Source organism: Armigeres subalbatus, chromosome 3 (assembly GCF_024139115.2).
Source record: "Armigeres subalbatus isolate Guangzhou_Male chromosome 3, GZ_Asu_2, whole genome shotgun sequence".
NCBI classification, from domain to species: Eukaryota; Metazoa; Arthropoda; class Insecta; order Diptera; family Culicidae; genus Armigeres; species Armigeres subalbatus.
In genome coordinates this window covers 355,889,129-355,961,217 of record NC_085141.1, presented here as the reverse complement: position 1 = coordinate 355,961,217, position 72,089 = coordinate 355,889,129, and the positions used below count along the sequence as shown (strand labels likewise).

At 42.1% G+C, this 72,089-nt stretch overlaps 1 non-coding gene and 1 pseudogene across 1 annotated transcript; both read right to left on the bottom strand.

The window, feature by feature from the left end:
* Positions 1 to 35,334: 35,334 nt before the first annotated feature.
* Positions 35,335 to 35,408, bottom strand: Trnat-agu (transfer RNA threonine (anticodon AGU)). The gene has a single exon. It is a non-coding gene; the product is annotated as a tRNA-Thr (tRNA).
* A 3,106-nt stretch (positions 35,409 to 38,514) lies between these two features.
* LOC134222833 (uncharacterized) lies at positions 38,515 to 57,323 on the bottom strand (annotated as a pseudogene).
* Positions 57,324 to 72,089: the final 14,766 nt, after the last annotated feature.

Sequence of the window (72,089 nt, the reverse complement as noted above, 5' to 3'; positions counted from 1 at the left end):
TCCAAGACATTCATAAAACGTGTCCTTCACGTCGTCGGATTTATCGTTTGTCGGTGCGTAAACGTTGATTAGGCTGTAATTGAAGAATTTGCCCCATATCCTCAACACACAGATTCGTTCGCTAATGGGTTTCCACCGCATCACTCGCTTCATCTGCTTGCCCATCACTACGAAACCAACTCCATGCTCTGCTTTTTCACCGCCGCTGTGATAGATGTTATACTTGAATGCAGTATTGGTCGTGGGGTCCACGGCTCGGAATTCACGTTCTCCGGATCTGGGCCATCGGACTTCTTGAATAGCAGCCACGTTCACTCCAACCTTCTGCAGTTCGTGAGGTTCAGGTTCACTCGTCCAGGTTCATTTAGGGTCCTGACATTCCAGGTATCGAGTTTCCAATCATAGTCCTTATTTCGTTGCCGGGTCGGTTGTCAAAAATAACGTTCTCTTTTTCTTCTATCTCCATTTTCGTAGTATTTGAGAGGCTTCAGTAAGCTACCTTACCGGGGTCGCGTTACCTACATCGCGATGATGGGGCTGCCACCTTAGGTATAGCTGACGCGATACAGCATTTCGTTAATCAGCCGCTGGGTACCAGGCAGACGCTGTTTGAGCCGCACCTCCTGGTGAACAGACGCTCGAGGCGTACCTTCTCACTCTAGCTGATGTCAGAAGGACAACAGTGCCCAGGCTGCACTACCAGCTAAGTACACAACCCTTAGCTGGCGGTCTTTTGTCATCGGACGACCCGTGGAAGCATGAGATAGGGACTTGTGGGGACCAGAGCTCTGTTGGGCGCTCCTTCCTTGATGTCAACCCACCATTTTGCAGCCCAAACAATATCTTATTCTTTGTTTATTTTTATCTTTTATTTATTTTTTCATTTTCTGAGAAATTATATTATTAAGCTTAACGTAGACTCAGAGTTTGGAATCAAAACATTAAATAATTTTTCGTTGACGTATTAGCAGTACCTCCTCTATTTTAGTAGGGTTACTGATCCTTGACTTGTTTCTTATTGTTATGATTTTTTTGCATCAATAACCACGCATGTTAGCAAAAAGAAGCAACGAAATCGGTGCTGTACTTCTTTGTTTGGAAAACGGGACAGTTCCCCTAAAATGGTACATTTTGCCCAAGTCTGAAATTTGTATTAATAGAATTTTTAAACTTCAAATACTATCATTAATAAGAACTCTATAAATGCCCTACGTTTGCTTGAGTAAATAAGGGCTTAATGGTTAGAAACAAAGAAATTCTAATGATGTACTTTTTTATTAGTTTTATTTCCAGAAGTTTTGAATAAACAAATTGCTGATAATTCTACACAGCATGGGAGTTGTCGTTTCCAATATCAATACCTATAATCAAACTCCATAGATCCAAAAGTTAGAAGTTAAATGTAAATACGTTACGTTTATACAAGTCCTATGTATACTCGCGGTTATTTTAAAAACATTTCCCATCGCTCGTTTTTAACTTTGCTTAATCAATGTTCTATCAAACTTCTTTCCATCAACCAGCAATCTCCATTCTGCTACTATGTTCATTGTTATCACTTGAGCGAGTTCTAATTCAAAAATTGTTTTGGATGAATACCATCAATGAATTGAAACCCTAAACACTCCCTGAATCAGAACACGATTTAGCAATTAATCCCACCATCCAAAACCTCTAAATCTTTCACCACCCTTTCATAAAAAAAAAAAAAGTTTGTCATAATCCCCCACAATATTGTTGTTCAATCTGCTCTTCAGCATCCTTCCCTTTCAAATCCGCATAAACGAACAAAACAGAAATCTCTTATTCAATCTTCACTCGCATTTCGATCTCAGCCACTCGTCTCGTCAGTCAACGATGACGCGATTGATCGCCATCCGTCGCCTGTCCCGAGAATGCTTTTTTTGTGTTACTTTTTTGGCCACTTGTTTCCCACCGGCGATCGCCTATACACTACTGCCGACCGATCTTCCACCCAGTCCCTCTCCCGGGCGGTGGCGGCGAAGGCGATCACATTTTCGTTCATCATCGTCATCATCATACTGCACCCTCGAAGCCAGACAAACGGACACAGACAGTGCCAAAACTGCAAGACATGCACTCTTTGATTTGATTTTGATTTATTTCGAGCCGTTTGTTAGCTATGGACAAGTCTTTTTTTTCTCAGTCTCTCTCCCCCGTTTCTGATATTCTGGGAATCTTTTCTCCTCCGCACTTTTGGATTTTGACGAACCACTCGTCGTCGGGGACGGGAATAAAAAATCGCTTCATTCCTCTTCGGTGATCCCTCAGCTTGGGTGTCTACGATGGCCAAAAAAAAGAGATCTGCGAGCGAATGTTGATGAATCGAGATTCGATCCGGTACCGCGGCCGGCTGACAGCCAGTGCGAGGATTGTGCTTGTGCATATTGAGAAGTAGAAAGAGGATTTAGGAGTTCAGCAAGGCTTAGCGCACCGTGCTTAGGGGATAGATGTCGGAGGGAAACGGAATGTGTGAGATGACGGGAGAAGAAGTCAAGTGTTGAGTGGCCTTGGAAGTTTGAGGTGCATTTTTATTTGATCTGCTGAGATAAATGCTGCCTGGGATATGCAATGCGCAAGAATAACATGAATAGAATTTTAACCACTCTGGTACAGGATTAGTGAGCACCTCCTAGGATTGCAATTTGAATTCGTGATCCACCGAATGTTACTCACTATCTAATATAACAAACTCAATGTTTGAATAGGTTGTTTTTTTTTTAAATCGGAATTTTTACTGTAACCTTTGAACTCCTTAAGCGATTTTAGTCAAATTCGAAACACATATTCTTCATACTAAAGAAATCTGGTATTGAATCCGACGGGGCTGTCCATAAACCACGTAGACTCTTGTAGGGGTGGGGGATACCTGGTTCGCTACAGCGTCGATACACTTATACCTGGCGTATTGTAGAGCTCCATAAATCGTCCGTCTTGGGCGATGTTCGTACGTGGCCTTCCACGAAGTCACCGGCCTCTATCTGGTTCTCTGTTGAATATTGTTTTTTTGCTATTCTTTATTCCGACATTCACGCTTAAGTGACCAGCCCACTGAAGTCTGCAGTATTTTATACGATTCACAATATTTTCTTCTCATGGTTCATGTGTCTGCGCCACACAACATTTTCTAGTTTCCCTCCGAGTATTGTACACAGCCCTTTTTGCTCAGAAACCCCGAAAGCTCTCCGGTCCGCCTCTTTTAACGTCCATGCTTCATGTCCATAAATTGCCACTGGTAGAATCAGAGTTTTGTATAGATCAAATGTGATTCCGTCTGCATTTTGCGGGACCTAATCTGGTTACGTAATCCGTAAAAGGCCCTATTCGCAGCAGCAATATGTCTTTTCATTGTCACATTTCACAAGCGTTACAAGGTAAACGGTGGCTTCCGATGGTACTGTTCAGCAACTCCTTCAACTGACAAGCGTCAGATATTGAAATGTATCGTTCTGTTATTTCGTGAATTCGTGACGCTGGAAAGCAACTACAAGGTAGTGATCCGAGTCAATATTCGGACCTCTGAAGGACCTTACATGTATAACATCCGAGCAATGTCGTCCGTCGATCAGCACGTGGTCTATCTGTGAGCAAGTGTCTCCACTCGGATGTTACCAGGTGTGTTTGCGGATATTCTTACGTGCGAAGTAGGTACTGCTTATTGCCATCCCTCTAGCAGCAGAAAAGGATACAAGTCGCAGACCATTGTCGTTGGTAGCGTAATTAAGGCTTCCAATGACAGGGCGAAAGAAACTTTCTCTTCCGATCTGCGCATTTGCGTCCCCGATGGCACTCTCCGTAGGCCTTATCAAGGCTCTCATAGAACTCATCCTTAACGTCATCAGGCTTATCGTTCGTTGGGGCATAGATGCTGATCAGGCTATAGTTGAAGAATTTGCCCTTCATTCTCAACACGCAAATGCGGTCGCTTATCGTCTTACACCGGATAACACGCTTTATCTGCCTTATGATCACCATGAAGCCAACTCCTCGTTCTGCTCTGTTACCGCCGCTATAGTAGATGCCGTACTTGAATGAAGTGTTCGCTATAGGATCCACCGCCCGGAATTCACGTTCTCCAGTTCTGGGCCACCGTATTTCCTGGTTTGCTGCCACACCCACGCCGACCTTCTGCAGCTCACGAGCCAGGAGCCCAACACGTACGGATTCATTCGAAGTTCTCATGTTTTAAGATCCGACTTTCCAATCGTTGTCCTTTATTTGTTGCCGGGTCTGTTGCCGTTGAATCAATCCGTTTGCTCTACTTTTGCCTTTCTTGGTAACTGTAGAATCTTCGGTAGGCTACCATACCAGAGTTGCGCTACCGACATCGCGTTGAAGGGGCTGCCTTCTCGATGATGATGCGATGATGCGGCATGATGTGCATAGAGATGTCGCACATTAATCGATTACTTCGATTAATCGATTCATCGTTGTGATAATCGATTAATTTTGAATCGATTATTACCCAACGATTAATCGATATAAAAATCGAGAGGAATTGAGGGTAATTGATTAGTTACTAATCGATTAATCAGGATTTTACGAAATCATAAGAATGTCACTAATTAATTGATTACTTCGATTAATCGATTCATCGTTATGATAATCGATTGATTTTGAATCGATTACTATCCAACGATTAATCGATTCAACAATCGACAAGAATCGAGAATAATCGATTAGTTAATAATCGATTAATCGGGATTTCACGACATCTCTAGATGTGCACAGTTTAGTTTAGAGTCCCTCGCTGGCACTCAGACGATGATCAGGCGCCCCTAACATGGGGAACAGATGCTGTTGTGAGCCGCTCCCAACATGGAGAACAGACGCTCGATCAGATTTGCCCCTCCGGAGATGAGCAAATCCCCCCTTCCCTGTCAGCATACGACCATAGCTCCCATCGGGGTTGGTTAGCCGATCTTCCCTAAGGTTGCTCGTATCCCGGCCAGCGCCACGAGGGGGTAGGAATAGGAGTTGCTGGGTAAGAGGCTAAGGACCGTGAGATGGGTTCAATTTTATTCCTTCAGGTATCTGAAGTACCAATGGTACGCTTTACCCAGCATTTGCCGTGCCACCGGAGACACATAAATTTCTATTTGGTCGTGCTTGAAAAATGAGTGAGTTTTGACGTTGAACAACGTTTTACCCGAAGGTACTGGGTGTCAAATCAGACTCCAAAATTAGGGATAGTCTCGAAATCATGTAAGATTTTGAACGTTAATAGAGTATTTATCTTTCTATATATTTTGGAGATTTATATATCAATCAACTCAGAAACTTTCCAGCAATTTGTCAATTTCATTGAAACTTTTGATTATTCGCGATAAACTATTGAAAATTTCAATTCTTGTCCAACTTAGTAAAAATTTCATAACCAATCAATCACGTTCTTGCATTCCTAACACGGACATCAGAATGATGTAAATTACGAGCCATTTGACCCACCTTTTTATTTTCTGTGAGTATAAAAATCCCCATGTTTTGCGCTCTCGCGCGTCATTCCTGTTTGAGGATCAACGGTGAATGGTCATGGAGAGTGGACAGAACGATGGCATCGATAGCGGTCCCAGCATCTAAGGCGGTTAATAGAAACGGGTGCAACGCTCCGACATGTTGTACAACTTTGTCTCCTCCCACAAGAAATTTGGTTCGGTCGGAGTAAAGTCGGATCGTCTATGGGCAAGTTGTACTGAAAAAACAGTTGCACAACTTGCCCACAGACGATCCGACTTTTCTCCGACCGAACCAAATTTCCTGGGTTGTAGAACATTTTGGAGCGTGTATGGGGCCCCCCAAAGGGCGGGACTAGAGGGTTTACGCTATTGACTTCAGAAAAGTTGCTTTGTCGTCTGGGAGTTTTTCCGCATGATTGATTACGATCAGCATTTTTTTTTGTAGTGGAATACATTTCTGCATGCGAATATTTTTTTACAGCCTCTCGCTCTGAAGCGCGTTCGTGATTCTGTTACCGATGGAAACTTTCTGCCGTCGCCAATCGATTATGATTTGCACTTTGCAGAAAACTTCTGTAAAATTGTGGTTCTGGAAAGAACCGATTTTTTTTTCCGCAATGCGCCTTACCAGTCACTAACAGCAAAAACACCAAATCAGAATCTTGAGTTAAAATTTTTTATTACTGATACTGATGTCAGCCATGAGAATAAATTTTTGCAGCGCCTGCCTCTGCTGAAGAAAATTTTATTACAATCGACTGCGTGCGGATCATATAGCCTTCGTCGTCAGCATCAGCAGCATTCAAGTGAAATTCTCTGGCAGTATACTGACAATCGGTTGCCTGTTTCGATTCTATGGCGTCTGTTACGGTCATGGCAGCAGCGCGCTGAAGTACATTTCTGCAACGGTGGCATCTGAAGTTCCCTCGACTGGCAATGGGTGGAAGCCGCTCTCAAGTCACAATTTTTTTGCAAATCCAAACTATTGAGTAATTGCTGTTAGACTCGAAAGACGCATTATCGGAAATTGATCGGTTCCTCTCAGGATCACCATTCTATACAAAGGAAGATTGAGTCAAGACGAGTTTTGTTCAAAGAAAGCTTCCGTCAATAGCAGAATCACGAGCGCGGATCGGAGGGAAACGCTGCTTAAATTAATTCAAATGGATGGCATCAGTAGCAGTGAAGCGAAACCTGCTCTCAATGTTCTAATTGGGTTTTGCTGCTAATTGTGATTAGGAAGACGCATTATTGAAAATAAATCGGTTCTTTTCAAGACATTTTTTTTTATCTTTATTAAAGAGATTTTCAAATTTCAGACATACTTTCTATACAAACGATAGCTAATCTGAGAAGAAATTTCTTCAATGCTCAAAACACAGTGGCTTAGTTACGGCAGAAACATCGCAACGATGCTATTACGTTGTCCAACGTCAACCTTGATTTTTAAAACGCAGTTTGAGATTTGAAAAATAATATTTAAGCTATCATTTTACACATAAAACAATAATTGTTTTGCACGATTTTTTATTTTAAAAAAAATGTGTTTGGGCCATAACTTCTAATCCCATAGTCAGATCTGGCCAATTTTCAACAGGAAACAATGAGGTAAGTAAAATTTGAGTATTTAAAAGTACAGAAGAATAGAATACAAAAAATAGTATACAGAATCCGTTTCAAAACTGTCCCGGCCTCTTATATTCTTTCGCTTTTTCTAGCTCACTTCGTGATGGATTGCTCGTAACGAGGCTCGTGCAAAAAAAAACAGTTCAGCAAAGGACAATATAATGGAACTTTGATACCTAGATTAGGACCTAATCGTCTCAGAAGTCTAGCAAACTGCATACTACTGGAACATCTTTGAACTTTTAAAAATAAATGGCTGAGAATTTGATGTTATTTTTTACACTGCAAATACCAACCCCTGCAGAAAGCGTGGAACGGCAACTTGCCTGGGTATATCTTTGATGTTTTTAGTCCAATTGTCATGATTTTTTCAGGTTACAATCTGTAGGATATCAGGACTTCGTTAGTGACAACAGATTGTAACCAGCCGAAATGTCCCGTTCCACGCTTTTTGCAACACTTACAAGTCGCAGTATTGGGAATTGGATGATTTGTGTAGCTGATGAGATTATGGTCCCTGGGGGAAACGAAGTTGTATCGCGGGGCAAGTGCGATGGTCAGGCTCTAAACCACAATCTGAACTAATAAATAATGACAAGTAATGACGATATATCAAATTTAAGAATTTAGGAATTTAAGATTCAGGAATTTATTTAGCGATTTAGATTGATTGATTTATCGGCTTTATCGGTCAGTCCTACTCAACTCTAGCACCACAGTCCAGGAAAATCTGATCAGCAGCTCAAATGTGACTAGATTTGTTTGCATTTGAGTCACAGACACCGTTGGGCAACATTTTTCAAAAATCAACAGATTGAAAGCCGTTCGCTAGGGTGTGCACAAGTATGAAGTGACAGAATGTAAAAGGGAGGCATAGAGACCATCTAGTGAATCAAATCGTGACTCTTCTTGCCTAACATCATGGTTGTGGCAGCTTGATTAGTGGTATGCAAACCACCATGCCAAGACAGGCCTGCAATAGCCGATAAACAAATCAATCATCATCACGATCGCAAAATCTGTTTCAAGATAGGAATTTAGTAATCTAGGAATTCAAAAATTCAGGAATTTCGGAATATGGGAATTTATTTAGAAATCAATGAATTTAGGAATCTATGAATTTAGGAATTCGGGAATATAGAAACATAGGAACATAGAATAGAAACTTCTTCTGGAATTCTTCTTATAATTATTTTCTATAAAATCCTACAGGATTTTTCCGGGAATGAGCTCTTTCAAAAAATATCCCTGGAACTTCTCCAGATATTCCTTCTTTGGTTCATCACATATTTCTCCTCAAAATTCTTTAGGATTTTTTCCTGAAGCTCTCCTAGGAATCCATCCTGAAGTTCCACAAGCAAACATTTTTTGATTTCCTCCTGAAGTTGATCCAGGAGTTTTTTTCTGTAGTTTCTCCACGCTGTTTCTGTTTGATAAAATATGTACTCGAAACTTCTTCTTGAAGCTCCACCAGAAATTTTTCCTGCAGTTCTTTAAGGAATTCCTCTTAAAGTTCCAGTAAGAATTCTTCCAGAAATTTCTTCAGAAATTCCTCCTGGAGTTCCTTCGAGAATTTCTCCAGAGATTCCTCTCGGCGTCTCTTCGGCAATTCTTCTTAGAGTTTCTTCGGGACTTCATCCTGCAGCTCATCAATACATTCCTCCTGGGGTTTCTTCAGTAAATTTGCCTGTGATTCATCCAGGAAATCTCTGGAGTTTCTCCTTTCTAGAGTTTTTAAAAAAAAATACTTCTGGAGTTTTCCAGGATTTCCTCCTGGAGCTCCTCCAAAAATTAATCCTTAGGTCCTCCAGCTATTCCTGCTGGAGTTCCTGCAGGGATTCCTCCTGGAGTTGCTTCAGGAATTCCTCCTGGAGTTCCTTCAGGAATTTGTTCAGGGATTTCTCCAAGCGTCTCTTCGGAAATTCTTCTTAGATCTGGAGTTTCTACAAAAGTTCTTCTTGAAGCTCCTTGAGAAATAATTCCTGAGGTTCCTCAAGAAATTACTCCTGGAGTTTTCCAGGAATTTCTCTCGGAGTTTTTTTTCAGCAGCTTTTCCAGGAGTTCCTTCTGGAGTTCATTCAGGAATTACTCCTGGCGTTCTAGAAGTAATTCATCCTGGAGTTTATCCAGTTATTCCTTCTAGACCTCCTCCAGGAGTTTATTCTATAATTCATCTTTGTGTCTCTCCAGAAATTTATCTTGGAGTTAAACCAAGTGCTCATCCAGGAATTTTTTGAATAACACACGCCTGGGAGAATACAGAATAAATTCCCAGGGTAGTTCAAAGTGGATTCCAGGAGTAATTCAGAATGAATTGCTGAGGGAATTCAGAACAAATTCCTAGTGGAATTCAGCATGAATCCCTAGGTCAATTCGAAATGAATACCTTCAGGAATTTAGAATGAATTCCTTGGGGAATTTGGAATAAATTCTTGGGAGACTTCAGAATGAATTATGTATTATTTCCAGGAGGAATACAGGATGAATTAAAATCAAAAGATGCTTCGCGAACTAACACATTGATTCTTCTGAAATTCCTCCAAACATTCCTCCTGAAATTCATGCTGAACTTCTTCCTAGAAAACCTTGGACTTTCTCCAAATGCTCTTACTGGAATTCCTGAAGAAACTTCTCATGAAAATCCTCCTGGAACTAATTTTGGAATATCTGTTGGAAATCCTATCTTTTACCTGGAATTCCTTCATGTACTCATCAATAAGCTCCTGTTGAAGTTACTTCAGCAATATCTTCCCGAAATTCCTTACAGAATTCTACTAGGTTTCATGACTTACTTACTTACTTATGGATCCTGTACACCTCCGGTGGTGCAAAGGGCCGACTTGAAAGATCTCCATCCTGAGCGATGCCCGGCTATCGCTTTAACCTGTTGCCAGGTTAGATTTCGGTCGACTTCTTTTATTTCTTTATTGAGGCTTCTCCGCCATGAGCCTCTGGGTCTGCCTCTGCTGCGATGTCCCGCTGGTTTCTTGTAATGTATGCTTAAAGATTTCGTTTCTGCCCATACGTAAAGTGTGGCCGACCCAGCCCCACTTCCGATCCCGAATTTCTGTTGTTATCGGCCTCTGGTGACAACGACGATGGAGCTCGTTGTTTGAGATCCAGTTGTGAGGCCACCAGGCCCGAATTATATACCGCAGGCATCTGTTAATGAACACCTGCAGCCGTTGAGTGTTCTCCACTGATACACACCATGTTTCGATAGCGTATAACAGCACAGATTTCACGTTAGAGTTGAAAATTCGTATTTTGGTGCGTTCACTTATCTGCCTGTTTTTCCAGATATTTCTTAAACTCGCAAAGGCAGCCCTTGCTTTCTTGATCCGTGCGCCTATGTCGATCTTGGTACCGCCGTCTGACGCCATTTGGCTACCAAGATATTGGAAGCTTTCAACATTCTCCACTGGTTGCCCGGCTACTGTGAAACTGGAAGGAGTCACCGTGTTTACATCCAACGATTTGGTTTTGTTGACGTTGATGACTAAACCTGCCGAGGAGGAGCGATCGGCAAGGTCGTTGAGCTTACTCTGCATATCAGAGCGCCGTTGCGCGAGTAGTGCAACGTCATCCGCCAATTCGAAGTCGTTTAGGTGCTCCATGGTTATAGGCTGCCATAACAGCCCGCGGTTTGGTTCACGGTCAATCGCATCTACCAGAATCTCATCGATTACGATGAGGAACAGTAACGGTGATAGAATACATCCTTGCCTCACACCAGCTACGACCCGGATAGGGTCGGACAGGACCCCATTGTGCAGCACTCTACACGAAAAGGCCTCGTACTGTGCTTCGATGAGGCCGATGATTTTCTCAGGAACCCCATTGCGTCTCAGGGCGCCCCACATATTCTCGTGATTGAGACGGTCGAAAGCTTTTTCGTAGTCAATGAATACCAAGTAAAGGGACTCTTGGAATTCGTTGACCTGCTCCAAAATGATGCGGAGCGTGACAATATGGTCTACACAGGATCTTCCGGCACGGAATCCGGCTTGCTGCCGCCGGAGAGTCGCATCGATCTTCTCCTGAATCCGGGCTAGTATAATTTTGCACAGAACTTTGAGAACGGTACACAGCAACATAATGCCTCGCCAGTTATCGCATACAGTCAGGTCACCCTTTTGGGCACCTTCACTAAGATACCTTGCATCCAGTCGACCGGGAAAGTTGCGGTGTCCCAGATATTACGAAATAAACGATGCAGTAGTTGAGCGGATGTCATGGGGTCAGCTTTGAGCATCTCGGCTGATATGCGGTCGACCCCTGGGGCTTTATTCGATTTCATGCTTTGGATGGCTGTTTGAATCTCTAGCAGTGATGGAGCTTCGGTATTGACACGTGTTATACGTCGGATCCTAGGCAGATCATGCCGAGGTGGTGATGGCCTGGTTGGCACTTGAAAAAGTTGTTCGAAGTGCTCGAACCAGCGTTTCAGCTGGTCAGTTGGGTCGGTCAATAACTGATCATTCGCGTCTTTCACAGGCATCGTTGCATTCATCTTCGCCCCGCTTAAGCGTCGTGAGATATCGTAGAGGAGGCGAATGTCCCCGGTTGCGGCGGCTCTCTCTCCTTCGTCGGCCAGAGAGTCTGCCCACGCTCGCTTGTCCCGTCGACATGAGCGTTTTACTTCCTTCTCAAGAGCCGCGTATCGTTGACGGGCTAAGACTTTGGCTCCTCTGGTTTTCGATCGCTCTATCGCGGCTTTGGCTTCTCTTCGCTCCTCTATCTTTCTCCAGGTGTCATCGGTGATCCATTGTTTTCTCTGGGTGCGTAGTTCGCCCAGATTGTTCTCGCTGGTGGCGATGAAGGCATTCTTGATGGCGGTCCATTGGTCTTCCACGCTGCCACCTTCCGGAATATCTGCAGCACGCGTCTCCAGTTCTTCAACGAAGGACCGTTTCACCGTGGCATCTTCCAGTCGGCGTGTGTTGAATCGTCGTCCAACTCTTTCCTCCTGCCGACGAATCCGCGCAATGCGCAGGCGTATTTCGCCGATGAGGAGGTGATGATCAGACGCGATATCGGCACTACGTTTATTCCGTACATCAAGAAGGCTCCGTTTCCATTTTCGGCTGATGCAGATGTGGTCGATTTGATTTTCCGTAAAGCCGTCACGGGAGACCCACGTGACCTTGTGAACCGGTCGATGAGGGAAGAGCGATCCCCCGATCACCATGTCGTTATTACCACAAAATTCTGCGAACAGCTCTCCGTTTTCGCTCATTTCTCCGAGACCATGGCGTCCCATAATGCGCTCATGGTTCGAGTTGTCGGATCCGATCTTCGCATTGAAGTCGCCCAAACAGATCTTGATATCACCCTTCGGAATTCTATCTACGACGGCATTGAGTTGACTGTAGAAGTTCTCTTTGTCTTGCAGATCGGCAGCATCGGTTGGCGCATAACATTGGATTATAGTAAGGTTTCGGACCGTGTTCTAAATCTGGCAACGATTATCCTTTCACTTATAGGTTCCCACTTCATAAGCGCAGAGTGTGCCTGAGCGCTTAGTAGGAAGCCAACTCCGCGATGCCGGGGAGCGTGTTCACCTCGTAAACCAGAGTATAGCAGAACTTGTCCCGACGGCGTTCTGTGTTCTCCAAAGTTTGGCCAAGGGACTTCACTCAGTCCCAGGATCTCAAGCTTCATGCGGCGTGCCTCATTGGCAAGTTGTGCCAATTTACCCTGCTGGGCTAGGGTTAAAACGTTCCATGTTCCTATTCGTGTCCGTTGTTTCGCGCTAAGAGTCGTCGCCGTAAAATCAGTCCGTATTCTTTCATTATCGGATTCTCGAACAAATTGATGTTTCGGGAACAGTAGGTTGTTGGCCCAAGGTTCCCTATCCACCGGGATGGGGCTGCCATCTTAGGTATAGCTTCCGAGGAATAGCATTTCATACTCAGCCGCTGGATGCCAGAACAGACGCTGTTGGAGCCGCACCTCCTTGGTGGACAGACGCTCGATCAGTCGGGTCAAATTTGTTTAAAGTCCCACCCAACACCAGGACAAGGCTAGTGCGCTTTGAGCGGCACACGGTCGCTTTGATAGGGCCTGCTTGCAGCACATGCAGCTTTTTATAGAAGTTCAACAACAGACCCCACAGTACGCACCCTCTCACTCTAGCTGATGTCAGAAGGACAACAGTGCCCAGGCTGCACTACCAGCTAAGTACGCAACCCTTAGCTGGCGGTCAATTGGCATCGTAAGACCCGTGGAAGCGTGAGTATTGGAACTTGTGAGGACCAGAGCTGTGTTAGGCGCCCCTTCCCGGATGTCAACTCACCATTTCGCAGCCCACGTTTCATGAACATCACTGAAAATTCCTCCAGTAACTTCAAAGGGAAACCTTCCGAAGATTTAACAGAAATTCATTGAGATCTTCACTAAAAGTCCTTCCTGTCTCAATAGAAGAAATTCCCCTTTTTGGGGGAACACCCCCAGAATATCCGAATTAAGAATAAGTTTCCTAGAATTCCCAAAAGATTTCCTCACAACCAGGTACTGTAATTTCTCATTTTCAATGTGAGATGTCACGCGATGTTTACATATCTGCCCCTTTCAATATCTATAGAAACGCGAAGGATGAATGGCATGCTACGAAAAATCTCAAAAAATATTTGTTCCGTGACAGAGCACGAAAGTATGCAATATTTGCTTTATTTTTGTGTTTATTGTCACTTTCAACTCGGTGAATCAGAGAAGTATGATTAATTTATCGACTAGCTACTATTATTCGCATATATCTATTAAAATAACTTAGAAATTTTAATTATAAAATTAAGCGCCACAACCCTTCATGACTGCTTTTCATGCGAAATTGATCAAAGAACCCACGATTCTTTCATTTGGTCGCCTGAAATAGAAAAAGGCGTTTTGCTCTCTGTCGTATGACGATCACGACCTTTTCCAGTACTGCTCACAACTTACTCAGAGTTTAATGCTTTGGTAACATTTTAGTTTAGTAATGGTTTTCAAGGCCGTTATAAAACCAAAAATGTTACTTGGGTGTTGACATCCCGGATTTCCTAAAACGACTTCAGGAGACGATACGAGCCAGTCTTGGGCTGAGAGTCTCCCTAATAAAGATATAAAAAATACTTCAGGATTTCCAAGAATTCTTGTAGAACCTTTTTTAAATTTGTCCAAAATTTTCATCATTTTCAGTTTTTTTTTTTTGGAGTGTTTTTGATATACTATCGATGAAAAATTTTATAAAATGGAGTGAGTTTAAGTGAATTTAATAAAGCCGAGTGGTGGAATAACATTAAGAACCCTACACATTTATTCCAGACTGATAATTTATGTGCAAATTTTAGTATCTTGGTGGCTTTCAACAAGTTGTGTGCTTAGCAGCAGTTTTTTTGTTTGAAATCGAGAGCTGTAGTGCTTGCAAAGACATGACATATTACACTTGTCTTTTTTCGTTATGTTACTAAACGCACGGTTACGATGCCATCGATTACAAATTTTGGTTCTGCTCATGAAATGATGCCTCCAGAGAGCAAATTATAATATACAATTGTGGCCCGATTGTGGTGATGTGGGCTATACGTAAGCTATTTATACTTTTCATTTATATAGTTTATATTTTTTTAAATACTACTTTACTATAATTTTCTTCATTGGCTCTAAAAACGTGTTTGAATATGTTGGATTGTTATTGGCATTGACCATTTTAGTTGTGGTGTACAAAGTACATATATGTAAATTCTATTAAAAAAAATAAAATCTAGGAAGTTCTAGTAGATATTCGGTTTTATTTCATCATCCTACCTATCTCATTACCATCCTACCATTACCGTCTTGTTTGTTTGGATGGATTATCCTGATCCTGGCTCTTGAAACTTGATCCAAATTCGATTCAATATTTATGGGTTTTGATTATAGACCACCCGAGATGAGCCAGCCATGGGTCCCGTCAATGAAGATTATGAAAAAAAAACAGACTATGTTAGTTTACAAATATTATTAAAAGTATTTTTTTAAATTGCTTTCCTATTTGCAACATGTCCTCCTCTTATTGGCATTACATCCCTCACTGTACCACTACTTAATATAAATTTTGTATCATTTTACACAATTTCAATCATAATAAATGATTTTAAATTCTTTTTTTGACGGTTGTTTGCTATCATATTGTACTCATTCAAAATTATTCTGTTCTGCAAAAGAATTATCCATAACGTAGGAGAACTGTTCCGTTCCGCTCTCTGCTCACTGATAAAAAATCCCAAAAATAAGAAGCCAACCATTTTCCGTTTCATTGCTTTGTTTTTGATAGGATGGACTTGGGAGCTATGAGAAGAAATGCCAAAAAGGGAACGCCGTCTCCCTTCGTCACGATCTTTGCATTGAACATCTAAATCGTCATTCTTCTGAAAACCCGCTAGGTTTTGTTTTGGGTGGATCCTGGAGTAAATTATCCGGAATTTTAGTTTCCGCATATTCTTTGAAATCACAAAATAATACTAAGATTTTCATGGCTGAACTATTCATCCAAACGTTTCTCCTGGGGCTGCTCCATATGATTTTGCATGCAAGCCTTGTGGTACAACTTGCATGCAACATGCTGGAAAGCCAAAAACAGACTGCAAAAACCGTGGAACGGAACTATCCGGCTGATTCTCAGTGGCCGTTACATGAAAATGCAATCTGTCTCCAGTAGCCGATTTTCGACATCCCACAGATTTTTCTGTGAAAAAATCAAGAGATTTGATTGCGGCTGAGGTCTGGATGCTCAAAGTTGCCGTTCCACGTTTTTTGCAACCTCGTTACTTTACGTTACAAATCTTGGCGCGATACTTGTAGGTTCAGTATCTTAAAATTGTGGCATGTGAATTAAGAAGAGTAATGAATGAATATTATGTTGTACGTCCAATGTTTTTTTTAATTCATCAATTCGATAGAATTATCAGCGCTGAAGTTATTTGAATGGAGATGGTGTTTTTCACCCATCTAAAAGATTTTTTTGATTGGAGAAGTTGAGTATTTTGACGTACAAGCCTTCTTCCCATTTATGGGTAAAGCCACTTTACCCACCTTATGGGTTAGTCCACTTATCTCTAAGATGGGTGAAAAAACACCCACTTCTGGGTGTTCAATTTCTCCGTGTATGGGTCTATGGATTTTCTATAAAAAGTTACGCATGATTAGAATACGAAAAGGCGAATTTCCCTTAGTCGCCTCCGAAGATTCAGATACGGGTTGATAGAAGTTGATGGTTCATTTGAAATTGAGTCTAGCTCCGATGGTTTTAGCTGTGTAAAAGAAGGTCCACATGAAGATGGAGTCAACCTTTTGAGTGTTATACACATTGGCCAAGAGATAAGCTCTCTTTATTTTTCATCACAGTGTCATTTCCTAATCGATCCATAACTTTATATTTTCTCGTGCTTTCCATTGTTGAACATTTTCGGCAACACCGTATTGGATCTACCACAATATCGGACACTTTAGCTTGCCGTCGGTGATCGGCATACATTTTCCCTTGAGCCATCTAGCACCGTTACCACGAACACGATCACCACGATGAATCTGTTCTTATCGATTGTAGCAAATGAATCAATATTATGGTCTAAAAATGGTACATGAGAATGGTTTCCAATTCAACATGAATACATACATAATACAGTTTTATTCAATGGCGAAAAACAAGCTAGTTCTTATAAAGGAATCGATGATGCAATACATTTTTTGTGGCATTGAGGCTGATCTTTTGAGACCCTTTATGTCATGGTTCCTAACGAACACTGCATTATATGCAGCACTTTACCAACCACACAAAAAAAACTAGGAAGTAATTATGGCCGTGGATCTCTCACTTGTGTCTTCTATCCAGCAGCCAGCCAGCGCGACTTGACATCGTCGTTGCCATGATCTTCACCGACTTATGGCAGCCGGCGTCGTCACTATCCTTCAGTCAAATTGCAAGTTTCCTTCCCTCGCGACGCAACCTCCATTAGCGAAACCCACCCCCTGGACCCACTTCTTAAAATTCTGTTAAGCAGAAATCACAAAAATTACGACGCCGACCGCGCACACGGCCATCGGTCGCGGCACGACGCGACGACGGCGATGCGATGGCGGTGGTTTCAGTTCGAAGTCGCACTGCTTTTTTGGGGGTTGAAGCAATTTTGTGTACACCACCGCTTCTTGCGTCGCGTCGCTATCTCCCCTGGGGCACTCAGTCACACCGCTTTGCCATGCAGTTGTTCATTTGCGCTGTTGACGAGGATTATGCACAGAGTCGTATAGCCAAAGCTACAGTGGGCCGCAAATAAGAAGAAAATCAACCCACAAATGCATAAATACCAACTAAGTTGTTATAAAATAAATAATAATAATTATTAATAAATTTTAATATCCTACAGCAACGAATAAAAGAATAAAAAGTAAATTCAGTTGTTTTTTTTTCATTTAGCATTTTTACGAGTTAAAATTCTATAAACTTCTTGATAAAAGCTTTTCAAAAGTATCTGAGTTTTTGTTTTTCGTTGGATTATCTTATTAGGTTCGTGACTTCTAAATCTGTGAAAAAGGTTTTTTCAATCAAAGTTTATATCTTGCTTTCTTAGCTATTAGCCAGCTGGCTTGAGGTGTGAACAGTCATTACTAGCCTTTTCAAGATTAGTTTCCAAATTTACATCTCTGACCCATAGTACAATGGCCAAATGTACAAAAGCTGCAGCAGCAGCAATCCACGGGTAAGGATCGTGCGAGCAAATTAAATTCCAGTGCTCGAGTTTTCGGCGGACATAAAATTTAGCCTTATTAAATAGTGATCGGTTGATGTCGGTGCGGAGGTAGTGGCAGTGCGTGCCTGCCACTCTACCCACTTGATGATGCTACGAGAGTGAGGGTCACAAACGGACCTCAATGCTTTGACGGCTGTTCAATTGTTGGAGCACATTTTCACGATCACGATCATGGCCGACCGAGTGCGAAGCAGTGTGGTATGGTCTGGTGAATATGCCAAGTCATTGCCAAAAAGTTTGTGAACAATGGAAAGAATGGCAAAAAGTGTGGTTAATGTACATGGATTTAGCCGACGGAGACTCGCACCGTTGTGAAAAGTACAATATCTTCGAAAAAAAGTCCGCTCATTATACCTAACACGCGCGCGACTAAATACACGAGCTAGGACCACGAAGGCCTCAAAGGAATAAGGATTTGAAAACAAACTTCGTTTTTATATTTGAATCATTTGTTTGAGAAACTGCATAAGTCCATTTTACACTATTCCGAAAAAAAAACAACAAAAAACTTTGTTAAGAAAATTATTTTGAGCTTTTTAGTGGAATGTCTTCACTTGTCATAAGACGAGTTTGCACCACTTAATTGTATCCTGACAGATACGTATTTCGACCTAAACAGTAAGGCCGTACGAGACACTGAAGATGGCCTTACTGTTGAGGTCGAAATACGTATCTGTCAAGATACAATCAAGTGGTGGAATTCAATGGGATCGTACAAACTCGTCTTATGACAAGTGAACAAAAAACTGTTTTTTAACAAATTTGCTCCGAATCTTTCGATTTCTTCGATACAGATCAATAGCTTTTGGCAAAACTCAACACCCTGGGGCACTTTCAGTGCAACAAATGTAAGCAGTACTCCACAATTGCTCTTCAAAGTGCGTGTACATATGCAGTTTCTCAAACAAACAACAAAAATTTCACACTACCGAAAAAAAAAATTTTCGTGTTTTTTGCCAGAATACGTATTTTTGGACGAGGATTTAGAATATATAAAAATCTCATTTTGGCCAAAAATGTTACATATGCAGTTTCTCAAACAAACGGTTCATTTGTTTTAAACTGTAATACTGAAATGCTATCGTCTAACGAAGCTTCGAAAATTCATTCAAATTTTTTTCAAAAATTCATTCCAATTCCCTTGGAAATTATTGGAATTACCCGAATTACTCGAAATTTCCTTTAAAATTCACTTGAATTTCTTTTTAAGAATTCATTCAAATTAAAAAAAAAAAAAGTGTTATTGAATAACCAAATGAAATTTTAAAAAATTAGTCTCCAGTAGTCTTGCGTAGGATTGCCAATCCGGCAATAGCGAGTTCGATTTTCGGTCTGGTATAGGATGTTTTCTGGTGGGAAATATTCTCGACTTCCTGTACTTGCCACACAATGTACATACTCATGCAATGGCGGGCATAGAAAAGCTTTCAATTAATTCCGAGGAAATGCTAATAGAATGCCAAGATGAATAGCAAGCCATTGTAGAGCCATTGAAAAAGAAGAAGAAGTTCTTGAACTTTGATTGCTTCTGCCATATATTTTCCTAGGTCTATTTGTTTTGAAATATCGTCACGAATATTTAGAGATATAAACAATCAACAAAAAATATCGTTTTATTCTGAGTATTTTTTAAGGAAACATAATTATTCATTTACCAACCCTTCCAATACCTTCGGACTATCCGTCTTGATGATCCACTAAAATCTCCATCTTAATAACTTTGTCCTTCACATTCACACGCTCGAAAGAACGACGCTGAAAGATCGACAACTGGCGAAGCTTTTTCTTCGCCTCACCACTTCGAAGTTTCGTCAATCGACAATCTACGACTAAGTTTGCCGCTCGACTTCCTTCTTCTGATGTCGTGTTCTTGTAGCTTGCGCCGTTTTTTTCCCTCTTTGTTGTTATGTGCTTGAGAAGTAGAAAAACTGACGACGACGCAACCCCCAGCAGCAATAACACCCCTTCTCCAAGCTGCCGCACAACTCAGATCGGAGAATGGAAAGAATCATTTCCGCTATATCTCGCCACTTTGGGAACCCGACGCAAATCACCCGCCACCGATGGAGAGTGGAGATCGGTGGTGCGCAGTGTTCTTCTCGGCGGCACCAATTTCAAGAGGAACGCACCGAAACTTCATCATTCCCCGAGTCTGTGGGGGATTTCAGCCAGTTTGGTTCGAGCGCAGAACTGCGAATTCGCATTGCTTTGGTCGTAAAGATCCATGGCGTGATAGACTTATGGGCTGATTTGGCTCTACTTGGTTGGTGGCCAGAGAACGCAGGAACAAAAAAAAACCCGAAATCAAGAATTCAATTACCGAAAACGAAACGACCACTCGCTGCGAGTGTGAGGAGGGTTTCAAAGGTTTGATTCGGTCGAAAGGTGGCGAACGTCATGGTCAACCCCATGGGCTCTTCCAGTTCGTCGTCAAACAGTCCCCCCCATACGAAGGGGTTGCAAGATTCAAGGGTACTGTTGGTGGCGCAAGAGGTATCTTTGGATTAAGGTTTTATTTGAAACTTCGAGATTTAGTGCCATCTTTATTAGGATGGATTCGATGCAGATAAGAAAGTTGTAGCACAAATAAGAAATCGTCGAACGCGTATCATACTTTATATTTTGAATTTTACTAATTGTGTTCTACATTCGCCATTTTGTCGTCTACCATTTATACCTTCTCTAGTATTTTTGTATTCAATTTTTCTCTTTACATTATGACAATCATCAACATTAGGAATTTCACGAAATCCGGCAGCTGTATTTTCTCCTTTAGTAAAATACCTTTATCTCTAGGAATTGCATCTACATGAATTCTAGGGAATCACTCTTTAAAAAATTTCTTCTCCGGAAGTTCAGAGAACTCTTTCCTCCACGAATCCTTAAGAATTCCTTCCTATGGATATCTGAGGATTTGTTCCTCCAGCAATTACACAAAGGGAACAGAATTCAATTTTTTAGTTTGGGTTGTCTCTCTGATAAATTATGGTTAGCTGAGTCCGTAGCTCAAACACGTCCAAAGTTTAAGATATAGCTCGATCAGTGAATTAAAAAATATATAATACATAAAAAAAATTAAATCTATCAAACCGTGAAACAACCAATACATATCTGATCTATCGACTCATGATCAGATATGCATATCGTTTTTATTTTCTAATAGACTTACCTTCGATTTAAATTTACTGCATTTAACTTAGATAAGGTCAAATGCAAGGAATGCTAGTCAAACTTCGTCGGCGTCGCACTTAGTGTTTTATTGTTTCAATGAGTATAGTCCTCACAAACTCTGCAGTTCACGTTCCTCATCAGCCAGCGATGGACTGCAGAACGTGACGTCAATAATGGACTCCCTGCCATTGCTGCAAAATGAACCAATGCGTGCTTTCGTTGCTCGGACTAACTTCTAACTTTGCCAGCGCATCCAGCAAACTGTAACCTCTAGCATTAGTCAATCTGCTATTGCTCGAGCGTTAAAGTCGCCTCCGATGATGATTATCGGTCTTCGGTGGACCAGCTTCTCTGTGAGTGCGTCCAGCATTCAATTGGATATGATACTCCAGAGTCCATTTTGGGGGCTCGTAACAGCTACACACAAAGATCCCGTTAATTTGGTGATCACGAAACATTCGCTTGATCTGTCTACCAGGCTTACTTGGATGCTAGCTCTGACACACCATGTGAAGCTCACTCAGGTTCTCCACATGATTTACGCTCTGACACACCAATTGAGACTTTTTTGAGTGCTCCCTCTGCCACACCGTGTGTGGCTTGTTTGGATGCTTACTCTGCATTCCTCAATCATGCCTCGAGGTGTCGATAGCGTTAGGTACCAACAGTTCTACGACCTCACGATACTCACTCCTATGCGCTCACTCTTCTTGTACCATGATTCGAGGTGACGAACGCGGTTGCCAACCACTACTTCATACTTACCTCAGCATCTGCAGACCACTCACTCACTTCCCTGCGTTCAACCCGTTTTGCTCTAACTAACCAGTGCAGGCCATGGGCAATGACTGAGAGGGGAATTTGCTGACAGACAAGACTATGGTGGCAGCCAGGCGAAAGGAACACTTCGAAGATTTGTTAAACGGTGAAATGAAGGTGTATCAAGGAGCCGGATGGACAAAGTCGGCAACGGTCAAGCTGTGGAACCACCAACGCTGGACGAGGTAAAGAATACTCTAAACGAGCTGAAAAACAGTAAAGCTGCAATTAGGATTGAGGATGATGGACAATCAGTGGAGTCAACAACGCTAGACTAAGTGAGAAACGCTGTTCGCGATCTGAAGAACGGTAAGATCACTAGGAATGATGGAATCTCGGCCGAGCTTCTAAAAACTGGCCTAACGAAAAAATCTACCAAGTCATTGAAATGATTTGAGAGGGAGTCGGTTTTTCGAGGAGATCGAAGTAGTTCGTGATGTAGACGTAAAAAAATCAACCGTCATTTTTTTAGTGCTACCCAAGGTGAATACAATATAAGAACCCTGGTGCTACCAACAGTTATACTGCCGCTAACCGCAAGTCAGACTTATCTGGATATGGCGTCCATATGCAGATAAGTCTGACTTGCGGTTAGCGGCAGTATAGTTCATCACACTGAAAAGGTTTCAGAGAGTGGATAGACGACTCGCATCCAAAATCCAATTAGCAAAAATCCTCCGTAATATGCTATGACTGCTATGACGATACTAAAAGTCAAGTCAAGTACGAAACACTGAAGACGGCCTTACTGTTAAGTTAGAAATACGTATCTATCAAATGTGCAATCAAGTGGTGGAATTAAATGGAATTTAACAAACTCGTCTGATGACAAGTAAGACATTCCAATGATAGCTCAAAATAATTTTCTTATCAATAATAAAAATTCGTATAATCCGGAACATCCGTAAAAGAGGCCAAATCCAACAGTTAGCGTAATAGAATTCCTTGAATTCCTCCGAAGCTTCTCCAGAAGCTCCTCTGGAAGTTCTTCAAGAACTTCCCCCGGAACTTCGTCCACAAGTTCCTCCGGTAATCCTTTTGGAAGTTCATCAGATAATCCCTCGGAATGTTCCTAAAGGCATTCCTCTAGAAGTTCCTCTGAGAATTCTGAGAAGTTCATCAAGTAATTCCTCGGGGAGCTGCTCCGGGAACTCCACCGAACTTCTTCCGGAAGTTCCTCCGGGAATTCCTCCTGAAATTCTCAAGGAAGTATGAATCCGGAAGTTCCTCCGTGAATTCTTTTTGGAATTGGCCACTTTCACGGATGTTCCGGAGTTCCATTACCGTACAATACCGAAGACGAATTATTGCAAACACAACTCACCCGGATATGTGGTTACGAAAAAATCGCGATGCTCTAGATAAACTTTTTGAATTGACCATTTTACGAATGAACTGGATCTCCCGAAGGACCGTTTATTATGCACTTGAAGGCCAAAGAAGACTTTCCCTATAAATTTGCCATAATGAAAGGTTACGAAAATAAAAAAATCGCTGTGCTGAAGTTTTGGAATTGTTCACTTTTACAGATATACCAGATCTTCCGAAGGATTGTTTTTGCGACATTTGTAGACCACAGAAGACTTTCACTATTGTTTGTACTCACAATTCGCAAGAATCGCTATGCTCTAGGGTGAACTTTTATAATTGTCCACTTTCGCGGATGTTCCGGATCTTCTGAAGAACCATTTCTGGGTCACATAAGACATTTACTATTGATTGCACCCACAATTTGCCAGAATGAATGGTTACCAAAAAATCGCGAAATTCTGGGATGAACTTTCGGAATTAAACTCTCGTTTAATAAACAATGTGCACTTGCTTGACTGTGGATATACAACATTAAAGCACATGTGAAGATTGGACAAATCAAGCATCCGAAAGATATTCAATATGCAAAAAAGAGCTAACCGCGGTGGAGGTTGGTACTCGGATTCTGATGGCTTTTCCGCAAACATGACCTTTAAGTGGTCTTGTTGTGTAGGGGTTATCACGCCTATCTAGAGAGTAGGAGGTTGAAGGTTCGAGTCCCTCCCTAAAGGTTCGAGTTTCACAACACGAAACTCGAAAATTTGGTGCCAAATTGAGAAGCTCAAATAGTACCTTTTTAGCACAAGTTCCCCGAGAACTAGAGTGGTCAATTTGGATTAATCACCCCATGAGCTTGTTATTGGAATCTACAGCTTTCCTTTGGTTCCTTAAGATCGAAAATCGGTTGAAATTTTAGTTTTTGTGATCGTGAGGAAATCTTAGTTCCAAATGGACCCCAGTGCACAATGTGTCACTTTTTTTTGTGGCGCCTCTCCTAGATGTCGCTGGAAGCTGATTTTCTCAGGGAATCTCAGTTTCCGAAAGTTAGGAAAAGTCTTGAAAAAGAACTTGAAAACTTGAGCTTGAAAAAGAAAAGTTTTGCATTTTTTTTTTCTCTTTGCGTTACAATGTTACAGCGGTGTTTTGGGTGTGCTTCTGTCGAAATGGACCCCAATGCACTAAGAAGGTTAAGTAGATGTCATTTCATCATTTCCTGCTTTCATGCTTTATCATTTTGGACCTCCAATTGGGTTGATATTAATTCCCAAATAGTAATCCAAAAGCAGTTGAAGTAAGAAAGTTAAAGGACATACATGACAGCTATCAGTATGCAATCTACGAAATACTCCGTTACAACGCAAATGATTGAAATTATTTAAGATGGTGAAGAAATGCCATCAAGCTGGCTTGATGGCCTCATATGTCCTATCTACAAGAAAGGGCTGAGACTCGATTGTGCTAATTACCCAATATCGCCCACTAGATAATCTTCTGAATTCTGTTTAGCAGACCGCTTCCGTTTGCGGAGACCTTTGTCGGCGATCAGAGGCGCATCCACGTTCCAAATCGTGGGTAGGACAAATAGGAGAAATGCTGATTTGAGCAAAAGTTCAGGTGTTGAGAAATCCATGTACATTTTATATATCTTCTTCTCCTTCAATGGCTCTACATTCCAACTGGAACTTGGCCTGCTTTTCAACTTAGTATTCTAGTAGCATTTCCTTAGTTATTAATTAAAAGCTTTTCTATGCCCGCTATTTCATGAGTATGCCCAGGGTGTCGAGAAAGTTTCCAACCCGAAAACATCCTAGACCGGACCGAGAATCAAACTCGCCATCTCCGGATTGGCAATCCTACGCCTTTGTTCGCAAGACTATTGGAGACCCGAGGCTATTGATCCATCAAGCACTAATTATTCAACTTCACTGTCTCGCGACTAGAAAAAAAAACACATATCGGGACTGATTTGCAATTTGGGCGTAACTTATTTTGTAAACAAACATTGTTTCATAGATTGCGAAGAATGCAAGTGCTTTTCTCCAAAACTAATTCCCTTACCTGATAGAGGAAAGCTCATTCTATAGGATACATATCGTTTTTTTGTTTCGAGAAATGCCTGCCTTAGCCATTCTTGTCTCTTCCACTTTTTGTCTATTTGATCTTTTCGCACTATTGCATATCCTGGAATATTTATGATTTTCGAGAAGCTTTACAAGCTTTCAGCAAAGGGGATGGATTTTACAAATTTCTCCAAGTCTTTAATGGTTTCAAGTAATTATTACTAAATCTTGGACTTTTTTTATAAACTTTCAAAAAATCCTTTGGACCGTAGCTATTCATAGGTAATCGTGTGATCGTCACAGATTTTTTTAGAGAGTTGCAAAGGAGATTTTTTGCGGGTTTAGGGATGTTGATGTTTCCTGAGATTTCGATAAATCTTTTCCGGTTTCAACAGAACTTTTTCCTGTTAGTTAGACCACAGCGGTTCTCAACCTTTTTCTTGAGAGGTACCCCTTTGCACTTTTGTATCAATTGAGGTACCCCCGAAGCGGCTTTCAAGCCATTTAAAGGTAAGATTCTAAGCAACTCTCCAATCTCCAGTAGCCTTGCGAGTAAAGGCGTAGGATTGCCAATCCGGAGATGGCGAGTTAGATTCTCTGAGTGATCTAGGATTTTTTCACACTCATGCAATGCACAATGGGGAAATCCGATTTCAAAGGTGGAAAAAATTGATAACTTTCTTCACGAACAACTTATAGAAGAGATCAAGAGCTTATTCGAAAGGGAATTTTGCTGTGAGTGCTGTTTCATGGACGTGGAACGCTTCTGTATGTAGTTATTGTGCTGTATGACCCCTAAATCCCTTAAATTTCCAACTTTTACCAACAAAGCATGTCTAGCGCTATGTATGGATCTACAATGAAGAGGAAAACAGAATTTCAGTGTAATGAAAGATAAAAGTACCAAAATATGAAAATTTTTGATGTATGGGACATTGGGGCGAAACCAGCTCAATAACTACACACAGAAGTGTCTCATGTCTATAAAACATCACTCACTGATTCTTGGAAACTTCGCTTTCGAATAAGCCCATAACCTTATCTGTGAGTCGCTCGTGAGAAAAGTTATCCTATTTTGTATAAAAAGTTACGTTAAATGAGCTGTATGACCCCTAAATCTCCTATAATTCAATATTTTTAATGAATTATATGATTATTTCTTATTTTCATTATGTCATTGGAAAATATCAATTGAATTAACATTACTACATCATCTCCTTGCTCAAAATCATTGAGCAATATCATTTCATAGGGGAGTTTGGGCAAAAAGGTAAGAAAAAAGAGTATCTCCCATCACCTCCTATCTATGATCACATCAAGACTCATAACATATGACTATTCTTGTCTAGTTGTACTATCGGGTATGGTTTGGAAATGTTTGGCATCGGTGCTATTCAAATGTATTTAAAAATTGTTTTTTACTCAATAAATAACCAAATAAAACATTTGAGAAACGATTTATTTCATTAATTTTTGCTCGGCAATCATTTGTCAATATCTGTTCAACACATTGGGACAATGATATCAACAATTATCTGTAAATATTACTATTTTTACAGAATTCATGAAAATTGCACATAAAATGCACTTTGATGCTTATTTGACCCCAAAATCCCTTAAATTTCCAACTTTTACCAACAAAGTATATTTAGTGCCCTTTTTTAGATCCACAGTGAAGAGATAAACACAATTTAAGAACAATGTCTTAAAGATAAAATGACAAATAGTTTGGAAACTCGCGATATATGGGGCATTAGGGCAAAACGAGCTCAATAACTACATACAGAAGCGTTCCACGTCCACGAAACAGCACTCACTGAATTCTTTGCAAAATTCCCTTTCGAATAAGCTCTTGATCTCTTCTGTAAGTTGTTCGTGAAGAAAGTTATCAATTTTTTCCACCTTTGAAATCGGATTTCCCCATTGTGCAATGGCGGGCATAGAAAGCTATCAATTAATAACTGAGGAAATGCTAATAGAATAGAGAAGTTGAAAAGCAGGCCAAGTTCCAGTTGGAATGTAGAGCCATAGAAGAAGAAGAAGAAGAAGATACTTAGCAATTTGAAAGGACGCTACACCCCTTGAAAAGAGGCTTCCGAGCCTTTCGAAAGAATGTTTCCGGACCACCTGAATAGAGGCTTTTGAGCCTTTAAAAATACTCTCCCAGGCTTCTTGAAAGGAGGCTTCCGGGCCTCTTGAAAGGAGGCTTCCGGGCCTCTTGAAAGGAGGCTTCCGGGCCTCTTGAAAGGAGGCTTCTGGCCTCTTGAAAGGAGGCTTCTGGGCCTCTTGAAAGGAGGCTTCCGGGCCTCTTGAAAGGAGGCTTCTGGGCCTCTTGAAAGGAGGCTTCTGGCCTCTTGAAAGGAGGCTTCTGGGCCTCTTGAAAGGAGGCTCTGGGCCTCTTGGAAGGAGGCTTCCGGGCCTCTTGAAAGGAGGCTTCCGGGCCTCTTGAAAGGAGGCTTCCGGGCCTCTTGAAAGGAGGCTTCTGGGCCTCTTGAAAGGAGGCTTCTGGCCTCTTGAAAGGAGGCCTGGCCTCTTGAAAGGAGGCTTCCGGGCCTCTTGAAAGGAGGCTTCCGGGCCTCTTGAAAGGAGGCTTCCTGGCCTCTTGAAAGGAGGCTTCGGGCCTCTTGAAAGGAGGCTTCCGGGCCTCTTGAAAGGAGGCCTGGCCTCTTGAAAGGAGGCTTCCGGGCCTCTTGAAAGGAGGCTTCTGGCCTCTTGAAAGGAGGCTTCCGGGCCTCTTGAAAGGAGGCTCTGGGCCTCTTGAAAAGAAAGGAGGCTTCCGGGCCTCTTGAAAGGAGGCTTCCGGGCCTCTTGAAAGGAGGCTCCTGGGCCTCTTGAAAGGAGGCTCCTGGGCCTCTTGAAAAGAGGCTTCCGGACATCTTGAAAGGAGGCTTGGGGCCTCTTGAAAGGAGGCTTCGGGCCTCTTGAAAGGAGGCTTCCTGGCCTCTTGAAAGGAGGCTTCTGGGCCTCTTGAAAGGAGGCTTCCTGGCCTCTTGAAAGGAGGCTCTGGGCCTCTTGAAAGGAGGCTTCCAGGGCCTCTTGAAAGGAGGCTTCCGGGCCTCTTGAAAGGAGGCTTCCGGGCCTCTTGAAAGGAGGCTTCCTGGGCCTCTTGAAAGGAGGCTTCCGGGCCTCTTGAAAGGAGGATTCCGGGCCTCTTGAAAGGAGGCTTCCTGGCCTCTTGAAAGGAGGCTTCGGGCCTCTTGAAAGGAGGCTTCCTGGCCTCTTGAAAGGAGGCTTCCGGGCCTCTTGAAAGGAGGCTTCCTGGCCTCTTGAAAGGAGGCTTCCGGGCCTCTTGAAAGGAGGCTTCCTGGCCTCTTGAAAGGAGGCTTCTGGCCTCTTGAAAGGAGGCTTCCGGGCCTCTTGAAAGGAGGCTTCTGGCCTCTTGAAAGGAGGCTTCCGGGCCTCTTGAAAGGAGGCTTCTGGCCTCTTGAAAGGAGGCTTCGGGCCTCTTGAAAGGAGGCTTCTGGGCCTCTTGAAAGGAGGCTTCTGGGCCTCTTGAAAGGAGGCTTCCGGGCCTCTTGAAAGGAGGCTTCCTGGCCTCTTGAAAGGAGGCTTCTGGCCTCTTGAAAGGAGGCCTGGCCTCTTGAAAGGAGGCTTCCTGGCCTCTTGAAAGGAGGCTTCTGGCCTTTGAAAGGAGGCCTGGGCCTCTTGAAAGGAGGCTTCCTGGCCTCTTGAAAGGAAGCCTGGGCCTCTTGAAAGGAGGCTTCCGGCCTCTTGAAAGGAGGCTTCCGGGCCTCTTGAAAGGAGGCTTCCTGGCCTCTTGAAAGGAGGCCTGGCCTCTTGAAAGGAGGCTTCTGGCCTCTTGAAAGGAGGCTTCCGGGCCTCTTGAAAGGAGGCTTCGGGCCTCTTGAAAGGAGGCTTCAGGCCTCTTGAAAGGAGGCTTCCGGGCCTCTTGAAAGGAGGCTTCCGGGCCTCTTGAAAGGAGGCTTCCGGGCCTCTTGAAAGGAGGCTTCGGGGCCTCTTGAAAGGGGGCTCTGGGCCTCTTGAAAGGAGGCTTCTGGCCTCTTGAACGGAGGCTTCCGGGCCTCTTGAAAGGAGGCTTCCGGGCCTCTTGAAAGGAGGCCTCTGAACCCCTTGAAAGTAGGTTTCGAACCAATTGAGCGAAGGCTTCCAAGCCTCTTGAAATGAGGCTTCCGGGCCTTATGAAAGGAGGCTTCCGGGCCTCTTGAAAGGAGGATTCCGGGCCTCTTGAAAGGAGGCTTCCTGGCCTCTTGAAAGGAGGCTTCTGGGCCTCTTGAAAGGAGGCTTCTGGGCCTCTTGAAAGGAGGCTTCCTGGCCTCTTGAAAGGAGGCTTCCGGGCCTCTTGAAAGGAGGCTTCGGGCCTCTTGAAAGGAGGCTTCTGGGCCTCTTGAAAGGAGGCTTCCTGGCCTCTTGAAAGGAGGCTCCTGGCCTCTTGAAAGGAGGCTCCCTGGCCTCTTGAAAGGAGGCTTCCTGGCCTCTTGAAAGGAGGCTTCTGGCCTCTTGAAAGGAGGCTTCCGGGCCTCTTGAAAGGAGGCTTCCGGGCCTCTTGAAAGGAGGCTTCCGGGCCTCTTGAAAGGAGGCTTCTGGCCTCTTGAAAGGAGGCTTCTGGCCTCTTGAAAGGAGGCTTCCGGGCCTCTTGAAAGGAGGCTTCGGGCCTCTTGAAAGGAGGATTCCGGGCCTCTTGAAAGGAGGATTCTGGCCTCTTGAAAGGAGGCTTCGGGCCTCTTGAAAGGAGGCTTCCGGGCCTCTTGAAAGGAGGCTTCCTGGCCTCTTGAAAGGAGGCTTCAGGCCTCTTGAAAGGAGGCTTTCCTGGCCTCTTGAAAGGAGGCTTCCGGGCCTCTTGAAAGGAGGCTCTGGGCCTCTTGAAAGGAGGCTTCCGGGCCTCTTGAAAGGAGGCTTCCTGGCCTCTTGAAAGGAGGCTTCCGGGCCTCTTGAAAGGAGGCTTCTGGGCCTCTTGAAAGGAGGCTTCCGGGCCTCTTGAAAGGAGGCTTCCGGGCCTCTTGAAAGGAGGCTTCCGGGCCTCTTGAAAGGAGGCTTCTGGCCTCTTGAAAGGAGGCTTCCAGGGCCTCTTGAAAGGAGGCTTCGGGCCTTTGAAAGGAGGCTTCGGGCCTCTTGAAAGGAGGCTTCAGGGCCTCTTGAAAGGAAGCTTCCGGGCCTCTTGAAAGGAGGCCTGGGCCTCTTGAAAGGAGGCTTCCGGCCTCTTGAAAGGAGGCTTCCGGGCCTCTTGAAAGGAGGCTTCCGGGCCTCTTGAAAGGAGGCTTCTGGCCTCTTGAAAGGAGGCTTCCGGGCCTCTTGAAAGGAGGCTTCCGGCCTCTTGAAAGGAGGCTTCCTGGCCTCTTGAAAGGAGGCTCTGGGCCTCTTGAAAGGAGGCTTCCTGGCCTCTTGAAAGGAGGCTTCCGGGCCTCTTGAAAGGAGGCTTCCGGGCCTCTTGAAAGGAGGCTTCCGGGCCTCTTGAAAGGAGGCTTCCTGGCCTCTTGAAAGGAGGCTTCCGGGCCTTTTGAAAGGAGGCTTCTTGGCCTCTTAATACGAGGCTTCTGGGCCTCTTGAAAGGAGGCTTCCTGGCCTCTTGAAAGGAGGCTTCGGGCCTCTTGAAAGGAGGCTTCCGGGCCTCTTGAAAGGAGGCTTCCGGCCTCTTGAAAGGAGGCTTCCGGGCCTCTTGAAAGGAGGCTTCGGGCCTCTTGAAAGGAGGCTTCGGGCCTTTGAAAGGAGGCTTCCTGGCCTCTTGAAAGGAGGCTTCCTGGCCTCTTGAAAGGAAGCCTGGCCTCTTGAAAGGAGGCTTCCGGGCCTCTTGAAAGGAGGCTTCCGGGCCTCTTGAAAGGAGGCTTCCTGGCCTCTTGAAAGGAGGCTTCCGGGCCACTTGAAAGGAGACTTCTGGTCGTCTTGAAAGGAGACTTCTGGTCCTCTTGAAAGGAGGCTTCCAGGCCTCTTGAAAGGAGGCTTCCGGGCCTCTTGAAAAGAGGCTTCCGGGCCTCTTGAAAGGAGGCTTCCGGGCCTCTTGAAAGGAGGCTTCCGGGCCTCTTGAAAGGAGGCTTCCGGGCCTCTTGAAAGGAGGCCTCTGGACCTCTTGAAAGTAGGTTTCGAACCAATTGAGCGAAGGCTTCCAAGCCTCTTGAAAGGAGGCTTCCGGGCCTCTTGAAAGGAGGCTTCCGGGCCTCTTGAAAGGAGGCTTCCGGGCCTCTTGAAAGGAGGCTTCCGGGCCTCTTGAAAGGAGGCTTCCGGGCCTCTTGAAAGGAGGCTTCCGGGCCTCTTGAAAGGAGGCTTCCGGGCCTCTTGAAAGGAGGCTTCCGGGCCTCTTGAAAGGAGGCTTCCGGGCCTCTTGAAAGGAGGCCTCTGAACCTCTTGAAAGTAGGTTTCCGAACCATCTGAAAGGAGGCTTCTGGGCCTCTTGAAAGAAGTCCTCCGAGCTGCTTAGAAGGAGGCTTTCGAGAAGCGTAGCAGGATGCTTCCAATTCTCTTGCAACGAAGCAACTGAGCTTTTCGAAAAAAAGATCCTTCATGTCTCTCTGTTTTTAAAATTTGTTCATTCGTCGTTCAGTCCTTTTGATCTTTTGTCCCACACTGTGGTGGTTGTGGAGAGAATGATTCAATAGTCTTTAAGTTACTGATCGACATGCATATTATGTACACAATTTAGAAAAAATAAACTAAAACTTTATCAACAAGTTTTGATTAAAATTGATTAAAATCCGCCATTATGCATTTTTGTCCGAGGTACCCCCTGGGCCCGGCGAAGGTACCCCCAGGGGTACAGGTTGAGAACCGCTGACTAAGACTATTATCAGCATCTATATAACGTTGGTTGACCGATGCACTATCGTTGTTGGCAACCATAAAAGAGTTAGGGCTTTAGGATCCGATTACTTAAATAAAACTATATTTTTTTTTGGATTCCAGAAACCTTCATGATTACTGTTCAAGCTCCACCTAACTGCGACATCTCCTTTTGCTAACATACAGATCTTGCCAGACAACGACTTCGAACAGAACTACATATGTCAAAATGCCTAATATTTGGCAATATTTTTGTAAACTTAGTAATCAGACCCATCAGATAGTAAGGTAAAATTATTACCTAGATGATATATCAACATATGTACAACAAATCATGGGTAGGACAATACCTTGGCTGTCCCACCCAGGAACATTCATGCGTAGGACATGTCCTGCTTGTCCTACCCACTCCCGGCGCCACTGTCGGCGATCAACAATGCACCAGATATTTACTCTGCGATAAACTTCGTGAATACAACTTGCGCATTCATCATCTGTTTGTAGCTTTCAAGTCAGCGTATCCCACACTTGTAGCACACTTGTCATATATCAGTCACGGTGACTCATATGCGACCAAATCTCGTCACATTGAAGTTAAATACTGCAACAGAATCGACCTGAATTGTGCTGCTAGGGCGAATCAATGAAACGGAACGACCTTGTGACATTCAATGCCAGAACATGTCTTTCCGGCAAACCTTATTAGCCTGATTCGTGTGGCGCTGGATGGATCCGAATTAAGCGTCAAAATATGTGATGAGGCATCTGATTCGTTCGTGACGTTAGATGGAGCGAAGCAGGGCGATGCATCGCGATGCGCTCTCTAATCTGCTATTCAACATAGCTCTGGAAGGTGCAATTCGAAGATCTGGTGTGCAAAGAAATGGAACCATCATCATTAAGTCTGACATGCTCCTTGGTTTTGCGGATGACATCGTCATCATTGGTGTAGATCGCAGAGCAGGGGAAGAGGCTTTCGTGCCTTTCAAACGAGAGACTGAAAGAATAGGACTGATCATAAACTTTGTCAAACCTAAGTATTTTTTGGCTGAGCTGGCAGAGAACGTGGCAGTCCAAACGGTGTTGGTCCCGAGGTGAAAATAGATGGGGTGCGATTTGACGTTGTCGACGAAATCATATATCTTGGAAGACTCGTTACATGTGATAATGACATTAACCGCGAGGTGAAAAGACGTGTTGAAGCTGCAAGTAGGACTTTCTACAGTTTGCGTAGCCAGCTTAAGTCTCGCAATCTACAGACACGGACAAAACTAGCTCTGTGTATATCGTTGATTCGTCCAGTCACTTTGTACAGCCATGAAGCATAGACGTCTGCATCTTTTAATGCAGACTGTCTAATTCTCGGAGAGTTTCAGCGGAAAATACTGTGCTCAATACTTGGCAGGCGTGGTGGGAAATGGTGAATGGCGCAGATAAAATACCACAGATTACAGTGGGCTGGACATGTAGTGTGTACGCCGGAAAAGAGACTATACCAAAAGTCATTTTCAGCAGAGAACCTGGAAGAGGACGTCGGCTCCGGGGTAGACCGCGCACTCACTGGCTGTGTGCAATAGAGGAAGATGCGCGTGCGACCTGCGTGCAGGAAGACTGGCTAGTGGCGACAGCATGGCCTTCCAAGCCAGAACGAGCAATCTGGAATAAGACATTACATTCTGTTTTGCTCCGGACCACACGAAGTATACGACCATCATAGATATAGGTAAGTTTCCATATTGCTTTATGTATTTGACAACAATCATGGGAAAAAAGGACGCTACCCAGATTTGGTTAAAAAATTTCTGTGAACTCAAATTTTGGGTTGATTTATCTACCTGGATACCGTGTTTTCTAACTTTTTTATAGTATTGTGTGTTATTGGCCTCTTCTTTCTTTCATCCCATTTTTGCCTAACTTGTCTTTATTTTTGTCTTACCTAAGCATAGAAAAGGATATATGAACCCTCGACCGTTCACAATGTTGGGCACTTATCATTTGCCGATTTACTCGCAACAGGTTCCATTCGACGAGAAATCCATTGTTAGTTATTGAAAATTGGCCAAATCAGACTATGTGTTTAAAAGTAATGGTCAAAATACTATTGTTATACACAAAACACGCTAAAAAACTCACTTTTTTGCACAGCAAATAATTTTGAAAATTCAACGACGTGTAAAACTGCAGCTCATCCTATCAAACGAAATAACATTCGATACTCAATTAAATTTGATTGAATTTTACAAGCAAGCACCGTTTAAATTTATTTTGATTTAAAAGAATAGTGAGATCGATTGAATGTTACGTTTATTTGCATGCTCCAAATATGTGCATGAAAATGCATTTAAAATCACAACATATTTTTATCTGTGTGGCATATGTAATGCAGGGGAAAGGCACCAACATCGCTAAGTAGATTAATCAGATTTTTTTTCATATTCTAGTTAAATTCTTTTAATTTTTTTCTTCCAACCTCATAATTTTGCAGTTATTATCTTACCGATGAATGGAAATTCATTCAACGGAATTGAAAGCAAAGATTGAAGAAAAGTCAACAAGCGCCATTAAGTACCTTGCAAGTACAGACAGATTAATAATAACAAGACAATCGGCGACTAAATCCGCCGAAAATCTTTTCAATGTCAAACCGACAAAAAAAGCCGCACATTGCCAACATTTTTATTAGCGGCGCAGCACCATGAACACATAGACAGCATCGTATCGGATTCGGATAGAACGTACGGGGCGAAATGTCGTTATTTCTTGCTGGTTACTTGAACGTGCAAAGTTTTCTACGTCGCGTCGTCGGTTTTATGAGCGAACGCTCTGGACTGTTGACTGTGCGGGGAATCGACGATGATTGTCCAAAAAAGTATCTCGAGAATGGGGGCGATGCGGTGCGGGGGGACGGGAGCTCACTAAAACGTCGCTGCCGCGCCAGTATAAACGGATTATGGTTTGAGCGTTTGAGGCTCGTTCGTAACATTGAAGGTTAACCTTCCGAATTTCTCGCATTAGCAACGCAACAGCAGCAGCAGCAGCACCACCGACCGGCAGTGGAACAATTTGTTGCAGCAATTCGTTGAGGAAGCCGACTTTCGAAGCGGTCGAGTGGGTAATGTCTAATGTCAAGTTGGAACGAGTGCTGCTTTGTTCTTGAAAGCTAAGTAAGCTGCTTAGACTTTGAGATTAAGATTAGCAATGAAAAAATGCTTCATGCTCTGCATGGGTATGAGATCAGTATGGTTGTTAATAATGCTAGTCACATTTTCCAGTAACAAAGATATTTGGTAGAAAATTTTACTACGATTTAAAAATTATTTTAAATTCAACCAAGTGCTTTGAAAAAATAAGCGACAGTTGATATCGCTAATCAGGCTCCGGCGAGATTCGAACTCACGATCTCCTGTTTACTAGACAGGCGCTTTAACCAACTAAGCCACGGCGCCGTTGGGCGCTTGACTAGTGTAGAGCATTGCCGTTCCTCTTCATAAAGTCGGTATGCAGCCAACGTTTTAGTTCATCAGAAGGTCAACCTGTAGAAGCATTTCCACGCAATAATTGCGGCCCGTGCTTACTTCTTCGTATGTGAGATAGTGCGAGAGCGGTTGGCGAAAGGCGAACCATCAAAAAGCGACGAGTTATATTCAATATTATCAACCTTATTCAGTGTCATTTGAGTTCAAGTGGCATACATAAATTATGATTTTTATCAATCACAGCCATCGCCACATCGTCATTCCTGTTTCATACCCCATTACTTGAATACAGGTGAATGAAGTACACAACAGGATGCACAACCAGAGTCACATATTCGACTTTTCAAAAATAAAACTTTGCCCACAGAGTACAGACGTTCAATTTGAATTACTATGCCCGATAATCACAAACAAACTGTCGCAAAATGCTTGATGTGATATTTTTGATTTCCCTATTTTCTAACTTAATTTTTATCTCATTTTATTTATTTTCAAAGTCCCAATCAAATCTCGCTTAAATGTCTGTTCTCTGTGCTTCAGCATCGGTCTTCATCGGGAGACAGCTTATCGCCTTCCTAGCTCGCATTGCTATGAACGTACTACAGTGCGACGTGTCTCAGTTGAAACGCACATTTTTTTTTATTTTCGAGCAGAGGAGTAAGGTGGTAGAAGTTTTTCTACAAACAAGCGAGTGAGCGTCGGCACGATTGGATGACTTTCTGTTGATATTTATGTTGGTACTCTGTATGGTTACTTTCGATTCCGCTTTCGGCAGACGGTGTACGAGGCGACGATAGCAGCTTTAGGACTTCAAGGTCACGAATACATTTTTTCGCACCTAGCTTTTATAACTGACCGAATCACTAATGTGTGTGATAGAAATTATCCGTGGGTAAAGATGCCTTCAAACCCCCCTTCCCTTTTCGCATCTACTTTTTATTCATATTTCCAATTTATTTTTATTTTCAATATTTTTTCAAGACAATAGTGCTCTGTTTTATTTTCTCCTTGTTTTTGCATCGTGTTACACTTTGTAACGTTAGAATGGTGGCAAAGTTATGTTATGGTAAAAATATTACTCCTACAACGCACGAGAAAAGCAACATTACCGCTACGGGGTTAGCCAAAAAGGTTGAAATAGGCAACATTTTGTCGAGGTATAATTCAGCATAAATTTGCGTAGGATGATTCGACTTTGATGAAACCGGGACCATCGGACGCGGAAACTCTTCTAGTATACTGTTCCCATGCAAAACCTCAGGTTGTCCCTTGGTCACCATCCGATCCATCCGGTATGCTAGAAATGATTTTTTTCTTCTGCTTGTCATTTTATGTGACGTTTACTACAGTCATCCCACAGATATGAATAGGCTAAGGTATACTGCACAGCTTGACTTGATCCAAGGATGTTAACGATCATTCAGAAATTTGCGTTCGATCATTTAGTAGTTTGTCAATAACACATTCCAGAAGCTGAATTTCAAAATATGTTGTATGGTGGACTTCTAGTGCGAAGGTTTTTCTACAACTCTGTCTAATGGTTCGTTGTTTGAATTCCACTAGTAACGGAGTTATAGCTATAGTTTCAGTAACTTAGACTAAATGATAACAAAATTCCAATCATTTAGTTTAAGTTACTGCAACTAGCGCTCTAACTCCGTTATTAGTTGAATTCTAATAACGAACCATTAGGCAAAGTTGTAGAAAAACCTTCGCACTAGAAGTCCACCATACAACATATTTTGAAATTCAGCTTCTGTAATGTGTTATTTACAAACTACTAAATGATCGAACGCAAATTACTGAATGATCGTTAACATCCTTGACTTGATCATAAAATAATAAATAGTCACGTCATCGCAGGTTTAGTGGCCGATAAACAATAATAAAACAATACATATTGATTTTCAAGAAAATGTATTGTTTCTACCAAATAATGAAGGTGAATCTATTTTTCAAGTATTCTCTCTTCGACCAACCCACAATTATCGATCAGCTTGATATATCGTCACAGTTATGAATCAAGTAGGTATATATTATGAATCAACGTAAATGATCTTTGAAATTATCAATAAAATTGTTTGAAATGAAAAAAAGTTATTAACAAACAATCAATTCCGAAGCGTAACTTGATAATCAGTTTTGCGATTGCTCTTTTTCTTACTTTTTTCCTTTTGTATAAGTAGGTTTTGCTTCTTCAGTAGACGACGTTTTTCCATTCGGGCAAATTTCGCATTTTCTTTCTTATCATTTTCCTTTTTGTTGTGCCACTCTAGCCATTTGCTACTTGTAGCCATACAGGACATTTGCTCCACCTTCTTCTTCGGGTTTTTTTTTTCAGCATCGTTGATTTTTGGCCAAATTAGCACATCAACAAACGGCTCGTCCTCGTTTGCTGTATTTGTAGCTTGGCCATTCAAAGGAAGTTGCACTGAATCACAGTCAGAAGGTACATTTTCTGTATTAGCTTCGTCTGTAGAACAAAAATAAGTTGCTAAAAGTTAAGTACCGTCCTTTTGTGATAATGGGCCCATTGTCACCATCGTGACAATGTGATAATGGACCCACTGTCACCAACGATGACAGTAGTGAAAATCATTATAGTTCTTACCGTTAATTACAATTGCATCTCCGGAAAACGACAGTACAGGTTCTGTCGACTCAGCTGAAGTGAAGTTACAGGTAATTAAAGTGTATTGCTTCAAACGTCTTGTGAACATAAGTCCTTCGGATTTATCTTTAATGGTTTTCCAGAAGTTGAGTAAAGCCAGTTCCTCATATGGAACGTACCAGAAATCCTTGTCACGATTTTCACCAAATACCTGGAGCTGAGTTTGATTTAGGCCCATTTCAACGTATTCAAGTTGTCGTACATAATCAATTACAGGTTCCTCAGTAACAGATGTATCAGTGCTGTTTTGTGAATCATCGGCGTTTGCTGGCAGAGTACTAAAGTCGATGGCATCAACATTCCACGGAAAAAGACCACAAAGTTGGAAAGCTTTTTCGAGACTCTCCTTAGAATTTGTAAAATTTTGTAGTGCAGTATGCAGTAGACTACCAAAATTAGCCTTGTTCACACGTGCTCTGCTGTTTCCCAACAAACGTTGCCGGAGCACCTTGCTCCAAATTTGCTTGCCAAATTTGGGTTTCTGCCAAAAAAGTTTCTGTCCAATGGCTGCAAAATTCGTGTCGCGTTCGGGTACAAAGGGATCAGACGCAAAACTCAACCAACTCGACGCTTACATGGCTCTTGTGCCCATCGACGAAAATCAGAACCGGGTATTCAGTTCCTCTATCCTTCAATCATGCATACAAGTCATTGAATATTTTAAAGTAAAAGGTTTTCGAAGTTTGCCATCCCTTTGGGTATGTTCTCAAACATTTCCTTGCTTATTCATTTTCCCGGAAAAAATATCATTGGAGGTGTCAAATCATCAGCTGCAGTACTTCCAAACAAAGCAGTATAACTCTCCTTTTCCGAATTATTGGTCACAAGAAATAGCCATATCGATGCCGTCCTCCAATAGTAATTTCTCTACCTTTGCAAACCAATTACGCAACTGAGGCTCAGTAACCTTTGCTGCAGCTTTCGGCAGGTTGTTGACCAGTTTTTTTTAATATCCGGATGTCGTGCCAAAAAACGACTGCTCCAGTTCTTGTCTGGAATGGAACGGTGTTTCCTTATTTTGTCCGCGTAATCTTTAACCGTATGCTTCACTTCCCAAACAGGAAATCCAGCCTTCGCCATGTAAATCACCCAGTTTCCTCCGGCAGCAAGGTGGGGTCGGGACCAGATAGCAGCTTCCTTTTCTCGTTTTTTGCTCGTCGGAAAAACGTCGTAAAGAGGATGTTGTATTTCTTCGATGTAGCTCTGATGTTGCTGGTCCTCCTGGCTTCGCAAATTGCATCGGAAAGAGTCTGCGCGTCGTATTGCTTCCGGATCTTGACGATACGTCCCATTGTTCTGGTATGCAACGAAAGAGTTAGTCCACTTTTTACTTCGGATTCCCAGTACGACAAAGCTACTTTGCTTGATTCATAATTGTAGATCTTGGCTATTTTTCCCACAAATATGGATCAAATCAAATTCACTTTAAAAATATCTTTTTGTTCAAACAATTGGTGTTAGTATACCTGTTTTTGGTTTATATTACCTGTAGTTGATGATATGTCCAGATATTTTCAATAAGTTTCACAAATTGAAGCAGAAAATAACTTCTGATAGAAGAGCAGCACCTTTATCCAAGCTAAGCGAAATCAACAAAACAGTAAGCGCATCACTGCGCTTAATAAGTTTGACGTTTTGTGCAGCATTAACTGCAGTAATCATGAATAAAATTGATTATTACTGATGTGTAGATAGTAGGGGAACTGCTCCTTGAATTCATACCAAGTACCCAAATCAATACCATTCGAAAACAAAGCATTGGAGCGCAAATGGTTTTATTTCTTATTTTTGTGATTTTTTTCAGCAGTGAGCACGCCGGATAACAACAAAACACGATACAAATTGAGCCTAAACTGCCTGTTTTGCAAAAATTATTGATATAGGAGCATGTTATTAATAATGCAACAGATACCCTACATCTACACCGGGAAAATAATTCGGTTTATGTTTTAACTAATTTCTCTTTAAAAAAATGTTTTTTTATCAATGTCGATTCATAACTGTGGGCTATCCATAACTGTGAAGTGACTGTACCATCATGTTTTATGCTTTCCCCAGAAACTAGAACTAATATGCTGAAAAATGCTGGCTGCAGATCGAAAAATCCGTCATGTCTACGCAGCGATATGACAATTTTTGTGAAACGGTACGGGATTGGCCATACAACCTGAACAAATGTAACTTCCGCAGAACACCCGGAACCTGTTACAAATTGGCCAGAGAGTCTTTCAGTTCTATCGTCAGCATATTAGTTTTAGTTCTAGTAAACGCCACATAAAATGACAAGCAGTGGAAAAAATACATCCTGCACATACCCTCGGAAAACCCGGAACATCTCCGGTGGCAAAAGACCAATCTCAGGTTTTGCGTGGACATAATATACTAGAAGAGTGTCCGCTTCTAATGGTCTAGGTTTTATCAAAATCGGATCAATCTATGCAAAGTTATGCTGATTTGAATTTCGACATAATTTTACCTATGTCAACTTTTTTGTCTAACCCCTGCAGGTTTGAAGTCAATATATTTCATTTTAATTAAAAAAAAATCGCCGAATTCGGTAAAATTTTAAAGAAATCTCAACAGCAGAACTGTTCGGTAAATAAATTTACTGATTTTCGGTGATTTTGGCAGTTGAACAATGCAAAAAATCTGTAAAATAATTACCGAACAGTTCTGCTGTTGAGATTTTGTAAAATTTACCGAATACGGTGAATTGAGTTAAGTGTGTACATCTAAACAAATAACACTGAATCAACAATTTGACGCCACAATACACGGTTCGAGGCCGCAGCTCTCCATCCTCGAATACGCCCCACGCTCGCCAAGTCGTTTTGCACCTGGTCTGCCCATCTCGCTCGCTGCGCTCCACGCTGTCTAGTACCTGCCGGATCAGAAGCGAACACCATCTTTGCAGGGTTGCTGTCCGGCATTCTTACAATATGTCCTGCCCATCGTACCCTTCCGGCTTTAGCACCTTCTGGATACTGGGTTCAACGTAGAGCTGGGCGAGCTCGTGGTTCATTCTTCGCCGCCACACACCGTCTTCTTGCACACCGCCAAAGATGGTCCTAAGGTTCTCCTCGAGCATTGTCCATGTTTCATGTCCGTAGAGGACAACCGGTCTTATTAGCGTCTTGTACATGACACATTTGGTGCGGTGGCGAATCTTTTTTGACCGCAGTTTCTTCTGGAGCCCGTAGTAGGCCCGACTTCCACAGATGATGCGCCTTCGTATTTCACGACTAACGTTGTTGTCAGCCGTTAGCAAGGATCCGAGGTAGACGAATTCCTCGACCACCTCGAAGGTATCCCCGTCTATCGTAACACTGCTTCCTAGGCGGGCCCTGTCGCGCTCGGCTCTGCCCACAAGCATGTACTTTGTCTTTGACGCATTCACCACCAGTCCAACTTTTGTTGCTTCACGTTTCAGGCGGGTGTACAGTTCTATCACCTTTACAAATGTTCGGCCGACAATGTCCATGTCATCCGCGAAACAAATAAATTGACTGGATCTGTTGAAAATCGTACCCCGGCTGTTACACCCGGCTCTCCGCATGACACCTTCTAGCGCAATGTTGAAAAACAGGCACGAAAGTCCATCACCTTGTCTTAGTCCCCAGCGCGATTCGAACGAACTGGAGCGTTCGCCCGAAATCTTCACACAGTTTTGCACACCATCCACCGTTGCTTTGATCAGTCTGGTAAGCTTCCCAGGGAAGCTGTTCTCGTCCATAATTTTCCATAGCTCTACGCGGTCTATACTGTCGTATGCCGCCTTGAAATCAACGAACAGATGGTGCGTTGGGACCTGCTATTCACGGCATTTTTGAAGGATTTGCCGTACAGTAAAGATCTGGTCCGTTGTCGAGCGGCCGTCAACGAAGCCGGCTTGATAACTTCCCACGAACTCGTTCACTAATGGTGACAGACGACGGAAGATGATCTGGGATATCACTTTCTGGTGGCATTAAGGATGGTGATCGCTCGAAAGTTCTCACACTCCAGCTTGTCGCCTTTCTTGTAGATGGGGCATATAACCCCTTCCTTCCACTCCTCCGGTAGCTGTTCGGTTTCCCAGATTCTGACTATCAGTTTGTGCAGGCAAGTGGCCAGCTTTTCCGGGCCCATCTTGATGAGCTCAGCTCCGATACCATCCTTACCAGCTGCTTTATTGGTCTTTAGCTGTTGAATGGCATCCTTAACTTCCCTCAAGGTGGGGCTGGTTGGCTTCCATCGTCCGCTGAACTGACGTAGTCATCTCCTCCGCTGCCTTGACTTTCACTGCCTGTACTCTCAGCGCCATTCAGATGTTCCTCGTAGTGCTGCTTCCACCTTTCGATCACCACACGTTCGTCCGTCAAGATGCTCCCATCCTTATCCCGGCACATTTCGGCTCGCGGCACGAAGCCTTTGCGGGATGCGTTGAGCTTCTGATAGAACTTGCGTGTATCTTGAGAACGGCACAGCTGTTCCATCTCCTCGCACTCCGCTTCTTCCAGGCGGCGTTTCTTCTCCTGAAAAAGGCGGGTCTGCTGTCTCCGCTTCCGTCTATAACGTTCCACGTTCTGCCGGGTACCTTGCTGCAGCGCAACCGCCCGCGCTGCGTCCTTCTCCTCCAGAATCTGTCTGCACTCTTCGTCGAACCAATCGTTCCGTCGACTTCGACCCATATACCCGACGTTGTTCTCCGCTGCGTCGTTAATGGCTGCTTTAACTGTACTCCAGCAGTCCTCAAGAGGGGACCCATCGAGCTCACCCTCTTCCGGCAACGCTGCCTCGAGATGCTGCGCGTATGCAGTGGCGACATCAGCTTGCTTCAGTCGCTCTAGGTCGTACCGCGGCGGTCGTCGGTACCGAACATTGTTGATGACGGATAGTTTTGGGCGCAGTTTAACCATCACCAGATAGTGGTCAGAGTCGATGTTAGCGCCACGATATGTCCTGACGTCGATAATGTCGGAGAAGTGCCGTCCATCAATCAGAACGTGGTCGATTTGTGATTCTGTCTGCAGTGGTGATCTCCAGGTGTACCGATACGGGAGGCTGTGTTGGAAGTAGGTGCTACGAATGGCCATATTCTTGGAGGCGGCGAAATCAATTAGTCGTAGGCCGTTTTCGTTCGTCAGCCGGTGAGCGCTGAACTTTCCAATAGTCGGTCTAAACTCCTCCTCTTGGCCAACCTGAGCGTTCAAATCTCCTATGATGATTTTGACGTCGTGTCTTGGGCAGCTGTCGTACTCACGTTCCAGCTGCGCGTAGAATGCGTCCTTATCATCATCAGTGCTTCCGGAGTGTGGGCTATGGACGTTGATTATGCTGAAGTTGAAGAACCGGCCTTTGATCCTCAACCTGCACATTCTTTCATTGATCGGCCACCACCCGATCACGCGCCTTTGCATATCGCCCATCACTATGAAAGCTGTTCCCAGCTCGTGTGTGTTGCCGCAGCTCTGGTAGATGGTATGATTACCTCTAAACGTTCGCACCATTGATCCCTTCCAACAAACCTCCTGCAGCGCTACGATGCCGAATCCACGATCCTTGAGCACATCGGCGAGTATGCGTGTGCTCCCGATGAAGTTGAGAGATTTACAGTTCCACGAACCGAGTTTCCAATCGCTAGTCCCTTTTCGTCGCAGTGGTCTTCGCCGATGGTTCCGGTCCGTACTCTCTTGTTGATTGTTCGTTGCTTATGATTTTTTAAAGGCTGGCTTGCAGGGCCTGACACCAAACCCCCTAAATTTCCGGAGGACCATTCCTCCTTATTTCCGGTGGACCATGGTGCACAGTTTCACTTAGAGTCCCTCGCTGGCACTCGGACGATGATCAGCCGCCCCTAACATGGAGAACAGACGCTGTTGTGAGCCGATCCTGACATGGAGAACAGACGCTCAATAAGATTTGCACCTCCGGAGAGAAGCAAACCCCCCCTTCCCTGTCAGCATACGACCATAGTTCCCACCGGGGTTGGTTACCCGATCTTCCCTAAGGTTGCTCGTATCCCGGCCAGCACCGCGAGGAGGTAGGGATAGGAGTTGGTGGGTAAGAGGCTAAGGACCGCGAGATGGGGTCTATTTTATTCCTTCAGGTACGCGAAGTACCAATGGTACGCTTTACCCAGCATTTGCCGTGCCGAAAAATAAAATTAAAAAATTAAATGAAACCTCCAAATTTTGTCTACTATTCGACTATTTGTTCTGTCCGATGGTCGTTTGTTATTGCGGAATTAAACAGAATTTACAAGCGACGAACCCGTAGGTCCCATTTAGTGACAAAATAATTTCCAAATATGTTCACTCAATCGGTAAACGGCAGTCACCCTTCAATTTCTGTAATCGTGAATTACCATTGCAGCTCATGTTCATATTGCATCTCTATGATTTCTTCTCAGGTTTTATTAGCCAGTGAATCTTCATCCCGTGACTACCCTTGTGGCTGTCAGTGCGGAATTTCCAATGTAGGCTACGAGATAAACTGTGGTGGAGGTATACAAGAGTCAGTCCCGTGGATTATTCGAATTTGCAATTTCATAATGAATTCCATTAAGTGCGGAGTTGCAATACCTTCTTTTTTGAAAGTAAATCAAAATTCGTGCACCTGAATCATTCAGTTTGCTAAAAAAAAAAATCAACTTCAAATCCTCTTCATTTCGCTATCCAATCATACCACCCTTCCCCATTCTATCCCCACCTTTGCAACCACCCCACCCGTTAAAATCTATCACTTCCTTCTTCTACTTTTTGCTTCCAAATGCGCTGTCTTCATAATTTTCCACTTCACCTTCACGTTCTGTCTCTCTGTTGGTCTGTCCGTATGTCTCGATCACCTTCCTCTTCTTCCGTGCACTCCCTCTCCCACCGTCATCAATCGCCGCTAGCGCAAATACAAACAATTCGCGTCTTATTTTTTCGTGTCTTCGCTGCTTACTTTGTTTAGTTTCCTCGTCCGCGCCGCACCCGCCAACCAACCATCATTCTCGTCGACGACGCGACGCTCGCGCTCCTCGCTCGGCGTTCTCTCTTATTATACACAACATTCTAATTAATTGACCTTGGTGCTGCTTTTGCTTTTGCCTTCTCCTTAGTGCGCTCGGTTCGCGTCATGTGCAGCCAACAGCCAACAGCCAGCGAGGTGCGGGGCTTTGGACGGGATCTCATACGGCATGCCATCACCATGATGATGATAGACACGCAGACAATGTTGTTTTTGTTGTTAGACTGACTGTGCCTTAGCTTCCCTGTGCCCTCGCGATTTAGCCGCCTTTCGATTTCGGATGGATTGGGTACAAGCTGCGCCTGTGCGTCTCGTGATTTGTCCCGTTCTGCGGATTCGAGAATCTGCTAGCTGTTGCCTTTGTTTCTAGTTTCTGTTGGTTGCGCTTGCGGTATCCTCATAAACGATGTAATTCTGAATTCGACAATCCCATCCCTTCCGTCTTCTCGGTACACTTGCTCTTTCACACAATAGAGGAAACTGGGATAATATGCACCCCGGTGCAAAACAACCCTTTGACGTTATCGAGAACATTTTCAGCAGTTTTTCAAGAGTATTTACTACAGCACAAGTATAGTTCGGATCTCGATCTACCAATTCAGCAGTAAATATTCTTAAAAATATTCCGAAGGTGTTATGCATTTTGTTATTACTGCCCTGAACAAAAAGAAAGATTTATTAGATCAAAGGTTACTATTTAATTTTTTTTTTTTGCTATTTGCCAATGACGGACGGACGAAGTGCAGGAGTAGGAAAGAACAGTTCCCCTTAGTCCCCAGAAAACTAGGTACATTTCACATCAATCTTCTATTAAACAAAAACAAAATTTTCATAAATGTCCAACGCATATAAAATATGTTTTTAAAAAGGAGTAATTTAAAATATGTTTTAGAAAACGCCCGAATCAATTGCATGTGAACGCATGGTTGTTTGTTTATCTTAGTGGATTGAACGAAAATCTTACGGGTGAGGAGAAAGAATCGCAAATCGCTAAATTTAAGTGAAAATGGTATTTTACTCAGTCTTTACACTATAGCTTAATGGATAACTCATATTAATTTGAATTTAATGGTAATATTTGTTCAGAAATGTCCTAAAAATATTATTTGAATGTGTTTATGAGTTAGGCCATTACTTCAGCGATTGCGACAATTAAATCCCTAACCACCTATTGGACAACTTAGAGAAGTGCAGTAATTATCCCATAGTTGATTGAGCAAATTGTGATTTCTGGTCAGTGTTTAATGTTCATGCACCAATTTTGCATACGGAGCAACAAATCACAGAACCAGATCGTACATATGTACCTCATCAAAAGCTCGTAGCGAACGTCTTTCGGTTATTATTGCTTCTCCTCACCGCCCATTTGACCGCCCGTTCTGGACTCATGATCTTCGGACTCATATACGGAAATCCGTGTATTGATCACTCTTGTTTACCCTCTGTCTCTTATTATTCTTCGTCTGAAAAAAAAGCCAGCAGCATGTTGGCCCCAACGAGAGAAGGTAGGTGCTTTCAAGAATGAGTATAACTTTTTTCCCGCGAGAACTTACCAAAATTGTTTACCATTCTACTCTGTGCCGTTGATTTTGTTTTTATTGTCTTGATATCTCTTCCCGGCATGAGAAGGTGAATCAGACAAAACTGCGTAGTTGGATAAAGACACGGTGTAGTTGCGCGTTTCGCACGTACCACTTTCTGGTGGTAGAACTCGTTAATCAGCAGACGCTTTCGTTCACGTTGTCTGGATTGCGGAAGCTTCAGTCGTATCTGTGGGAAATGGGATCTGTTGGATGTAAACAACTTGAATGAATCACTCGTATTTGGTGGGGCTGTAGCTCATTTATGCGATATCTAAACATAACATAAGCGACAATTTATATCAACTACATAGAGTAAAATATTTAGCTATAAGTTGGGTGTTGAATTTAAAATATTTATTGCGATAAAATTAAGATGCACTAGACCTATATCCTATATGTGTTCTTTTCATACACGAAACAATAATGGTGCGATAAATTGATTTTTTCCGTCAAAAATAATGTACTTTTATCAGTGGCGCCGGGAGTGGGTAAGATTAGAGAGCAGTGCGCCGCGACCGCTGAAGACTTGTAGTTAAACCGCGCGCCGATGAAATTCTTACCGTATATGCATACTTTTTTTTCATTCTTTTAGAAATCTTATTTTATCACTGATGACAGACATCTTGATGTAATGTGCAATCAGATGTATTGGTCAGATTGGAATTTCTTGTTTTATGTTGGTCGCAGCGAGGGTAACTCCATAAAACCTCGCTGCAATCACCAACGGCCAGAGTGTGCCGAAATGAGTAGAGGAGAATGGTCCAAAATGCACCCCTTGAGCCTTTTCGATGTTTTCGCCCATATAAACAAAAATACCCAACCATTTCAACGTATAGGTGCAAAATTAACAAAGCTAGCTACATTCCACAATAATTTCCTATTCAAAACAATAACGTTTTCATGACTTTCTAACGCATTTAAAAAATGTTTTTAAAATAGGCCTGGGGCAAAACGCCCGAATGGTGGTCTAAAATGACTCAATTGCGTGTAAAATGATGGTGAACGCATGGTTGTTCGTTTTTTCTTAATGGATTGAACTACAATCTTACGGATGTGGTGGAAAAAAAGCAAATCGTTAAATTTGAGTGAATATGAAGGGATTTTGCTCAATTTTTCCAATGGTGTTCAATGATGGATAGCTAATTATGAATTGTAATGGTAATATTCGTTCATAAATGTACTACAACAGATTATATGATTGATTTTATGAGTGAGGCCATTTTGCCCCAGGGGTGCATTTTGGACAGTTCTCCCCTACTCGGTCCGAGAGCTCAACCAGGGTCCATCCAAGCCGCCAACCGGGCTCCGTCCGAGCCTCCAAATGGACTCCATCCGTGCCCTCCAACTGGGTAGGGATGTCCGATTATTGATTGATTAATTGATTAACAAGCTCAATAATCGAGTGATTTTTAATCAATTGACTTCTTTTCAAAAATCGAGATAATCTATTAGTTTGCTTCGATCAACACAACAATTATTGCAATAATTTAACAATTTAGTCGCTTCTTACAAAAAGTAACTACTTACTTACTTATGGGGCATGTACACCCCCTTATGGTATCTATAACTCTTGATATAGGTTATTTATAAAAACCAACTTAATCGTATATAATGCACAGATTGGCTATATACGTACCAAAGTGGAGGCGATGTAGGTACATACTAGTTTTATTTTACGATTCTTCCCGACATCATAACAGTATAATGATTAAACATTAAAATGTAAAAAATAAAAAAGTTTTACCAGCACCAAGTCTCGAACATATGATCTTTGGAATTGCAGACGGATACTTCACCACTGCAGCATACTGCGCGTCTCAAAGTAAGTAGGATTCTTGTCCAACATAAAGTACACAGTTTATACCTTTTCAACTGCTTGAAACTTCTACAAGCCATTTGGACTGAAGTGGATTCGATTGTTTTACGATTCACATAGACATTCATTCGCACAGGATAAGTCATTACGAGTTTTTATTCACACAATTACGATTGATTTTCGCTACGGTAAAAATTGAATCTATGACAAAAGGTCGAAAGGGCAAAAGGTCGAAAGACAAAAAGTCGAAAAGACAAAAGGCCGAAAGGACAAAAGATCGAAAAGACAAAACGTCGAAAGGGAGAGAAGGTCGAAAGTATGAAAGGTCGAAAGGAACAGAAGGTCGAAAGAATCAAAAGGTCGAAAAGGACAAAAGATCGATCAAGAACAAGTTGATAACAAGTTGGGTGTATTCCAAAATAATTTATGAAATAGTGCACTTTGCAGCCACGCAAGCGCACGCATTGAAAATACACCGGCGTACGGTGTATTATACGATGTATACATACGGCGGTATATTTGATGTGCGGCGTGCACCGTTTTGAGAGAACGAAGTGACATTTAGAAAGCTCAACATCCATCTATTAGTAGTACTCACTGAATGAATCTTATTTAATTGCTAAAAATGGTGAAAATTGCTAACTGTGTATCTCTGGTGCTAAATTAATTCTCTCCGTTTCAGTTCCTTGTCCATTTCGACCTTTTGTCTCTAACCCGTAAAAGTTATCGTATACGATGCATTCAATACAACATTTGTCGACAATAATCTGACAAAGTTTGATATGCAATGCGAATTAGATTTTTGACGGACGCAAATGCGAATTCATTTGCTGTTTGTTATACGATATGTGGTTTACTGGGTCCGGTGGAGCAAAGGGCTGACTTGAAAGATCTCCATTCTGAGCAATGTCCAGCTATCGCTTTAACCTGTTCCCAGGTTAGAGGTTTCGGTCGACTTCTTTTATTTCTTTTTTGAGGCTTCGCGCTTCGCCGCCATGAGCCTGCCTCTGCTGCGGTGTCCCGCTGGATTCCAGTTTAATGCTTTTTAATAGATTTAATTTCCGCCCCTACGTAGAGTGTGGACGACCCAGCCCCACTTCCGATCCCAAATTTCCGCTGCTATTGGCCTGTGGTGACAACGACGATGGAGCTCGTTGTTTGAGATCCACTTGTGAGGCCACCAGCCCCGAATTATATACCGCAGACATCTGTTGATGAACACCTGCACCCGTTGAGTGTTCTCCAATGACACACCCCGAGCAGCACCAGTCAGGCAAAAATAGTTGCAGCAACTTGATTCTGACCAAATCTGGTTACATATGAGTCGCAAAGATAGCCCTTGCTTTCTTGATCCGTGCGCCTATGTCGATCTTGGTACCGCCGTCTGACGCCATCTGGCTACCAAGATATCGGAAGCTTTCAACATTCTCCACTGGTTGCCCGGCTACTGTGAAACTGGAAGGGGTCACCGTGTTTACATCCAACGATTTGGTTTTGTTGACGTTGATGCCTAAACCTGCCGAAGAGAAGCGCTCCGCAAAGCCGTTGAGCTTACTTTGCATACCAGAACGCCGTTAGGGGAAGAGTACAACCTCATCAGCCAATTCGAAGTCGTTTAGGTGCTCCATGGTTATAGGCTGCCATAACAGCCCGCGGTTTGCTTCACGGTCAATCGCATCTACCAGAATCTCGTCGATTACGATGAGGAACAGTAACGGTGATAGAATACATCCTTGCCTCACACCAGCTACGACCGGGATAGGGTCGGACAAGACCCCATTGTGCAGCACTCTACACGAGAAGGCCTCGTACTGTGCCTCGATGAGGCCGATGATTTTCTCAGGAACTCCCTTGCGTCTCAGGGCGCCCACATATTCTCATGATTGACACGGTCGAAAGCTTTTTCGTAGTCAATGAATAACAAGTAAAGGGACTCTTGGAATTCGTTGACCTGCTCCAGAATGATGCGGAGCGTGACAATATGGTCCACACAGGATCTTCCGGCACGGAGTCCGGCTTGCTGCCGCCGGAGAGTCGCATCGATCTTCTCCTGAATCCGGACTAGGATAATTTTGCACAGAACTTTGAGAACGGTACACACAGTGTTGTGCTTAATCATTATCAGACGATCATGATTGCAATTTGTGAAAACTTTTCACGTGAAAACAGTAGGCGAGTTGTTGCCGGCGACAACTTCTCAAATTTTGTACTCAAACGATAATAAACACAGAATTTTCATTGAATCTTTAATCTTCACTAGTATCAGCTAATTGTCAACAGTCCCGTTATATCTTCTATTTGGCGTTATTGTTTCATGGTAGTAAAGAAAAAGAGATCAAAATGTAACGGGAAATGCCTCAAATCAAGAAACGATTTTTAAGCGATTCTTAATCGCTGGCGAGTTTTTATCACTTGATAATTTAAAAGTAAAATCGCGGGTGAGTTTGATCATTCTCGATTTTTCGGAAATTTGATTTTTCCCATCCCTGGTCAGTACATACAGTCAGGTCACCCTTTTTGGGCACCTTCACTAAGATACCTTGCATCCAGTCGACCGGGAAAGTTGCGGTGTCCCAGATATTACGTAAATCGCAGACGTATTTCGCAGATGAGGAGGTGATGATCTGACGCGATATCGGCACTACGTTTATTCCGTACATCAAGAAGGCTCCGTTTCAATTTTCGGCTGATGCAGATGTGGTCCATTTGATTTTCTGTAAAAAAAAAGTCACGGGAGACCCACGTGACTTTGTGAACCGGTCGATGAGGGAAGAGCGATCCCTCGATCACCATGCCATTATTACCACAGAATTCTGCGAACAACTCTCCGTTTTCGCTCATTTCTCCGATACCATGACGTCCCATAATGCGCTCATGGTTCGAGTTGTCGGATCCGATCTTCGCATTGAAGTCTTGATATCACCCTTCTATCAACGACGGCATTGAGTTGACTGTAGAAGTTCTCTTTGTCTTGCAGATCGACAGCATCGGTTGGCGCATAATATTGAATTATAGTAAGGTTTCGGACCCGTGTTCTAAATCTGGCAACGATTGTTGTTTCTCTTATTGGTTCCCACTTTATAAGCGCAGAGTGTGCCTGAGCGCTTAGTATGAAGGCAAATCCACGATGCCGGGGAGCGTGCTCACCTCGTAAACCAGAGTATAGCAGAACTCGTTCCGATGGTGTTCTGTGTTCTCCAAAGTTTGGCCAACGGACTTCACTCAGTCCCAGGATCTCAAGCTTCATGCGGCGTGCCTCATTGGCAAGTTGTGCCAATTTACCCTGCTGGGCTAGGGTTAAAACGTTCCATGTTCCTATTCGTGTCCGTTGTTTCGCGCTAAGAGTCGTTGCCGTAAAATCATTGCGTATTCTTTCATTATCGGATTCTCGATCAAATTGATGTTTCGGGAACAGTAGGTTGTTGGCCCAAGGTTGGCTATTTAACGGGATGGGGCTGCCATTTTAGGTATAGCTTCCGGGGAATAGCATTTCATATTCTGCCGCTGGATGCCAGAACAGACGCTGTTGGAACCGCACCGCCTTGGTGAACAGACGCTTGATCATTCGGGTCAAATTTGTTCAAAGTCCCACCTAACACCAGGGCTAGGCTAGTGCGCTTTGAGCGGCACACGGTCGCTTTGATAGGGCCTGCTTGGGGACACATGCAGCTTTTTATAGAAGATCAACAAAGCCCACTGTCGAACCCCACCACATCCTAGGCAGACCCCACAGGACGCACCCTCTCACTCTAGCTGATGTCAGAAGGACAACAGAGACCAGGCTACACTACCAGCTAAGTACGAAACCCTTAGCTGTCATCGGAAGACTGGTGGAAGCTTGAGTATTGGATCGACAGGCTCGGTACAACACTGTAGTGGAAATAAATAGGATATGAAGGTACTACAACCCCCAAGTTAGTTAGAGACTGAGTGTCAGGAGAGTGATGCACAAGTGGTGCAAGCGAATGGGAGATGGGGGTATTACACGTAACACCCACACAGGGTGAAGGAGCGAATGTATGGGCGAGCACACAAGTAAGCCTTGCATAGTACGTATGGTCAAAGTGACTGCTTATGCAGTAGTGTGATCCGGCTGCTAGAGACGGAATGAGTGAAGTCTCACTTAAGAGACAATGTATTTCACACGTTAAAGCTGCTTTTTGAACGGCTGCTCGACAAGTTTTTATAATTGACTAACTTTGAATCTTGACGAAGTTGTGACCAACGGATGTTTAGGTGTAATCTGAATTATTTCTTTTTTATTGAGGCATTAATTGACTACAACGATCGCCTCGATGATGATGATGGATTTTATATTGTTGACGTAATTTTAAATAGAATCTTCTTTGTGTATTCTACAAAAATTTGAGCCTCGTGCGCGCAATACAGATATAAGTTGTTTATAATTTATTCCAATCATTGACATTCTTGAGCTGTTTGCGTTATGGATGAAAGTGAATTTTGAATGACTAGTAATGAGTGGAAATAGATGATTGGCCTTGGCTACCTGGTAGATTGTCTTTGTACGCGATAGAAGACGAACTTTTGATATCGACGGAGAGGTATCACAAGTTTAGGCGTTTTGTTGTCGAAAATCAAAATAAATGCTGAAAGATACTTCCGAGATGTAGAACGCGGTTTTGTTGATAAGACGTAAAGCGGTTCCTGGCGAAGCTTTTGAAATCTGTGCGAGAGGTATCACAAGTTTTGCATTTCTGTAGACCTCGAGGTATCACTACCGGTGTTTGCTAAGTGATGAATCAAAACTGCAGTTCATTTTTTTTAAATTTAGTTTTTTGCTGTATAGCGATGGACAGTATTAAAATTTATATCTGTAAAATAATCGGATCGTTTTTTTTGTTATTTGCCAAATCGATCTTAATTAATTATCTAAAGATAACTCGTCTAGCTCAAACCTTTGTAGGGGTATGTGGCGGGACCATCATGATCATCATCATCATCATCATCACTAGACCTGGCAGGAGTGTCGGTGGGTTGCTGCTTCTGCGGCACCTCAGAAATAGCAGACATGAAAGGGTCTGCGTCGTAGCTGAGGTAGGAGCGGCATAGGAGCAACCAACCAGGGATCGCCTCCGGCTTGGTAGACAAGCGGTGCCACCCTGTTGCAGGACGGGGTGAATACCATACTGAATGAGGACTGTTCATGTTTTGAGATGGCAGCATGGGATACCTCCTGCAGGGTACCTGCAAGATTCTTGCCATAATTCGAGCGGCATAGTCAGGTGAGCGTTGGGGCACATGTGGTGCATGGGTACCAGTACCAGGATAGTTGAGGCGCATACGTGCACTTGTGTACGTCATATAGGGGGCGCAAAGCCCAATAGTCACCCCGAAGTATTGCTTAATTACGGGCATGGGGAATGACTGGAGAGGCAAGATTTGGTATTAAGACACTTGGCCTCCAGTATCAAGTGTCTGGTTGCAGATTTCCGTTAGCTGCGGCAAAAAAAAACTATGCCCAGGGTGTCAAGAAATCTTTCAACCCGAAAACATCCTAGACCAGACCGCACACTGGTTCAGACGCCCCCAAAACGTGCGTTTTTTAGTTTTCGACCTGAAAACTACATTTTAGAGTCATGATGTCTTCAGAAGAGTTGAAGGATATTTCTTGGGCTTTCTTTTGATAAGAAAATATCAATGATCTATCCACCTTGAAGGGCGGTATGAAATAAAAAAATTACGCAGATGTACAAAAGCAGTGTTATGAAACTCATATGTGGATATGTACGTTATATGGAAGATATTGATTTGGAAAATGTATTGGAGGTAACCACTTTCCCTTCGATGGGACTCGAACCCATGACCCTACAGGAATTAGAGCACGTTTTGTATGAATGACCCCCAAAAATCATATTTTGAGCATAACTTTTTTGGAAATGATTTTAGCACTATGATTTATTCTAGAAAGTTGTGCATAATGACAAAAAACATGTTTGTCTAGAAGACTACTTTGATCTATCTTGAAACCTGTCAAAGTTATTGAGGAATTCTAGAAAAAAAATAGTCAATTTTCACATCAACACACCATGAAAAGCGGCAAGAGGCGGCAAGCCAAACAGTCACCATCTGAAAGATTCGGTTTTAAGCTACCAAATGCACAATGTTTTGTTTTGTTCCGTCGTGTTCCACTATTGTTTTGAATCAACTTAAAATAGTCCTTAATGTACGTTTTTCAGTACAACTGTTACGTAAACAATTAAAAAGTGGCTAACATGATTGGTTATTTATTACATAGTAACAATCTCCATCAAGACGAAACAGCCACATTTAAGACGAATGGATGTCATTTGTCGAGATTGTAACCATGCAATAAATAACTAATCATGTTAGCCACTTTTTAATTGTTTACGTAACAGTTGTACTGAAAAACGTACATTAAGGACTATTTTAAGTTGATTCAAAACAATAGTGGAACACGACGGAACAAAACAAAACATTGTACATTCGGTAGCTTAAAACCGAATCTTTCAGATGGTGGCTGTTTGTGTGTTGATGTGAAAACTGACTTTTTTTCTAAAAATTCCTTAATAACTTTAACAGGTTTCAATAAAGATCAAAGTAGTCTTCTAGACAAACATGTTTTTTGTCATTATGCACAACTTTCTAGAATAAACCATAGTGCTAAAATCATTTCCAAAAAAGTTATGCTCAAAATATGATTTTTGGGGGTCATTCATACAAAACGTGCTCTAATTCCTTACAAAACCGTTTGTCCAATATTGTGTCTTCAGAAAAGATGTTCCAATTCACATACTTTATAACATTGCAGAGAATAACCACTGCTTTTGTACATCTGCGTAATTTTTTAACTTCATTCCGCCCTTCAAGGTGGATAGATCATTGATATTTTCTTATCAAAAGAAAGCCCAAGAAATATCCTTCAACTCTTCTGAAGACATCATGACTCTAAAATATAGTTTTCAGGTCTAAAACTAAAAAACGCACGTTTTGGGGGCTTCTGAACCAGTGTGGACCGCCATCCCTCGATTGACAATCCTGCACCTTCACTCGCAAAGCTACTGGAGACCCCATGCGGACCCCATACAGTTCTCTAATCTATGAAGCAATTTTCCGGTCTATAAATTTCATACAAGCATACTTTGGCTCTTCATGCATCAGTCCATGAGGTCTCAGGACAATATTTCTTGGTAGAATTTGATTTATGATGAAAACGCGAACAGTTCATCTTCCAGCCCAACCAGCTGGGATGTGGGTAAGATCGACACCACATGAGGGTAAAACCGACACATCAAGTCGTGACAAGCTACATGTTTACAGGGGTGAAAATGGATCACGAAAGAACAACACTAGAGAACGGATTGAATATATCTAAGAGCAAAATAAGCCTAAAAATACGGTTCTTCTTTGAGCGCTATTGTTATCCGACCTGCAGGTTTTCCTTGATGACTCAATATTACCCCCTAGACCTATTGTCACGCCCAATGATGATATGGTATGTAATCAGTCTATGATTAAGTTATATTCCCCGGCGCCTCGTTTTCCAATACTTGAATTATATTATGCGAATGATGAGTCTAATAAAACAGAGGTATTTCGTGATTCGATGACAGGTGTCGAATTTACCCCAACTGATAACATAATAATGATGAGATACATGTGGATGTTTATAATTGGAAAAGTTAACTATTTTTCCATAACATACACAAAATGATGTTCAATTATGGATCAGAGATGGAATACATACTGAAAATTTACAAATTATTGTCAAAAAATCTTCTACACCGATGCCAAATTTTTACATAACTCATCTCCTCAATGGTGATCAATACTAATTGTCTGATTATTATGACTCTTACACGTCTCCGCCAGTAACAAAATGATTAGAAATACAAGAAATCAAACGTTTATTTGAAGTGTGTCGAAATTCTGTCCGATAATCACTTGAAATCAGATATTTGAAGTGGTGTTGGTTTTACCCGCAGCACAGTGTTTTCTAACCCAGGAATTCGTGATCGAAAATGTTTTGACCATGAAAAGTTAATTTTAGAGTCTCAGTGACTTCGGAGAAAAGTTTCAGTATGTTAAGCTCCATATCTAAAAAAAAATTTTTTTTTGACCAATCCCCCTAAAAGTGAGATGGAAATTCTCTTTCCTTCAATTATGAAGATACATCATTGGTCTCTTAGAGAAAGTTGTAGAAAAAGTTTCTACGAAAAATTTTGCTATATAAACTTTATTTCTATCTGCTATAGAAGTCGAGATATGGGTCGTTATTTATGAACGACCACCAAAAATCAGGTTTTTCACGATACTTTCGTCAATATATTTTTTAGATTTTTCAAATGTTCTACAAAGATGTCCGTCACGATGAAAAACATGAACCTTTCGAAGACAGTTTCATTTTATTTTCAATATTGACGAAGTTATTGATGATTTTCGGTTCAAAAATGAGCATTTTGACATTAACTGCATACATTTAGGGGCAAAATGGGGCAGAATTTTATTTAGGTAATGGAAAGTATAACTCATGCACTAATGGTTGCATTGCAACATATATGTGACATAGCTTGACATAAGTGCCGTATGAACATCTTTTTCTTCTTCTTCTTGTTAGTTATAAAACTGAATTGGTCTGTATACCCCATAACTAAGAAACGGCTGGGTTCAAATTTCATCATCATAATTTCCGACGGGTTTACATAATATTTTCTTATGTAAAAGTCACGACTTAAACTGAAAAAATATGAAAAATTCAAATTAGAATTCGTATGGGTATTTTATATAGGCAGATCACAACACGCATTCTCACCTTCTGTGCAAGACAATGTCTGCTGGGTCATCTTAATAGTTCATGATAATAAAACTTACGCCAGGCCAGACCTATGTCTTGTCTTATTGTCCAAATTTTGAAAATGATTATCGAATCGATGGATATTTTACAGATAAATTCTAATCGGGATATTGGTATTTCTAGAAAATTCTAAATGAAAAGAAATAAACTAAAATTGTTGGAACACTTTTCTGTTGCAATATTGTGATGTTTTAGACGTAGCAAACCGGCTTTTTTATTATTTCGAAAAGTAAATAGGTAAAACAAGTACCTTCGAATTGTTTACATAAACTTATTTTTAAACTTATGAGTTTGAGGCGTCACTAATCATAGTTTCCATTCAATAAAGAATACTGATTTACCCGATACTGCAGTTCCTCTCATTAACATTCCTGGCTGTATGGTGATTTCTAAAATGATACAATTGTCCCAAATACACTGGGGTCGCTTTTTACGTGGTCGCTGTAGACGTGACTTTTTGATGATTTTTTTTAATTACGCGTTGTTTCTTCCCGTGGAATTTGAAATTCATGTCCGTTCTGTAAAACATCCATCAACTATCATTTAGAAAATTTTGTATTTGGATAAATCATAGGTCTGGCGTAAGTGTAAAGATGACCCTGCAGACGTTGTCCTGCACAGTAGGCGAGAATGCGTGTTGTGATCTACCTTTTAAAAATTTCCATACAAATTTTAATTTCAATTTTCATATTTTTTCCATTTTCAGTCGAAATTTTTACATGAAAAAATATTCTGTAAATTCGTCGGAGATGTTGATAAACAAATTTGCTGAAGGAATAAAGAAAATCTATCCAGCCGTTTCTTTGTTATGCACAATACATACCAATTCATTTTTATATGTAACAAGGAGAAGAAGAAAAAGATGTTCATACGGCACTTATGTCAAGCTATGTCACATATATGTTGCAATGCAACCATTAGTGCATGAGTTATACTTTCTCTTACCGAAATAAAATTGTGCCCCATTTAGCCCCTAAATGTATGCAGTTAATGTCAAAATGCTATTTTTGGAACCGAAAATCATCAATAACTTCGTCAATGTTGATAATAAAATGAAACTGTCTTCAAAAAAATGTGTTTCAGCGTGACGGACATCTTTGTAGAACATTTGAAAAATCTAAAAAATATATTGACGAAAGTATCATGAAAAACCTGATTTTTGGTGGTCGTTCATAAATAACGACCCATATTTCGACTTCTATAGCAGAAAGAAATAAAGTTTATCTAACAAATTTTTTCTCAATTACAACTTTCTCTAAGAGACCAATGATGTATCTTCATAATTAAAGGAAAAAAAAATCCAACTCACTTTTAGGGGGATTAGCGAAAAAAAAATTTTTTTTCCAAAATATGGAGCTTGACATACTGAAACTTTTCTCCGAACTCACTCAGACTCTACAACACTCAACTTTTCATGGTCAAAACATTTTCGATCACGAATTCCTGGGTTAGAAAACACTGTGCGCAGTGTCGGTTTTACCCACTATTCCCCTATTGCTCTTAATTTACTTCTTGTTTTTGATATGTAACAGAAACCAGGGAAGCGTAGTTTCATTGTTATGTCTCTTCTTCATCCCCATTACATCCCCCACTGGGACAGAGCCGCCTCGCAGCTTAGTGTTCGTTAAGCACTTCCACAGTTATTAACTGCGAGGTTTCTTAGCCAGGTTACCATTTCTGCATTCGTATATCATGAGGCTGACACGATGATACTTTAGTCGCCCAGGGAAATCGAGACAATTTCTAATCCGAAAAATGCCTAGACCGGCATCGGAAATCGAACCCAGCCACCCTCAGCATGGTCTTGCATTGTAGTGGCGCATCTTACCACACGGCTAAGGAGGGCTGTCTCAGTCTTTTTTTCATGATAAATAATAATTTAAACTGAAAAAAATATATTTCTGACATCAGGGATTAGCGAAAACATTTTTGACAGATCTTGGGGTTAAGCTTAACTATTGGTCTTTACACATGGTCTTCTCGTGGGAAGAATAACATCGAAAGATAGTTTTCTCATGTATCCCGATTTTATTGAAATTTTCAATAAATCCTTGTTTCGCTAAAAGCTACAAAAGACGACAAAAGACAGAAGCAGAAAACCAAATATATATGTTTAAATAAAGAGTAAGGACTATTAAATAATTGAAAGTACATTTGTTTTTCATTGTCAGTAAAAAAAAATAATTAAATTAAAATTTTATTTTATTCGGTACTTTACATTACATAAGTCAGTTAAATTTTTACAGCTCCACCAGAATTTTCTTTCCGAGTGCTCAGTAACTTTTTACAAATCTGCTCGGTATTTTTTTGACAATTCACAATCTTGAATGCTGAGCCAAGGACTCGGTAATAGAATTCGATTACCGAGATGACTACCGAGAGCTCAGCTGATGATAAATCGGTAATTCATTTACCGAGCCCGGAAATTGAAATAAGTGTGAATGTCCAACGAGAGGGTATTCACGCCACCATTACCAAGTGCAAAATACTGGATAATTAAGTCACTTGGTATTATTATAATTATTGGTATTACAATAATTATTTTGTTTCAAATATTGTCAAAACAATTAGCTGATCCGCCCAAAGAAAAACCAAGTATTTCGATGATTGCGTAATTGTTCTGCATACAAATTGAAAACACGAGCACACTACTCAGTTCCTTCTGCATAAAGAATTTTGGGAGAAATGCTCTCCTGATAATTCTGGAGAACCCCTCCGCCAAGAATTCTGGCGCGTTCCTCCTTCACGATGGATGGGGAATCACTCTCCCGCACTTAAGATATTTTGGAAAAATTCTCCATCAAGATTTCTGAATACGTCCGTTTCTTCAATTCTGAGGAATCTTCATAAAAAAATTTGAGAAATTTTTTCCTGGAATTATGGGAAACTGGAAAAAAAATCGGGTGGAATTTAAAAAGTAGTGGTAATTTATGTTAATCGTGAAATTGTGAAAAACTCTGTGTAGTGATCGGGAATGAATTTATATCGAATTATTGGTAATACCGATCAAGAATATTTTCAAAACGAATAAAAGAATGGTTCAGACATTTGTTTAATAATATTCACCATTAAAAAAAAAGGTTCGCTGTGTAAACTGCATCTACGATGTTATTCATGCAGTTTGAAAGATGATAGCATCCCATAATATTGAGCCAGTACACGACCCACTATTATAAATTACAGCTATTATAGCAAATTTCAATCTTTCGAATATATAAATTTAAACTTCGATCGAAGTAGGCACGTGACATGACAAAAAAAGACTAGTGAAGTAATAAGATTTCATTCAGTATTCTAATCTTGAAACGGAAGCACGTTTTAATCAGATTTGTAAATTTCGACAAATTGCAAAAAAAAGGGAACTTATTTAGCCGAAAATGGATGGACGAAAACACCACATTGGCGCAGCAGAATGGTGAGTATTGCTGACTATTAAAAAAAAAATGAAATAGAGTGGATTAGGCAAATATGTTTTAAGCCAAAGAAGTGCAAATGGTTTCTTATTGAGTGCAAAAGGCAAAAAAAAAAATCTCACTTGCGATAAGGCCAAGTCTGAGACACCTAATAAGCCTGAGATCAAGTTTGACAAAATTAATCGCTTGCGCTAAGGACAAGTTTGAAAATTTTAACCGATGAATGTTGAATGTAAACTTGCGAATCGGACAAGTCAAAAATGGCGGTCCATCCGACTTGCGAAAGGTCGAGCGGAAGAAATAGTAGTTTGCGGTAAGGTCAAGCACGTAGGACCAAAAAAAATAAAAATAAAAAAAAATGGACGCTTAAGCGGGTCGCAGAGCACAGATTGACAAAAATATAAAAAAACTTTAAACGTGACAGGTTTCGAATGGCGTTTCGAATGAAGAGAGAATTGTCGATTCCTCCCATTTGAGTTACACGGTCACGAGAATAGTGGAAATCAACAATTTTCGAGTCATAGAAGAAGCACATGAGAATACCTGATAGACAAGAGTATAAGATTGAGTTGTATAAAGATAGTTTTTAGTGAATAAAGATACTATATACAATCTATATAAGAGAAAATATATAGTTATGTACTTTACCTCGATTTACAGCAAAAAATCGTCCAAAAAATTGAAAGCCAAGTACGCTCAAAGTACTCCGTTAAAACGAACGTCGTGTGATGGCGTACAAGAAAGTGCGCTACCGGAGCAGAGTGAACAAATCAAGGCTCTTTCCGAGGAGTTGAAAGCTGGAAAAGCGCTGATCGAACAGCTTCAATTACAACTGAAAGCGCACGAAGATAGAGAAGCTCTCCGGATGTCTTCAAATGTTCAACAATCTACGTCTGAACCGGCAAGCGAAGATGGCAGCATAGCATTCATTCCTGCATTGGGCCCTTCAAGCACCAAACGATCGGCACCAACATTTTTCGGCAACCTGGAAGAGTCAAGATTTATGTCATCAGTAAATCAGTTATCAGTGTCATCAATTAATGTCCCCGAATGCAAGCCTGGAGACGGAGATGAAGAAATCTATAGGCATTCGTATGAGACATGGAAAGAACTATTGGAGGATACGTTGCGACTTGTCGGCGTGGAAGATGAGAGCACGAAATTTACGATTTTCAAGATTAAGGCCGGACCCCGACTGCTGAGAATTTTTCGGAATACCAAGGCACAACATGATGCACCAGATGCAGCTATCGAACCGTTCGCGAATGCAATGCACCGTCTCAAGTCGTATTTCGGATCAGGATCCGACGTGATGTTGCAGAGGCGTAAACTGGCAATGATGAAGCAGAAGCCAAGCGAATCTAGTCTTATGTTTATTACTCGAGTTGGTGATACGGCGCATTTGTGCGAGTTTGGAGAAGACAAAGAGTTTGAAGAAATAGTGGGCGCCATAGCCGAACATGCGATGCATAGGGAAGTTCGTATCGCCGCTTTAAAAATGCTCAGTCGGAAGGGTACATTCGCAAACCTAGTCGATAAAGTACGGGAACTCGAAGCGATAAGAATCAACGAGGAGTTCTTCAAGCAGAGCAACAATAAACCGGACTCGGCTTTCATTGCTCAAGTGAACGCCGGATATGTTACCAATAACCGAAATTCGAATTCACGTTACAACAAACGAGGAAGATTCCAGCATATTAGCTCGCGTAGAAGAGATGACCGATACAATCCGGTCCGAGGATTCAGATCCACAGGAGACAATGGAAGAAATCGAAGAACTACTTTCGATGGTTCAGGAAATGGTCCTGATAGATGCTGGAGGTGCAGTAGCGTTTTTCATCAACCATCAGAATGTAACGCAGTGGATAAAACGTGTTTACAGTGTGGTCGTAGAGGCCATATTCGAAGAGCATGCCGTAACGCCACGTATAGCTCTCGTGAGCTCAAGAATTCAACCGACGACGAAATGAGAGTACCAGAGACGAAAATCGAAAGAATCGCAGCAGTAGAGAAAGCGGATTCTGAAGCAGATCCTTCGGAAGTGAGTGAAACCTCAGATAAATAGTTTATTAATCTAATATTGCTCGCAATGGCACGTTGAAAATGAGTTGAATTTTGACTATATAAGATGTACTTGAATTGAATCCTTGAATTTTAAATAAAATTTGAAAAATACAAATTACGACTATTTATTAGTATATCGCGTAAGAAAAATGATAGGAAATACTTCTTACGTGCTGTTTCTAGAAAAATAATGAATAACTATGTTTTAGTCAACGTGGCATTGTTTCTTAAGAGCATTCTATTATTACCTAACTGATATCAAATTTTATTAACAGAAGGCTTCACGAACGCCAGATTGTACTGACATGATGATAGTATACCAAATAAGCGCGGCCAGAGATGACAGCATTGTGTCTGCAAAGGTGGCTGGGATGCCATGTGAGTTCTTAATCGACTCTGGAGCTCAAGTGAATACGTTTACGGAGAAGTCTTTTAAGTTGATACTGAGCGATGAGCGATACAAAAGCGAAATTTTCAACCTACATAGTGGATCAGACCGGCCACTAAAGGCATACGCAACGTCGGATGGTATAAGCGTGGTTGCAACATTCGAAGCCTATTTGTATTTGTCAGATGAACGACCGACTCTAATAGAAAAATTCTATGTCGTCAAAGAGACCAGAGCGCTGCTTGGAAGAGCTACAGCAACTCGGTATAGCGTTCTGCTGCTTGGACTGAAAGTACCAGTGGCAAAAAAACTCTTCACGAGCAAAAAAGTGCAAACGTCGACGTGATGTCAATAATATCGAACAAGCCTTTTCCGAAATTTAACGTTTCACCAGTGAAGATTCATTACAACACGTCAGAGCCACCTTGTAGGAACGTTTTCATGAATATTCCGCAAGCAGTGAAGCCTCGGGTTGAAGAGCGTCTCCAACATCTTGTGTCAGCTGATATAATTGAACGGGTCACCGACCATATGGATACTTCATTCTGTTCATCGCTAGTGGTAGTCCCGAAAGGTAAGGACGATATTCGACTAGTAATCGACCTGAGGGGACCAAACCGCTATATCAAAAGAACTCCATTTGCGATGCCAACGCTCGAATCAATTCTAGTTGATTTGGATGGAGCTAAATGGTTTTCCACCATAGACTTCACAAATGCATTTTTTCACGTCGTTCTTTACAAAGAATCTAGGCATTTAACAATTTTTTTTCACGGAATATGGCATGTTCCGGTGTATTCGTTTGCTATGCAATGCGCCTGACCTGTTCCAGGAAATTCTACAAAGGAAAGTACTTGGTGGCTGCAAGGGGGTTAAAAACTACCTTGATGATGTCCTGGTTCACGGTCGCACAAAAGAAGAACATGACGAAAACCTAGCAGAGGTTTTAGCTCGCCTTGAAAATCATAACGTGGAACTCAACAAATCAAAGTGTGTTTTTGGAAGTCAAGCGGTAAATTTCATTGGCTTTGTTCTTACAGCGGATGGTTGGGAAGTCCAGGATGAAAAGGTCAGTTCCTTGAAAAAATTCAGAAGGCCGACTAACTGCGCCGAAGTAAAAAGTTTTCTCGGCCTGGTTACATATATTGATAGATTCATCTTGAATAGAGCCAACAAAACATATCATCTTCGCGCGGTAGCCAACGCTGACAAGTTTGTCTGGACTGAGGACCACGAAAAAGAGTTCAGATTCCTGACTAATGAGGCTTTGAAGATGATCAAGCGACTTGGTTATTATAATTCAACAGATAAGATCGAACTATTTGTTGACGCTTCGCCAATCGGATTAGGTGCCGTGCTGGTACAATTTAATTCAGAGGGAACTCCTAGGATTATCGCATGTGCGTCCAAAGCTCTTACAAATACGGAACAGCGTTATCCTCACACTAAGAAAGAAGCTCTAGCTGTAGTGTGGGGTGTGGAACGGTTCTCTCCATATCTGCTAAGTAAATCGTTCGTTATTCGTACTAATGCAGAAGCAAATGAGTATATTTTCAAAAGTACTCACCGACTCGGAAAAAGAGCAACGACTCGTGCGGAGTCATGGGCATTGCGGCTACAACAATATGAGTACACAATTGAAAGAGTACCAGGGAATCAGAACGTAGCGGACGCCTTATCTAGATTAATCCGAAAAACACACGATGTAGCACCATTCGATGAGGAAAACGAAAGCCATTTCTTGTACGCTCTGGATATAGGTGGAACAGAAATTTCCTGGACGGAAATAGAAAAATGTTCGGAAAACGATGAAGAACTTCAACTATTATGCAAAGCAATTCAATATGACAAATGGCCCTATCACCTACGTAAGTACGAAGCACAGAAGAGAAGTTTACACAAATTGGGGAGCATCGTTTTTAAAGATGATAGGACCGTTCTACCATTTTCGCTCCGATTGAAGGTTATGGAGGCAGCTCATGGTGGTCACTCTGGAATAGTGGCCATGAAGCGAACTATGCGGGATTTTTTTTGGTGGCCAGGCATGTCGAAAGAAGTTGAAAAGTTCGTGAAGAATTGTGAAACATGCTTCGTGTTGTCGAAGAAAAATCCTCCAGTTCCATTGTGCAGCAGAATATTACCTGAAGGTCCCTGGGAAGTGTTACAAATTGACTTCCTGACGATGCCAGGCTACGGAACTGGGGAATTCCTAATAGTCGTCGATACATATTCACGCCATCTTGCGGTAATGGAAATGAGATCTATTAATGCAGAGTGTACAAATGCCGCACTTTGCGAAATCTTTCAGATCTGGGGTTGCCCGCTTGTTATACAGAGCGATAATGGGCCACCATTTCAAAGCACGAACTTCATCTCTTTTTGGGAAGATAAAGGAGTGAAAGTTAGGAAATCCATTCCGCTATGCCGGCAAACAAATGGTATAGCTGAACGTCAAAACCAGGGCGTTATAAAAGCTTTGGCAGCGTCCAGATTAGACGGCAAGAATTGGCGAGAGGCCCTGCGGAAATATGGCCATAAGCATAATAAGCTCACACCGCACAGCAGACCAGGAGTCACGCCTGTCGAGCTTCTAGTAGGCTGGAGATATCGTGGGACTTTTCCAAGCTTGTGGGGCCCATCAGAACAAAAGGCGCTTGATCGAGAAGACGTACGTGAGCGAGACGCAGAGGCAAAGTTAGTGAGCAAGAAGTACGCGGATAAGGTTCATCATGCTAAGGATGTTCTTTCGTGCAAAGTAGGTGCTACTGATGGCCATCCCTCTGGCAGCAGCAAAATTTACTAGCCGTAGGCCGTTGTCATTGGTAGCGGAGTGAAGGCTCTCCCTACCGATTATGGGACGGAAAAAGTCCTCTCTGCCGACCTGGGCGTTAGCGTCTCCGATAACAATTTTCACGTCATGCTTTGGGCACTCTCCATAGGCTTTATCAAGATATTCATAAAACGTGTCCTTCACGTCGTCGGATTTATCGTTTGTCGGTGCGTAAACGTTGATTAGGCTGTAATTGAAGAATTTGCCCCGTATCCTCAACACACAGATTCGTTCGCTAATGAGTTTCCACCGCATCACTCGCTTCATCTGCTTGCCCATCACTACGAAACCAACTCCATGCTCTGCTTTTTCACCGCCGCTGTGATAGATGTTATACTTGAATGCAGTATTGGTCGTGGGGTCCACGGCTCGGAATTCACGTTCTCCGGATCTAGGCCATCGGACTTCTTGAATAGCAGCCACATTCACTCCAACCTTCTGCAGTTCACGAGCCAGAAGGCTCACTCGTCCAGGTTCATTTAGGGTCCTGACATTCCAGGTACCGAGTTTCCAATCATAGTCCTTATTTCGTTGCCGGGTCGGTTGCCAAAAATAACGTTCTTCTATCTCCATTTTTCGTGGTATTTGAGAGGCTTCAGTAAGCTACCTTACCGGGGTCGCGTTACCTACATCGCGATGATGGGGCTGCCACCTTAGGTATAGCTGACGCGATACAGCATTTCGTTGATCAGCCGCTGGGTACCAGGCAGACGCTGTTTGAGCCGCACCTCCTGGTGAACAGACGCTCGAGGCGTACCTTCTCACTCTAGCTGATGTCAGAAGGACAACAGTGCCCAGGCTGCACTACCAGCTAAGTACACAACCCTTAGCTGGCGGTCTTTTGTCATCGGACGACCCGTGGAAGCGTGAGATAGGGACTTGTGGGGACCAGAGCTCTGTTGGGCGCTCCTTCCTTGATGTCAACCCACCATTTTGCAGCCCTATGATGTATTAGGGCAGTTCAAACTTCAAAAATGTTCGAAAATTTCAACTCCCATATGTCTATTAGCATCATTTTGATAATATAGGAGTCCTGGCAAAATTTCAGGCAATTCCGTGGCCATTTAGGGGTGGCGCGAAGTCAATTTATTATCCCCCTACAACTCTTAAATCGTGATGAATTCAAATAAACATCCCCAACCTCCATTTTTGGAATCTATTTGAGCTCAACCAGTGGGTAACTCATTAATTTTGATTTATATTTCCACTGCTACCTTGAGGCTAATTTTCCAAAATATGGAGCTTAACATACTGAAACTTTTCTCCGAAGTCACTCAGACTCTAAAATCAACTTTTCATGGTCAAAACATTTTCGATCACGAATTCCTGGGTTAGAAAACACTGTGCGCAGTGTCGGTTTTACCCACAATTCCCCTATTGCTCTTAATTTACTTCTTGTTTTTGATATGTAACAGAAACCAGGAAAGTGTAGTTCCATTTTTATGTCTTCTTCTTCATTGGCATTACACCCCCCACTGGGACAGTGCCGCCTCGCAGCTTAGTGTTCGTTAAGCACTTCCACAGTTATTAACTGTAAGATTTCTAGGCCAAGTTATCATTTCTGCATTCGTATATCATGAGGCTGACACTATGATACTTTTAGTCGCCCTGGGAAGTCGGGACAATTTCTAATCCGAAAATTGTCTAGACCGGCACCGGAAATCGAACCCAGCCACCCTCAGCATGGTCTTGCTTTGTAGCGGCGCATCTTACCACACGGCTAAGGAGGGCCCCAATTTTTATGTCTTTCATTTTTATGTCTCAGTCTTATTTTCATGATAAATAATAATTTAAACTGATAAAAATATATTTCTGACATCAGGGATTAGCGAAAACATTTTTGACAGATCTTGGGGTTAAGCTTAACTATTGGTCTTTACACATGGTCTTCTCGTGGGAAGAATAACATCGAAAGATAGTTTTCTCATGTATCCCGATTTTATTGAAATTTACAACAAATTCTTGTTTCGCTAAAAGCTACAAAAGACAAAAGACAGAAGCAGAAAACCAAATATATATGTTTAAATAAAGAGTAAAGACTATTAAAGAATTGAAAGTACATTCGTTTTTCATTATCAGTAAAAAAAAAATTAAATTAAAATTTTATTTTACTCGGTACTTTACATTACATAAGTCAGTTATATTTTTACAGCTCCACCAGAATTTTCTTTCCGAGTCTCAGTAACTTTTTACAAATCTGCTCGGTATTTTTTTGACAATTCACAATCTTGAATGCTGAGCCAAGGACTCGGTAATAGAATTCGATTACCGAGATGACTACCGAGAGCTCAGCTGATGATAAATCGGTAATTCATTTACCGAGCCCGGAAAATGAAATAAGTGTGAATGTCCAACGAGAGGGTATTCACGCCACCATTACCAAGTGCAAAATACTGGATAATTAGGTCACTTGGTATTATTATAATTATTGGTATTACAATAATTATTTTGTTCGAAATTATGTCAAAACAATTAGCTGATCCGCCCAAAGAAAAACCAAGTATTTCGATGATTGCGTAATTGTTCTGCATACAAATTGAAAACACGAGCACACTACTCAGTTCCTTCTGCAAGAATTTTGGAAGAAATGCTCTCCTGTTAGTTCTGGAGAATTCCCCCACCAAGAATTCTGGAGCGTTTCTCCTTCACGAAGTCTGGGGAACCCTTCTCCCCACTTCAGATATTTTGAAGAAATTCTTCATCAATCTTTATAAAAAAAATTTGAGAAATTTTTTCCTGGAATTATGGGAAACTGGAAAAAAAATCGGGTGGTATTTAAAAAGTTGTGGTAATTGATGTGAATCGTGAAATTGTGAAGAAATCTGTTCGGGTGAAAAGCAATTCCTTCGATTATTCATTCTCTATAAATTTATGATAATTCTTTCCCTGGAGTTCTGAGTATATACCCTTTTAAGAATTATGGGTATTTCTTCCTCCAAGACATTATGGAATTTTGACCCCTTCTAGATAGACTAAGGTTTAACTGATTAATCAATAGATTCACATTCTATGTGTAAATTACGTAAGGTATACTTGACTTTTCAGAAGGAAGTCACCGGTCATGAAAGTTTAACCAGAATTTACTGAAGAAGTTGCAAGTACGTGTGCACGTAAAATGTACCCGAATTTGCAGATGAGAACAACGTGCAACACATAACAAGGAAAAATTGAATGACGCGTGGCAAAAATGTTCAGCCAACTCATATGAAATCTGGAACTAACATTTGCTGGCGCGAATGATTGTCCTGATCTTCAAAATGTTAAGTAAAGGTGGAATGTGCTTCTAATCGGAAATTCTGTCACCGAAATTGCGTAATTGCCATCAACGAAATGGTTTCCCCTGTATTCATGCCCTCACTTCCGACAGCCTTCTCTGTTGAACACACCGACAGTCATCGCCGCAACCGTCATTCATCAACCTAATCAGAAGATCGCTCAACCAGCCAGACAAACAAACACAATAGCCCCATGCCGTTCGCCAAAAGCCAGTCATGTTGCTCGAAGAAATCGAGAGTGCTTTTGGAACTTTTCAAGATTTCGTTTTTCCTTCACCCTACGGTCGCCGACGGTTGTGAAACAGCGAAAACGCTAACCATTTTTCCTATTACTGCCTCCGCGAACTAGTTAAAACCATACCAACCCCGATTCACGGGCTATAAATTTTCATTGTGTTTTCAATTGTTTCGTTTTCAAAATTCCACCCCCTCGATTCGAACGACCGACCGCGCCGCCCTGTCACCCACCACACCGGGGTCGGCTCCAAAGAGACCCGTTTGTGGCCTCCGATGATGACGATGTGAAAAGAGGAAATTACTTAATCCAATTTGGCCTCTCACACCGCAGCCCACTCACTAGCAGCGGCGGTGAGGCATTTAGTAAGCGTACAAAACACACCACTTCCAAAGTTCCAAGCCATTTTCCTTTCATTTTCTTCTTCGCTCTTTGTCCTCTTTTAGCGAACGCGGAGGAGGCGAAGGCTGCAACCGGTGTGGGTTATGGGAAAATTTAAACGTTGAAACAATAAAAATTCGGTATAGTGGTCTCGTGTCGTTTGTCTTTGGACAAATATAATGTGCCGGCGTAGGGCATGTGTACTTACTTGATACTTGATGGGCTACAGCTCTTCGATGAACCTACGCCGAATGGGCATGTGTATAAACGAACAAATTTTCAAAACAGCATAAAAGAAGCGAGGCCAGACTTTGAATCGATCTTGTTATCTCCGAGTCCTGCAATCCTACGCTTTTGCTCGCGAGGCAAGCTGGAGATCCACAATATGTATTAACTGGGCCTGAAGCGTACAATTTCATCTTTATGCCTTTTACATGATAATGAAATGTTCAGGCTAATTCAAATTACCAGAACATTTAAGAATATGACAATAAGAACAGACTTTATGGAAATCTACCGGACTATCAAAACAATTTGCGCTTACCTGGTAATTGAACTTAGAAATCTTCACTTAGCTTCCACCAATCACTACTAGGTATATGTTTTCCCAATGCTTATGAGCTTCTAGGATTACTGACTGGGAAAAAGCATTAACTTAGGCAATCACGAAACAACAAAATCGTATCGAGCTTGTTGATTCTATCATTATCAAGATACGGGACCAACTTATTACCATATGCCCATATAAAGGCCGTATCACAATGTAGAGTTCGGAAAAAGGTGAAAAGTGGTTGGCCGGATATCGCTTAATGGGGGCCATTTAACGCGAACAAAAAGGTGACCGATTCGAATGGACTAGGATGTGACGATTCGGGCGAGCGCGCTCAGTGCACCATAAGCTGTTGAGGGTCCAGTAAAGTGAGCCGGGTACTGTAATTAATATGTCGTGCGGTGCGATTCACATTCACGCAAACGGTGATAATGATCTTGAAGGGTGGTTTTGGTATATTCATTTTTAGAAAAACCGAAAGCATAATGTTAATGCTAGTTCTCCATGAAAAAAAAATGCTGATTTGTAATTTCGTATATCGACGTCCTCCTTAGCCGTGCGGTAAAACGCACGGCTGCAAAGCAAGTCATGCTGAGGGTAGCTGGGTTCGATTCCGGGTGCCGGTCTAGACCTGTGCGCCGGTCATGTAACCGGCAGCGGCGGCGTGGTGGTCACTTTTGCCCCGGCGGCGGCGGCGTCACGGCGGCGCGCCGTTGGCTTTTATCGGCGGCGGCGGCGGCGGCGTGAACCGGCGTGGATGAAAAAATCAATATGAACGCGGATTTTTTTATTCACATGGTACGAACCACCCCTATAAAAATCGACTTTAGTTACAATTGCAATATTATCGATCATCAAACAGCACATTCAAAAGCCAATTGCTAAAGACACTAATTAGTACCTGATACAAAATGATATTAAAATTAAAACTATTTTATTATTCCCTCATTTTGATGAATTATATTCAATAAATTCTGCTTCCCTTTTCGTGATCCCTGAGCAGTGTTGTTGTTTTACTTCTAAATATATCTAAATATCGGACAAATTTGAACTACTATTTGTTAAGTTTCATATACAATTCAGCAATGTTTGAGGTGCTGCATATCTAGTTTATTTAGATTTGTATTGCTTCTTCGTTTAGCTTGTGTGAAACCTGGACCCTGGAAGGGTATACAAGATGGAATCCATTAATGACAACCACAACAGACAGTTTATTTCACACCTCACGTTCTTGTATTCACAAGTCCCAATAGATGATCAACATAACTGAAAATGAGCACTGGTTGAGTAAGACTACTACACGATGACCAACCAAATTGAATATTTTCCATGAAATTCGGTTAAATCAGCCAAAAATGTTCTTGGTGGAGCTCCTGAAAGAATTTTCTGAGGCAACTAATTTATTTAAATTCCTACAATGGGAAACTATGGGAAACTCAATTCTATGAGAATTTAGCATTAGCATTAGCGTTGAGCGAAATATAGCCTTTTGTAAGAGAGTAGCATTACTTTCATCCGTTACCACATATATTGATTTGGGACTAATCACTATCTCTTACATGGACGCAAGGCGCTTTCCAACATGGAAAGGATTATTAGTTTGTCACCTACTTAAGAAA